The sequence below is a fragment of the Drosophila persimilis genome, unplaced genomic scaffold, assembly GCF_003286085.1.
Source record: "Drosophila persimilis strain 14011-0111.01,24,50 unplaced genomic scaffold, DperRS2 tig00000715-arrow-arrow-pilon, whole genome shotgun sequence".
NCBI classification, from domain to species: domain Eukaryota; kingdom Metazoa; phylum Arthropoda; class Insecta; order Diptera; family Drosophilidae; genus Drosophila; species Drosophila persimilis.
In genome coordinates this window covers 769,720-841,808 of record NW_020825343.1, presented here as the reverse complement: position 1 = coordinate 841,808, position 72,089 = coordinate 769,720, and the positions used below count along the sequence as shown (strand labels likewise).

Sequence of the window (72,089 nt, the reverse complement as noted above, 5' to 3'; positions counted from 1 at the left end):
GTAGAGTATTAAAGAGAACAAATTAATTGCTCTTTATGACAAAAAAAAAGCAATTATAAAAATAAAATATTTTTGATTTTATTTTGTTCGTCATATTATAATTATGCACTATGAAAGTCCATGAAGATCATTTAATTGGAATTTAATGAGGGTGGTTAAGCGTGCCGTTCCTTTTGTTTGTTGTCCATTTTTCCCGCAATTCCTCTACCAAGTAACATGCTAAAAATTGCAAGGATTGGCCAGGCTGCAAGGACTTGCAACCATGTACGATGAAGTGTATGTATGTGTATTTGGAAGTCGCTTTTGCTGGCTTCTTATCACGTATGCTAAACAAGCAGAAGACAGCACAAGACAAGCATATACTATTTGAATTTTGATATTTATATACATATATATGTATATATTTGACTTTCGGTGGTGCACTGGAGCGTCTTTCCATGGACATGCCATCTCCTGCTCCCACTATCTCCGTGGGTCTCTCTACATCTCCCATTTCTTGTTGATCCTTTACATGACATTCATAGATATTTTGTGCAAGCGTAGGGTAAATTCAATTTAAATTTTGTGTAAATTGGCTGCAAATGCAATTTACAGGTCCAGGAAAGTCCCAGGCTCCAGCTGAATCAAAAAAGCATACGTGAGCTGGAGTAATTTCTCTCCTCGTCTTGTTGTGTAGGAGCTTTCCATGCCTGGAGATGGAGCTAGAGATTCGCTCTTCTGTTTATTTTGGAGTTTGGTGTTTGATGATAAGTTTTGGGTCCCGTAACTTTGGGAACTTCTGCTAAACAAATTCAGTTTCAATTTAAATAAATATTTCAGTTGGCTGCTGCTGCACAATAGTTAGTAGTTTCCCCACTAATCCAAGGTCTGATCTTCCACAAAATACTTGCTTAGTGGTAGCTCTAAAGTTTCAAGTCCGCCCACAATGACAACTTTTAGCCCATGCACAGCAATCTATCACGGGGCTGGTAAGTAAAACGCAGTCGCAGCGCCACACACCAGGAACTACTATTCCGAACCACCCAAAACTACCGCAAATGCGTGTGGGAAAAAAACGAATTGGGTTTTATACTGTACTGTACTGTATGGCCTCTCCAGTGATTTATGCCAATCACTCGGCAACACTATCCCCTGACCTCTTACTTTTAAGTGTTGTGAGTGTATCGCAGTTTTGGAGTACGAAAACTTTTTACTAGACTGCAAAGTTGCAGGTGCAAGTCCGCACTCCATCATCGCAAGCGATGGTGTTAGTGTGTTTGCATCAGGGGGAATACTCGTAGTGTTAGTGCGGTCCACGAAAACAAAAATATATTCAAGCACGCAGCGTTTTGTTAGAATAATTTAACCATTTATTAAAAAGCCGAAATGCCTATTACTATAATTTGTAAAGTCTCGAACCAAAGCTGAAAGAAATTTTAGTAATCCACATCAAGAATGGCATTCTTTAAAGCCTTTAAACATAGTACTTGCGATAATTCCTTGAAAAAATCACTTCGCTTGCTGCAAACGCAAACCGATACAGATAACCAGGACAAATATCCTTTCAAGTCCTTCAATGTCAATGTGGGATGAAACATATTTAAAGATATCGTCAGTCCGTAGTCCGTAGAAGTGGAGATCGATATAGAAAATAGAGAACGGTCGGGACAGCTTTTTAGGGTTTTTGCTTTAATTTTCTTCTTTGGCAGTGTATTCTTTATACCATACCCGATGTGGAAAGCACACACAGGGCCAGCCAGACTTCTTGATATCAGGCGACACGCATAGGAGAATTTTCTTCCCGAAAGGAATATATATCGGAAATCAATATCAGGTGCCATAAATTGTTGATGATGTGGGAATTTGGTTCTTGATAATGTGGTTCCAATCAGGTTAGGGGAAGTCTATAAGGTTAAATGAAATCATAGAAATTGTTTACTTTTTAACTGAAATAGAAATGAACTATTACCCATCTCGTTCTTTCTCTCGTTTTATGTAAGTTTAAAAGAAAGCAATTCCCACTTAAATGAAAGAATCTGAATATGGAGGGTTCTTTGATAGTTTACCTAACACATTCCTTAAAGTGATTTACAGCCTGCTGCATTCGTTGGATCCCATTGCATCGTTGGATTGCCCTATTGTGTGAAGCTGCCGGGGGACTTCAAGCGAGTCGGTGGGTACGGAAACCCAGAGGAGTCGCAATAAATCAATCAATATCCTGTCTAGAAATGTGGTCGCCAGTCTGCGGCTTCGGGTCTGCCTTCTTAATGCCACTGTCACTGTGCTGACATCAACATAAAGCCGATGAAACCCTGCAGCTATTCCATTCCCCTGATCCTCTTCCAACTCCTGTAATAAAGCTAAATTTTGTATCTGTGACCTCTCATTTTTGGTTTAGAAATGGAAGAAATGGTCTGGTGAATAAATTGACGGAAATGCCTTTATATAATCATTATGGTGCTTCCTCCCGTTCAGGTCATTGTCCACGTGCTCTCCATCGACATGTTTGTATGCATAATTATATGGCTTATGCCCAAAACGCTGAATAGATCTAAATTTCAGTCGCACACTGAGTAGAAAAACAATGTCTGCTTCCCAGGACTCGCCCGTGGCCATATTTGCTACTATCCCGTCATATAATACAGCCGTAATAGGCCAATCCTCCTCTTCCGCCAACTATTGATTAGCCAAATGGATTTGGCCCGCTCCGCACCACAAGGCGTACTCGTATATGCCATTTGGCATGGAAGAACAAACAGCCAGGGCAAGGCTATAATTATTGCAGGTATGGTTGGGGTTGTGTTTGAGAGTGCAGAGAAAAACTAGCATTGATTGAATGCCAAATCACTTAAGCCAATTCAAAGCCATTCGCAACCACTTGGCAGAGAAGCGGGAAACCGACAAAAGACAGAAAGCATTCTTCTCTGGCGGCTTCTCTTTTTGTGCGATCAAAGCTGACAAATGGCCGATTGGCAGCTTAATGGCAGCTACGCTCTTCCCCTTCAACCTTCACCACCATTTCTGGCACGGCAAAGACGGTGGCTATGAAGGCATGCTAAATAGAGCAGCCCCTGAATACCTCCATCTGTGCAGTCAGCATCTGCTGCCCAGCTTTATATGGTACATAAATTTTAATTCCCTCCCTGCCTGGCCGCATGCCAAAGCCGAAACCGGAGCGAGAGCCAGAGCTGAAGCCCAGCAAAATCCAACCAAACCGAACAGTCCGCAAAGTGATTCTTCCGATTCCAAAAAATGTTGCTGATTTAACACAAAAACATCTACACTTCTTTGCCCAATTATATTCTGGCTATGGCTGTGGCGCTACTCTTGCCGCTTTGGATATTTGTCAATGTCCTTGGGCCTTGGCAGGCCCTCCCTACCAACAATGGAGAGTGTTCGTCAGTTTCCTTATGAGTTTATTAGTGATTGAGATTCCGAGTCTGCCAGCAGTTTTGCATATCATAGCCAACATGGCATTGATAGTCTCTCTGCTTGCCCGGTGGGTTGAACAGAGCAAAGAGACAGTGAGTGTGTCCGTCAATAGACGAAGTCTCTATTTATGTGGGGCTTAATTTGGATCGCCCCTCCACATGAACTCTTTTTCTGCTCGACTAAATGTGTTTTTCTTGCTAAATTTATTTCCATATAAAAGCTCCATCTCTCTACTTCTTGATCCATTAATTTGCATTCTGGACCGCTTGACGTATGCTTAATAGTTTGTTTACCTTATCTAATGACCAGACAGCCCTTACATCGCCATTTCTCTGACTTCCGCCCCTTGTCTGGGTTGTATCCCAGCCGCACATAAAACAAACGTACATATAATTTCGCTATTTTATTTGCACGTGCTCTAACCCTTCTTGTTGAATTTTTCTCGATTTTTTTTTTAATTGTCTATTTTTTTCTCGGTTTCGTCTACTTATTTACGTATTGAAACCGCTGGTTAGGCCTGGCTGACAGTGAGAGAAGTAGTAGAAGATCTCCTGCATGGTGTCTGGCCTGAGCCATGCTTAGAAGGGGCCAGGTACAATTATTAAGCAGCCTCCCTGCTAAAAACATAAAAATTTTACCTTATGATCTGCTGATGACACTCATGCGAGCAATTGCTTACTTATGGAACAAACGCTTTGCAGATTAAAGGTTTCGATATGCAAACTTGGGTCCATTCCCTTTTCTGTTGTGCTCGCTCGGACCGCCCTAATAACAGCTGATTTTTAAATGTCGGCGGTCACTCGACGCCTTTGAGATGGACTCTCGGGCCTCGTACTCATACTCGCAGTGTCAGTGGCACTGGAGCTGTCCGCGTGTTTGCCACTTCATTCTTCTGTCTTAAGTGCTTACCACGCTGACGCTGTCGTGGTTGTGCCGTCGTACTCCTGGCGGCGGCCTGGCACCATGCAAAGAGCAAGTGTACTATTGTGTATGCTTTCCTAATTGGCCACCGGCCCCGACCCCGCCCTGACCCGACATCGTGGAACAGGGAACTCGAATTCCCCATGCCACCACTCTCCGGTGATTGATTTGTATGGCTTAAGCTATATGCCCGCGAAACGCAACGATAAACGGTGTAAAATTAATTAGCCAGCCGAGGGACGTGAATATAAAGCCAAACGATATCCTCGATTCCTCATACTGTCTGTCTACCGATTGTTCTGGCACTGCTTTTAGGTTCTGGGCTTTAAAAATAAATAAATGAGTCAAGTTTATGCCTCTTTCAATTGCTGCGCCATAAGGTGGAACCCGGCATACACTTAGACGATAAAATTATTGTCTGTACCCGTAAAAAAGAACTCAAGAGAGCGATAAACATTTTATTTTTGGCACCGCACTAGACACAAATTGTCGTCGTTTGGCGGTCAACAGCCACCCGTTCAGAGATAACTTTCCGACTACGAGTATTCGCCGTCTTTCAACTGTAAAATTGCACTAACAATTGCCTCCTACTACTCCTGCACACACAAAGTTTTCCTCCTTCTTCTTGTTGCTTATCTGTCGAAAGTGTTGAAGAAACTGTTTATAGTGGCTGAATTTTCTAGAAAAAAGTAACAACTTTATGGCGGATCTTCACTTAAACTGTTTTGTCTAAGAACTAGAAAATACCGATCCTGCACCTCATTTTTGATGACCTTCCATGCGCTTGCATCCATTTGCAGCCCTAGAAGACGATGCTTCACGTTGGACCGCTTCACTGGAAAGGAATGAAGAAGTACCTTTGGACAAGTGAATATAATACAAACAATATAATCTAACATTTTCCAAAAGAATTTCGAACTTAGTAAACAAGAAAATGGACATGGTTGTGTTAAAAAAGTGGTAGTCAATGTGGTTTGATAGCTTTATATCAAAGACTCTCTATATTGTTCGCTGGTTCGGCCAATTTTAGACCTTACCCGCTAAACAACTTTCCTTAAATATTTATTTAATTATAATTAGTCTTACTTCTATACTTTGATATGTACCTTTACGCAGAGTCAGACTCTCTCTCTTTCTCTCTCTCTCTCTCTGAACACCAGGGAGCAATGCTTTATGTAAAAAATATTTGCAGCCAAACTTTGCTTAATTTTACTCGATGGATTTTCAATCAATTGTTTTTGGCACAAGTACATGGGCACATAGGTGGAGATCTGATATTCAAAGTGTGAGGATTAGCAGGTTAGCAGCATTGCAGGATTTCTGGATTGCAGCGACGACAATCCCTGAGGACGCAAAATGGCAAAGATTTGGGTACCTGCATCCATGTGCCTTACACCAGTGTTTCGCAAAGCGTGTGCCGCGGCACACTGGTATACAGATATTTTTTAAACAGTTAAACAGGCTCACACTTCTCACTAAGCATTTTTCCTTTTAGGTACATTGCTTTTAGTAATAAATACAATAGGCATTGCTTTTTTCTTTGGTGCAACCATGTATACAATTTCTTGTTTTTATAAGTTTTAAAAGTGTGCGGAACACCAGAGCCGCTGTGTGTCCATGTGTGGTGTTCTGTCTAGCCAGTGTAATATTTTGCAGCCGTCCTTCAGCCTGCAGATTTTCCTTCTTAATATGCTAATGGCTTTGGAAAATCAAAGGTCTCCATCATTGATTAGCAAGATAAGTTCGCATCAGCACTACTCCACTCTACCTTTGCTCGCCTTGCCCAGCCTTCTCCTTGTCCATCAAACGCTCCGAACAATTTTCCATTGCAGAGCTGCTGCTGCTCTGCTTTGGCTACAGAGGGCGTATGATTAATTTGCATTCCTATGAATTAAAAACATGCATTGTTATTTCCAGCTATATTTGATTAGATCTCTACTAAAAATGTATTTATATTAATTTAACGCTCCACTTGTTTGTTGTTCTATGCTTGAAATATGAAAAGAACGTCCAGGAGACAAGTAAGAAATAATTAGAACAAATGCAAATACCAAATAAATGGTTGATATAGACTGCCACGGAATTGAGAGCTCTCAAAGCATAGGACGCAACAATAGATACTCGAATGTAGATAGTGGAATGATAAGTAATAAGATGGGTGAAGAGATGTGATTAAATTACGAGAAGGTATTGGAGAGAAGACACAAAAGACACACTTTAATGGGTATCCTATATTCTGTCTGTCATAGAAAAATTAATTTTAAGCAGGAAATCAGAATCAAGCTGGCAAACACTGAGAGAGAGTATCCAATCGACTTAAACTTTTCCTCCATAGGTAGTGGGGTTACGTTAGAAACCGTCAGATGCCGCTTAAAAATCTAAAATGCAAAAATCGTTTATTTGCTCAAGAGCCGTTAAAATGTACTACAAATGGACGACGAACCATGAGAGTACGGAATAGAAGGGGGAGAAAACTGGACTCGACCATGCTGCAAAAAGTCAAACATGGCCATTTGTTGCCGGTTTCAATTTCAATTGATTGCATACACAGAAGGAGACTGAGACAGAGGGAAGAGGGCATGCCATTTGACGAAGAAATTGTTGTTGATATTTGGACCTGCAGTTGAGCGCAAAAAGGAACATAGACGGACGGAATCTCCTCTTTTACTTGGTACTCAGACATATGTAGAGCTCGCATACAAATATTATAAGGATATACGCTACGTAAAGTCAATAAATATAACAGTTGTGCACTCCTGGCCCAGAATAAAAGGGTGGAAGTATTAGCTCCAGAAGAAAAAGAAGTTTTCACACTGAGAGCGAAATCCAGCTTAGAAATAGCTGGAGATGGGTGTTTGGTTCTTAAATGCAGTCTGGCGATCACGCATCAATCAAATATTTGCATTCCATATTCGAAATTGTCAACGGTTGAATTATTTTTAAGATAAATGATAAACTGTGTAATGATCGGCCATTTTTTTTAGCAACTGAAGTACCAAAAAACCTTTTAATAATGGCTAATGTAGATTTGTTAGGTTTTGGTAATTTTACTCAATATAGGAAGCTCGCCACCACATAGTATATTTTATTATTTAATAATTTTTGAATGATTATGATATGCTATATCTATTATATTATATATATTATATATATTTTAGAGCTATTTTTCCAGTGTAGCTTTCTTGGAAAAGGCAGAGATGACGGCTGGGAACGAACACGTTCGATTTAATACAAATGCGCCCAGGTGCGGGAAGAACTATAGCCCGTTCCTGCTCCCGGGCGGTATTTATTCCAAGCGACGCTTTTAGTCTTCGTCGACAGCAACAGCTGCTGAACTTACAAATGCGCATCCATAAGTTCATTGATGCACCTGCTCTTCTTGGCAAGTCTTTTTGCCATAATTCTCTGCTGAATCATCTGGTATTCTCATTTTCGTTACGTCAAAATAAAATTTCCATAAAATTCTGATTGCAGTGCTCTCGAAATTCCTTGCATACTTTCACAGCTGTACCAAAGACCAAGAAACAAATCCAAAGCGCAATATGACAATGAGTATTGGAACCACAGCAATTCGAAAGATGCGATGTGAGGAAATTTCTAGCTTCTGCCGAATTATTTGCCATTCATGAACTTAGGACAGATACGCAGCAGAGCGAGAAAGATGGAAAATGAGAGGGCGAGACACCATTTGGTCTGGCATGAATTCAAAATACGAGGGAAAATCAAACAGCTAGAAAAAATATCCACACAGCCTCATATCCAGATTGAACTAAGACGCGCACCGACAATAACACTCTAACACTCTTCTATCGGGATCACAAATATACTCATATATTTAGTTTATACAACTTGCTGATGTAGGTGTATGCCCAAGCGCCTAAGACCATTTGTCTAGCTAAGCCGACACACACATGTTGGCAGGTGGATGGAGGTGAAGTAAATGTCTTACTCAGGTGGAATAAGATCCACACACACAGATGCAAAAAAAAGAATTCCCCAAAAAAGGATATATCAACGAAATAGGCTTCAAAAATCCAGCCACGCCTGGAAAAACGCTGTTTGGTGCTGTTTTGGGCATCCTACACAGTATATTTGCATTTTTTTAATGCCAGGACTCGCGCTTGGGCGCTGCCTAGGCTTAGACTAGTGGTTTTTCAACGAGACTAAAATCGACAAGTAACCTTCGCGTCTGTCCCTAGGCTGTGGTCGGTCCATAGTCTCCCACTCATGAAAGCTGGATGACGTCCAGTCTGCTGATGCTCAGTCTAAAAGCGAGCAGTAGAGAGCTGTATAGCAGAATTAGAGGCACTTGGCCAGAAGGATTTTACAGGAATAAAATACGAAATATTTCCAAAGGCCAAAGTGTTTGGCGAGCTGTCTCCTGTCCTTGTCTGCCTGGAGCCTGCGTCTCCTTCTTATCTTGCTGCTTACTTCTTCACAAGCGGCCCAATTGGTCGTAAGTGCCATTCGTAGTGGCTTCGGACTAGATTGCTATTGTTGTGTTTGGCCTTTGGGTATCGGCCACTGTATCTGTGGCAGCCCCAATTTTGAAGATAGGAGAAAATTAAAAACGCACAATCATAGAGAATGGCCATATCTACCAGATTGCCGAATCTTTTCGACTCCGAATCAGATCGGATTATTATTATAGCCAAAAGTAACAAGTCAATTTGCAGTGGCTACGCAGCGCCCGTCGACACGTTCTGATTGATTTTCTGTCTCTCTCGCACGCAATCTTTGTTGTTTAATGTAGTCATACTGACTATGTATCGGGTATAAATGTAGAGCTACGGTCGCAGCAGCAACTCACAACGTTCCCTCTCGTTTTAATTTCGATCGGCATCGCGTATAACGCTGCTGTCGGTACCAGCGCTCCCGTTGCAGAATATTAGGTTTCACAGCATTTTTCTCACTCTCCAGCTGTCTCTTTCACCACTTACCATAGGCAATAACCCGCTCTGACGACATCAACAATGCAAGAAAAAGAAAGTTGGGTTGAGCTTATTTTGTGGTTCCAGGAAAGGGGTATGCAAAAATCAGGGGAATCCTATCCTAATCCTATTCCCTTTCATGATTGATCATTAAATTACTTCCAACTTTGTGGTTATCTAAGATTCGTGTGATAATTTTAAAAATGTGAATCCCCTCAACCGAATGTCAAGCCTAGTCTGAGAGCTTTTGCACTCGCACTTGCCACTAGACATTCCTTAACTGTTGTACGACAAGGCGGCCCCCATCGGCCGTTGCATCTAAAGCACTTTCTCTGGCCAGTAAACTGCGGAGATCCAGAGACAGAATCTAGAGTCCTACAGCTGGGAGATGTTCTCGGCGGCTCACGTCTTAGAGACAGGCGGAGGCAGCGGACTCTGCGGCATGATGATGATGCTGTAGTGTATACTCAGACTTGCTCATTAGGCATTCAATTTGAAACAAAGCTAATACAAAAATTAGATGGCCACGCTTAGCCCCTTTGAATTCAACTCCCTATGCTCGTAATTTTCCTGCTAACAATTTTCTGTTTTTGTGTGGATAAATTGTCACATTCCTGTCTATACGAATGTGTGTGTGTGTGTGTGTGTGTCTGTCCTCCTCGTACGTGTGTTTTTGCATGCGTTTAGTCAAATTGCAACTAGTTGACATTTGCACATTTCTGTCTGCCATTCAAATGGCCCTCATGCCTTTTTCGCCTGTCACAGACCCAAACTCCATTCAAGCTCTTGCCTCTCTTCGTTGTTTGCCCAGCAGCCGAAAACATTTTTATACCCGGAGCATGGCAGAATTTAAGCAGGGATAGGCTACATTTATAGGAAGGAAAAATATAACTGGAAAATGTAACTAAAACGAGGGGGAACGTTGTGAGTTGCTGCTGCGACCGCAACTCTACTATTATACTATATACTACTATTATATTATTATATTATACTATACTACTATTATATTCTAATATTATACTATACTTAGTGAAAAAAAGTGTGTGCGAGAGAGGCAGAAAATCAGTCTGAGTGTGTCGTCGGACGCTGCTTAGTGGCCGAAAATTGATTTCTTACTTTTGGCTATAATAATAATCCGATCTGATCAAAATTCGGCAATCTGGTACATGTGGTCATTCTCTATTATTGTGACATAGGGACGGACAGACGGAAACGCTTCCTTCTGGACGTTACACACATCCACTTTCACCACAAGTCTAATATACCCCTATACGCATTTTGAGTATCGGATATAAAAATAATATTTGCTATCCACAATTGGAAATTATTTGTGTGGTTTGCGTTCAAAATGACAATTCTTTAATCGCCATTAAAACTTTTTCGGATTAGGGATATTGCCTTATTCGTTTTTCCAGCCTATATCACTTGTTCCATTCCGCAGGTCCCACAATCCACAACAAATCCAGTGACGAGAGGTATATGCATTGGGGCTGCATGAGCGGGCAGAAAGGGATTAGGAACTGGAGAGTTATATAAAAATGTTCTCAGCTGATCTGTGTACGGGAATATGCAATCATCATCACTGTTGTCGAAATTACTGAGGACAGCACTACCAGTTCCCATTCCCGCTCTAGGCATCACTAGGACCATTGGCTGGCTAATTTGGCAAAGATGGGAGGAAGGCTACGAAAGACTGCTGTGCTCTCTGGTCTACTTGGCCTTGTGCTTATTCAATCCGAAATCGGCTTGGCGAGGTATTACAATCAATTATGCAAATCGTCACATATGAAATGGATACATATGTATATAGAAGGACTTACAGGTATGTATGACAAATAAATCAGAGAACACAATTGATGCTTGAACGCATGCATCTGGATTGTTGGTGACTGGCATTCAAGTGAATTAATTTCCAAGTGCTATTTCGATATGCTATTAGTAATAATTGATTCTTAGATCTGGATAATTCCACGTGCAAGCTTAGCAAATATGCTTCAGCACTACGACTTAATTAGAGAAAACATTTAAGTCTTGATTAAATTTGATGTAGGAACAGGGCTACAGAGCAGAGATGTAATCAATTTTTCATGGAAATCTGCCACCATTCTCACTATACACAAAAGCGATATGAAAATCATTCTCATCAGTATATTGACTTGTTAATTGTTATTGTTAATTCTGACTTATTTACTATTATTCCTTCCCAATTGATCTATGCTTTTGGCTATAATGTTATCTTGCTCCTTAGATAAAAAAAAATTCAGTTGCTGCACTCTGTTGGCAGGTGCATCATGCAGTTGGCACTCACCTTTAGCTTGCACCTTCATCTCGCACCCCTATACCTGACCTCGCCAGGGAATATTACAAATTCTCTCCTGTCTTAAAAATATCGATTAGAGGATGGAGAAGGAGGAGGAAGGAGCAGAAGCACAGTCTATCCTGTTTCACTTTCTGTTGCATTTCTTGGTTCATTGTTAATTCCACGAAATCGAAACATCATAAAACCATACAGCTTTTGTGGCCCCATCACCTCTAGCATATACAGGAGCAGAGCTGCATCAGCATAATCGGACTTCATCCAGGATGACGAGAATGCTGGCGCAAGCATGGAGCTATTTGGGGATGCAATTTATTTATGAGGCTGCTGTGCTCATAAATATTTTTGCTGATTTTCACTTCAACTGTATTCTAGTCTATCCCTTATTTCCATCCATTCCTTGGAGTTTAGTAGTTTCGACTCATTTGGGTTTGATTGCGTTCGTGTCGGTAGGCTGCTTACTTCAATCTTGTTTGATCTACAAAATGGCGAGCAATTGTTTGTTACCTCAAATCTCTTGTAACAGGCGAGCTGCGAGATATAAAGGACCATAGTTGAGGGACAAAAAACGGACAGCAGCTTTAATATCGATAAGTATTACGGATCTACCTGATATGCAAGATTGGATATGATCTTCTAAAGATGTTTTGAAAAGATTAAATATTCAACCGTAAATACCTCATGGTTGAATAAATAATTGCTCTGATGCCTAGCTGATCTATTCAGCTATGAAAAAAAATAGTCTTTATAAATAAAATAATTAATTTTCCACTAGGTCTAAATACCCCTTTACCCCAGCTTGCTTCTTAGCTTTGCTTTTCCAGTGTCCTTCCCATACATAAAAATGAGAGCTATATTAAAAAAATATTTGCACTGTAATTTAGTCATTATGGTTCATGTTCGCCATTAGCGTGAAGCGAGGAAAGGACCCAGGGCAGAGGCACTAAGCTTTTATTTTGGGAACAGTCTTTCGTGGCTTCTCGTTCCACAATGGCCGTTTTACATAAACAGAGCGTCGCAGGTGGAAGTAGTTGGAGTCAGTGCCAGTGTCGAGGTCTGGAAAGGAGACTGACTCATATGCTGTGGGGTCTGCCAAGTCCGAGCCCAGCCTGAACGTGTTTTCTTTTTTGGCAAGATTTAGACCGTTTTAATGCAAGAGCGTCCACAAACCATAAATAATTGAAAGCTGCAGAGACGTGCAAAAGTTGACCAGACCAAAAGCCATCGCGAGAGATGAGCTTCTAGAACAAGGAATGGGTGGAGCAAACGACGGAGCAGAGTTCAGGAGACTGGCGGAGGAGTAGTCGAAATAGTCTGCAGACAGAGATAGCGTACTGTAGTGGAGCCTGCAAATGCCCCATTAATGCCTATTAAGGCCTGAAAGGACCCAAAGGAAAGAAACAGCTTCGGGAGAACAGAGAACGGGCGCGTGAAGGTGTTAGAATGTAATGTCTAGGAATAGGAACTCCCGAATATTTTTTTGCACGTTTAATGTCTATCAGTTATAAGACTTAGTCAGAGTTAAATAGATGTGCCCATCTATGTAAGATTACTGATTCCTTGTTTAGTTTTGACTTGAAACCTTTGCAGCTGAACTACTATTGTTACGTTCCCTGTTCGTAGCTTGCTCTGATTTTAAGTACCCGCTTCTCCAACTAAAGTTGGAGCCCCTCCTTCTTTCTGACGCTGGTTTTTGACCAAAAAACAAGGCAGTAATATTCGAGCTTTGCCTGCCGGAGCGCGAGGGAGCGAAGGAGAAGGGGAAAGGATCGCGGCCGAACCTACGCTTGGTTCATACTAAGCGCCGCCAGCACTTTAGAGCACTTCAGTGATGCTTATCCTACTTGTGGTTAAATTTGTATGTGCGAAAGCGGGTCTGAGCCTGTTTCTGATTCAGTATCGGAGTGTCCTGAGACTCTCACGCGAAACCTGCATTCAGCATGTTCTGGCACTGCCATGACTCGGTTTGTGTGACTTCATTGCACTGTGCTATATGAGTATATAATTGTTTGGCATTTAGCCAGATAATGTACTCAGCTCAACATGGGTCGACTGTCTGCCTCTGACTCTGACCAGACTTTTCTGGCAGTCCGCTGTCTTCTTCGTGGCTTTACAAAGTTAATGTTTACTGACAGGCTTACGCTGTCTGATATTAATTTATTTATCTTCGACCTCACATCTTACATTCCTTTCTTTTTCTTCTTAATGGATTGAATATATGATAAATATAAATATATATATATTTATGTAATAAATTTTCTTTTTTTCCTTATATGGTTTCTTGGATATTGAATACTTATATACATACATGACTTAGGATTTAACACAGGCCCAGGAAAGTGACAGCCTGATTTTCTTTACAGGATGTTAAACAGGCCCTATCCTGACAAGTTCACTACCGGCCACTAATATGGTGCCATTTGAGCACTTCATAAAAATACGAGCTGTCACAATGTCAAATTTTCCCTACTGATGTTGCATGTTGAACAAATTTCTGTGATAATAATTTTATGTATTCTTGTCATGACTCTGATGCGGTTTGTTCTAGTACAACTGTATTACTATTTTTGTTGCTGGCTATTTTATCTCAGAATCATAAATAACGATAAAGAATAGTAGATAGACGATTTATATACCCATTCAAATAAAATTTTAATAACATACTAATATCTTATTTTAAGGGTCTGGGTGGATCCAAAATATCTATCTTTATCTAACAGAAGATCGGATTTTAGACTGCATATTGTATCTATTGAAGCTACCTATACATACATTCACATATTATTAACTATTACATTACATACAATAATTATAATTATATAATATTTAGTAAAACAAAGTATCTTCGATGCAATTTCAAATATTTTGTTGCGATTCCCGCACATATGTATACTTCGTGCAGCAGGAAGTAGCGTCTCTCAGTTTTACACGCACCTGTAATGAGAGGTGGGAAAAGCATAGAAAGAAAGTTCTGCTCTAATGTTAATTCTTGCAATTCGCTTATGTCTTTTTACCTAAAGACCTATTGGGTTCGAACTTTATAATATTTTACTTGCTAAAATTTGTTGGCTGTTTTTTTTCGCTGCATGTGTCTCTCTCGCTTCTCACACCAACATCAGCAGTTAAATCTCGCTCCCGTTTTGGCTAAAGCTTCTAGGTGCCTCACTACTTTTTGTCAGCGTACGTGTATTGCTTTTGGCCATAAAAAAATAACGACTAAAAGTGCAACGAGCACACACATGCAAGCAAAAATGTTCATATGCATGCGTGTATGTGTGCAAATATGTGTATATGTATGTATGTTCAATGAGTGTTGTGAATAACACACCGGAAGTAAGGAAGCTAACGGAAAATGTCTGCCTTGCACTCTTGCTTGCACAACTTTCGCTTTTGTTTTTCTCTGTCTCGTCGCACACTGCGTGTATGAAATTGATTAACATTTTGATTTCCATTAGGCAAGAGAAAGGAGGTGAGAAGGAGCACTATCTACTATGAGTAATATCTGTTTCATATTTTTAAAGATACAGCATTGGGGAATGTTTATCAAAACTTTTACAGCTACAGTTTCATTTGATTTTTCAGCTGAAGGGGGTTCCCTTCACAAATGAATGGAATTATTGGAAATTAGCTTGGTAAAATATGATTATAATCCGATTATGTTGGCCTCCCTCCGTTACTAATTCTGCCTAACTACTGCATGATAGAGTTGTACCGACTATAACCTCAGGTATGGTAATTCCAACAACGGTCAACCATCACTCCTTCCCCATTTATAGACCCCAACCGACCATTCCCTTTTGATTCGTTCCACGTCTCGGGTAAAACTGATGACTTTCCATTTTCTGTTTCGGTTCTTTTTTTTTTTGGCTTAATTATTGTCGGAACAATGTGATTTTCGGGCTAGACTTGAAGGGCACTCAAAAGGTCGTTACTGTGTATAATATACTACATATTAAGCAGCCTTGCTAGTATTCTAGGATATTTCCTCCGCTCTTTAAATGAAAGAAAGTTCTGACAGAAAGATAGAGAGAAACTAACAATGACTTTATCGTTTTGGTAAATATTAAGTCTATTTCTTACTTTCACCATTCTTGTGGAGGATACCCTCGGGTGTCGATTATGAAAGTGGCCGTTCGCTTTTAACTTGAAAGGTACCGCAATTAATCAAGCACGTACCGCGGGCCACGGACATTGGCAGCCTAAACATTTAATTCAATAATATGAATTACAGGGCATAAAACAAATTTGGGGCAGTAAAAAGCGAATTAAATTAGACTAACTGGTATGATAATTCTTGCATTAATTGAAAAAAGGAAGAAAGGTATAGTTAATTATGAAGGAGTTTATTCATGTAATATTATTATACAAAATAAATCGAAATTTCAAAGAAAGCTCTTACAAGGAAAAGTGATTCGCAGTTAATAGCTAAATAGGATGGATAGGAACAGGTATGTGCCTTTCAATTCATATATTCATAAAATAAACATAAAAACTATATAATATTTGGACGAATATTACAGTCGAAAAGCATATTCCTAGGAAATAACCAAACTTGTATTTCTTCCTTTCTTCCATTTATACTGGGATCCCTTAAACTTTTTTTTTAACAATTTACAAATGTTTAATTCTAAGTCTATATATTTTCCTATTTGCTCAATGCCCTAATGTGGTCTATGTTTCACTCCAACTGGTAAGTACTAACTAGTACTTCAACCACATACGTAGATACACTGTCAAAGAGCACGGCCACGAGCTTTTGGTTTTTTTTTTGCAATTTGTTTTGCTGCTACATCAAATCACCGACAAAGCTACCCCCTCTTCCATACCCCGCTTTTCCACCCACGACTCCTAGCTGTCTCGTGTTTTTGGCTGTGGCGATTGTTGGCTGCATTTTTGCTCAATGTTGATTCGCCTAGGCCTATTCTCGGACCTGAGCCTACGATTCCTAGGATTAGCTTTTAGCTCGCACCGTGGTGCTGCGCAGGCGCCGGATAAGCAGTGCGAGGACTACCAAGAGGACTAGAAATTGGCAGTTTTATTTGATTCTAACTCCTAGTTCCTAGCTCGATTCTATCTGAAGCTCCCTCGATTAGGTCTGAAGTTGATTAAGTTACTACGATTCCGCTCGCAAAAGTTGGCAAAGAGTTCTCTCTTTCTCTGACTCCATATCTTTTTGCGGTAGGTTAGTGTTAGACAGCGGATGGATGACTGCTCTTGGCCGTACCCTTTGCCCAATCCCAGGCCCAGTTCCACCCTCGGTCAAGCCCCATCTCTTTTCCTCTCTGTATGGCTGTCTCGCTCTCAAACAGATGTTTTGTGACAGCTTCGGCTCTGGACCCGAAATCGTGTTTTGTTTTGGCCTGTTCCGAATCCCATTTCGTTCCGCAGGCGCCCGGCTGAACCTGCTCCCACGGCATCCTGCCGACTCAGTTGTGCGACAGTAGCCGCTTTGTACACATTCCTCGTTGTTCATCGTACGCGTCATTCTCTTTGTCGAATGCTACGTGTCTTGATTCGTCTCGTTCGCCTTACAGTTCACGTTTTCGTCGTCATCGCCGTTAAGTTCACGGTGCGTTCAACCTGTAACCTTTGTTTTCTCTCCCGAAAGAATCATGTAAATAGAATGTAATAAATATTTTTCTTTTAACTAGATCTACCGATTTTTTTTGTTTTTGTCAAAATGGCTTTTAGTTTGAAATTTTACCTTGAGCCTAGGATATCTAGGCCGGTGGATGATTGGGATTTGTTTTTCTCATCCTTTTGGGCAAGTGTCGAGCCTTCTTGATGACGCCGCCGTAGGTGGCCCTTCGATTACAATACTGTTTTTTTTTTTTCTCTTTCTCAACTCCAAGTCGCCTGCCTACATGGACACCAGGCCAGAGGATGTCTCTACGCCTAAATTTCTGGGCAAAACGCTGTTCGGCAGCAGCTTAAACTTCTTCGACATCGCGTCTGGCATTTCGCTGCTTCAGATTGCGACTGCCGGCCACGTCGGGAATGGTGGTCGAGGGTAGATGTAACCACAGAACTCATAGTTCAAGTCGTTCACATTTTCATCTTCATCCTCCTCCTCTTCATCTTTTTTCTTACGTTTGGTAGCTGGCGGTGCATGCTGATCATCGGGTACATCGTTGGCATCGTGAAGCAAGTGGCACTGCAAATGCTAAACAAATTGTTAAAATATCAAATTGCGCTGAATCTCCTCAGCCATTCGCGCCCGGTTTTCACCCACGACTCACGCTGGCCACATAGCCCAAGGGCTCTGGCACGCCCAGAAAATGTTTCTTATTGCGGTTGGAAATTACCGCTGTGGATATCTTTGTACTTCTATTTGGTTGTTTTTCTAATATTTGTAAATTTCACAAACAGAAGAAATTCAGTGCGTGTTCTTCTTCTTTCCAGTCGGCCAATAGTGTTGGAAAACGGTCGTGGCATTAGCTAGAGGTGAGTTATAGTTTAGTCGCTGTGACTAAGTTCCAGCTGGTTGCCGTTATTTTAAATAAGTTATAACTCATTTATGAGTTAATTTTTCAAACTCGGATCAACTGTATATAGAAAAAGCTTGAAGTGGTACACTGAAAAGTGATTTCGAAATGCGATGACAGTTGTGCTCATCTCTAGCATGTAACCGGTATCGATAGCAGCACCTTTTTTGTGGAAATCAATTTTGATAAAAAACTTTTCGCGACAGGTTGGAGCTGAGGCGCCTGTTGATTGCCTCCACATCGTTGAAGCTTTTCCCCCAGCTGAAGGAGATTCGCAATCACACTTTGATCCAGCACTTCAGTCCCTATAAGTCGGCCGACATGTACAAAATAGCACTGGCCTTCAACATCTCGGAGAGTGATCTGGAGAACAAAGTGATGCGCTCATTCTAGATGGCCAGAGCCATGCTCGTCTCAACTGGTATAAATAGATCCTCTACGTCAGGGACGCCAATTCAATTTGGCAAGGAGGAGAATTATAAAATTTAGTCCCCTATTAAATATGCGAGAAGTAATGGAATATTCTCCGTCGCCTCCCAACCACTTTTATCTGCTTCTCATACGCACTGTGAGCCGTTTTCAACAAGTCTCAAAGGTGTTCGCCTGGATCAATTTTCTACATCACTAGGTATAAAACTGATTAAATTTTGAGCATTGATTTTCTCCTTCCCTGCCTCTTTTGGCTCGTGTGAACTTTAATCCGGCTAACTTTTTTAAAGTTTTCCGTCAATGGACTCGACTTCCCCAGTCTCTGGCAGTAATTTCTTTTACACTGTCTGTAGTTTCTCCTCCTTGTTCCTGTATATGTGTGTGCCCAGATGTTCATTTGTTGTTGACACCCACAGAACATGCACACAGAGTACTTCTCAAAGTTTGGTTGCAGCAGAAACAGAAACAGAAAACGGCAGCAGCAGCAGAAACAGAAACAGCAATAGCTCCAACAGCAGCCACAGAAACAGCAGCTGACTAGCTCGATTTGCTCTGCCGACCGCTGGCTGCGGCTTGTTATGGATACTCTTTAGTGGAATGGGGGTGCAATAGTTCACCAATTGAATTGACTGGGAAAGGAGTAAATGGTTAGAAAGTGGAGCATAGGGGAATGACACTAAAAAAAAATAATTAAGGATTCTAATGCAAGTATAGCGTATTTTCAATTAAAACGTCGTTGAAAAAGGCGTCAAGGATTCTGACTGCAATATGATCATCTGATTGAGAGATGTTGACATCGATACGAATATAACTTGATCATCAGTTGATCATCAGTATAAGAACTGATAAGAACACGAAATCCATGTTGAAAATATACCATGTTGCCTTGTCTGAACAAAATCTGAAAACATGCAAGCGCTCCGCGACAGAGAAACCAAAACCCACTTTTATTGCCAAAGTTTTACCAAACTCCTCGAGATTTTGTTATTGATTTTCTTCAAGTTTGATCTTCCCTGCTGTATTTTGCTACAATTTCCTTTGCTCGATTTTTTTTTTGGGAGTGCTTTAAGAATACCTATCCTGCGCTAATTTTTCATTGCACATTTCTTACGTTTCGTCGACGACAGCCGGAAAAAGATGAAAAATGTGCAACCGAGAAGGCAAAACTTTTCTTTTGCACTTTTAGTTTGCTTTTGGGGGTGCACAAAAATGTTAAGTAAAAAAACTTGTGCAATTAATTGGCACTACAGTTGAAGGGGTGGAGGTGGAACTGCAGCGAGAGATGCCAAACAAAGGCTGATCTAGAAGCAGGGAAATTGGGGCTAAACTCATTCGATCGGAGACCAGAGCTTTAAGCATTCTTTAGGATCAATCGTTTCCTTGGATTCGGATTTGACAGTAAAATCAGCAAATCAGCAAGAATTTGGAAGTTGGGCTTTCTTTGAGATAGTCCCACGAAACACAACAATTTGGTTATTTATTGTAAGTGCTTAAAAATACAAAGTCAAAAGTGCTTTGTTCTTCACAATTCCATGGGACATTTTGACTTATAGACCTATAGACCTATAAATCAGTAGAGTATCGCTTTGAGCGATAGTCGTGGACATCTTCTTGGCCACTAAGTCGATTTGATAAGTTAAAAAGATTTCCACACCACAGATTGCCTATACATTAACATTACATTATATATTTTTGTACATCTTAAATGTATGCCGAGGCCATGTTGCATGGAGAAAAATGAAGGGCCTACCTGCCACAGGCATTGCCTTCTTCCTCTGTATCTTTCTCTCAGGCTGCGTCTCATGTTGTGTCTTCTTATGCTCTGTTTTTCTCTCTCTTAGTGTTCTTGTTATTTATCTGGCTTGCTCATATTTGAGTGTGTGTCTTTTTTTTCATTTGCCACGAGGGCAAATCGCACTTCCACACACTTTTTACCCCCGCATACATTTGTAAATAGTTTAGATAGGGAGAGAAAGAGATAGAGCAGCAGTAAGAGGAAGAAAGGCGTGAAAAGTGCAGGAATTCTCCCAGCTGTAGGAGCACATATGTAAACCCGTATGCAAATGCAGCGTAGATGAGGGGGAAGCACTGCAACTGGCAGAGTATCTCTGTTATTATCTTATTATGATAAAATGTTCTGCATAGCTGCTCTTAAAATTAGGTTTTATAGAAAGAAAGCGAAACCCCCTTTCTGGGTTTCTGACTCAAAAAAGTTGCCATTTTTGGGTAGTCCGATCTTTAAAGAAACACGTTCAATACGAAATATAGAAATTGATAGTAATCAAGAATATATAGACTGTATGGCATCGGCACTATATTTTGTGAATTGTTAACGTCTGATCAGAACTATACTAATAACATTCGGAAGAGTGTGTACTGTTAAGAAGCTTTATAAACACAAGCTACGAATTTTCAAGGCTGGGAAACTATTTCTCCATCAATCGTAAACAATCTCTCCCTGATCTTTCTCTCTGATCTACTTTTCCCAGGAGTTTCCCTCTCTTTTTCTCTGTCTGTTGACTAAAATTATTCTCTTTGGATGGAAAGCAGAAGAAACGAGATGGAATTAGAGCAGACAATAATCTACATATATACATAATTATCTGTTTGGGGTTTGTCTGTCCTTAAATTTGTATTCTATCTCTCTTTCCCGGCTTTTTGAATGCATTTTCTATCATAAAAAATGTTGAATTCAACATAAATTCAAAATATCAAAATTTAAGTATGAAGTATGAACCGTCAAAACCGCAAAACCCGGTCCCCTGTCTCGGCAACCTGTCGTAAGCGTAATAAACATAATCGATTACGGGAAGAAGGAGGTCCTACATGTTTATCGCTAACATCTTCGAGAAACATCCTAGACGAAGGCGCAAGGCAGCGGGTCCCAAATCAATGGCTGAAAGTTTAATAAGCTGAAACGGTGCTATAGATAAAATGGTAGAAGGAACAAGGCAACGATATAGATTTTGTATTGCTTCGATGGAGAGATTGAGCCTGGAGGACAAGAAATGTATCTTGTATCTGGCGGTAAGCACGTGATGTGCATTTTAATATCGTTTCACGTTCTGCCGCCTCTCACCAACTGTGTGTTTACTTGCTTTAAAGCTAACTTCAAAATCTCCTTAGCTCTTTAAGTTAATTTTTAGCCTGGTTGAGATTTTCGACCAGGCGAGAGATTTCCGGGCTCCTATAGTTCTTCCTTTGATTGACTCTTTTTTCGGTCAGTCAGTAAACCAGACAACAGGACAAATTTTCCCCGGGCAAGGGAATGACTCGACTTGGCGACTAGAGATTCCTCCCGCCCTATTCATTGTTTTCGCCTTCTTGCTGCCTTCTTATTATATACCCACAAAAACTGCCATAGCAAGAATCGGCTCTACACGTCTTCCTCGGGGCTTAGGTGGTATTTTTTTTTGTTTCTCGCTGTCTCTCTGCTTGTTTGTGTGGCAGGCGTTGACCTTCCATTGGAAAGGGTTAGAAGGAGAACGAGCGAATGGATGCACGTTGAAGGTTATTAAAGATTTATCTGGCAAGAAATTGATGAATGTGCTGGAAGACACGATATTAAAGTTGACTAAGAAGATTAATCTGCTCTGGGGAAAACTTAAAGAAACGAATAGAAGCTGCGTGTGAAAAAGTAAGGTATAAGATAGCATAGAAAAATATAACAAAATTCTATTTTCTGTTAAAAAAAAAATTTTAGTTTAGGATAACTTTCACTCTTTTTATATTTCTTCGACTTAAGGCCATTATTAAAGCCATTTTAGGGATTTGCAAAATGTTTCCCTTAACTGTAAAGAATCATGTCTGTCCATCCTTTCATCCTAGCCATCCCCACTAGCCACTTCTTTAATAAGAGTGAAGATACGCGAAAATATTTATACAAAAATTTGTATGCCTTCCGGCGCATTTATGCGACTGAAAATTATGGAATTTCAGCCTCCCCTTTTCCCTGTCTATCGCACTGGCCTTTATTTCTCGAAATATTTTCTGGATAATTTTTATGTAGAGGAATTTTACGGTGTTGGGGTGGGAGTCGATTCCATTGTGGATGTTGTGGTAGGTTAGCTTAGGTTGAATCGGTGGCTGGAAGGAGTTCCTCCAGCTCACTGCGGTTTTCTGTCGTAAGATTATAATCTTAAGGGTAATAAAGGGTAGTGCGTCGAGCATCAATGAAATTATTTTCTATACCGCCAAATTTCTATCGCATGTCTCATGTAAAACATTTTTTTATGCAAGAAATTTGTGTATAAACCAGACTAGTGGCATTCCTGGAGCCAATATTTGAGAATATTTAAATATATTGACATATAAATATATACCCAAAACGGGCTCAGACTTACATCAGTTGAAGCTTTTCTGGTTTTACGATACTATAACCCAACCAGGCTAATCCAATGGAAACCATAAAGCATAAAAAGGGATCACCAGCACGGAAAGTGCTCAGCTCATTAGAATCATCCTAATCTTAATGACTTAAAATAGCCATTACATCCACATAAGCTATCGGTTCCAGCAGCTCTGGTTCCGACGATGTCGCTTTGCTGTTTGGTATTTTATATTTGCATTGTGGTTCCGCTGGGCATCTCCCTTTTTGTGGGTCGTCTTTCCACAATAATTTCCACATTGATGGCAGCGGGTTTCGCCAATTCGGCTGGTTGTACGGATAAATGAAAGCCAAGAGCACGATTAAATTTATGAATATCGTATTGCAATTTACACAGCCAAATTAGTCGCTAAACATTTATTTATGACCGAATATTTCTATACGCATTTTCATTTATAAGTTTGGGCATTAGCGGAAAGTTAATTAATTGCTTGCATTAAAAATCTGCATAAAATACGTGTCCCTCTGTGGTCTCTGTGTGTCTGGCTCTGGTCGATCTGAGATTCCAGCTGGTTTTTGTGTGTTTGTTGCGGGAGTTATGTTGGCCGGGGCATATGGTGTGGATAAGATACCATGGAACAGGGGTGGGGATAGGCGTCATAAAATTAATCAAATTGTTTGCTTGCGTAATGATTTTTTGCATCCAGAGTTTGCATCCAAGGCCATAACTCATTTCATAGAGAGATACCTTTAGGACCATGGACAGCAGAAAGAGAGTGCTGCGCCGAGAATATATGTAGATTAAGTCACCCTTTAAAACATTTACATTATTTTTCGATTCGAAAGAGTTTGCCACGTTAGAGGCACTAAAATTGTTCAGTTTTCATTCAGTTGCCCAAAAAAAAAAAGCGTTATAATCGTAAACCAGCACTGGCAGAGATCAGAGTTATGCAATTTAAATATAGTTAATTGCTCAGGGTATGACGGATGGGAGCGTCTGAAGCTAAAGCGGAACCTCAGAAGGAAAAGTGGAAGAGCCAGTGTCTTGGCGGCAGAAGTTTGCGCTTAAATCATATCAACACGCTCTCCACATTCTCATAAGCCTCGAATGCAAGTCTGTGCGAGATAAGGTCTCAAAAGTTAGCTATGAGAGAGGAGGGAAACGAATCATTGATAGGGAGCGTTAGAGAGGGACGAACAGATGTGCATATGTGCGAGAATGGCGAATGAGCATATCTCATGCAATGTGTATGACGGCGGGGTAGAGAGATAAAGAGCGACAGTTGAAACTTTTCAGAGATAGAAGGGGAGAGACAAGTATACGCTTTAGGGGCGTCGCTTGTAGAGTTTCGGAAAGTGCCTAAAGGAGAGTCAAACGAATGGATCATAGCATTCAGAAGGCCAACAAACTAGAAAACATCTTGTTAAGAGAGAGAGAGAGAGATACACGACCAAAAAAAAATACTTGAAGAGAGATAAAACATATGCATGTAAAAAAAACGTTTCATCTGAAATATAGTCAAAAGAAAGTAAGAAAACCTTCAGAGGAGGAAAACTAACCGACAAAGCTTCATCGAGCCTGTTTCCATTGTTTTCAATATCATTAGAATTGCAAGTTATTTTCTGTTGTTTGTGACACCACCCCACAGTCGTGCACAATTCCGGATGTGAAAATTAGCACCGGAAATACGAATATTTTTTAAACGGCTGTCGAGAGTCAAGCGAGGACATATACTCTCCAGTCCTCTCCTTCTTCCAAGCCCCTGACTGAAATATTACTCATTACTGATTACATAAGATTATATTAACTCAAGGTTAAGTGGGTATTTTCTGCTGTTGCCGTCCTCCAATCGGACTAAATGACTATCTTATAGGCGTCAGATTTTAATTAGAATTTCATTCAAACAATCTCGATTACCCTGAAAACTTAATCTTTCTCCCTTTGTACTCTCTTATTATGTCGCTGGTCAGGTAACAAGCTTTCGTTACAACCATGTTCAACATGCTCCCAAACACACACTCACAACTTTGGCCTTCAAAAGGGGCGGTGGTGGTGCTGCTGCTTCCAAAAAACTTGCCCCTAACCTTAGTCATACGAGCCAGCGTACGAGTACCAGGGCGCCAGATTGGTTTTGGCGTCGCGCTACCTACTGCATATACATACGGACATCTTTTAAGCCCTTTTGCCAAGCCAATAAACCAGCACTTAACCACAATTACCCCCCTTTTCGTCAAACAAGGGCGAACAGTAACGTTTTTTATCCTCCGTTTGTGCACCTGCACCCCCTCTGGTCGCACTCCCTGCTTGTCGTCACAAAATCATGTACACTGCAATCAGTCTTCATTTACACTTTGCACCTGCGGCACTTGGTCTGCTGTTAGTCTCTGTCTCTCACCACTAGGCTCCAAGTACTAACCCACACGAATGGAGCATTAGGTAAGGATGGTATCTGGCATGGGGTGGAGCTCTGCCTGAACAGGAAAGCTCAACTCTGGGGTCCAACAACTTTGAACTTGCATGCAACCAGAGCTGGAGACCAGAGGGAAAGTGAGAGAGAGAGTAAGTTTGTGCGTGTGGACTGCACAGAGAAAGCAAGAAATAAACAAACAAAAACTGAGGGTTTTTTAAAGTGCGTATAGATAAAGAAGGATTAAAGTCTCATACGTAAGTTAGTCCGCAGCAATGCATTGCAATGCAATGCATCCGGTTTCTAGAATTTCTCTTGAACATATCATACAGAATAGTGACACAAAAATGGTATATGAAAAGTGATAATAAGATTAAAGTGAGCATTCGGAAAAAATATATTCAGAAAAAGGTTTGGAAAGATATGTATGTACAAAATTTGAAAGATCTAGCTTTAATTTCGAGCTCTATGTTAAACATATCTGAGTTGCTGGCTATAGCATTCTGGGGAAGGGGGGGGTGACAGCGTGGTCGAATCTAAAAAGAAAAAACGAAATTTTATAAAAATACTCAAAATATTGTGCAAAGTTTCAAGGATCTAGCTTTAAAACTAGACTTTATTCCAAAAAAAAACCACTTCTGGACTAGTGTAATGGTGAAACAAGCTGATCAAAGCAGGGGCATATGGGGTGTAGCAGGTAATGTGTCTATACCTTTTGAGTGTTACTATATGTTACTTTAGTATATTGTCATCTTTAGCCTGGGATCAGCTTTACCTTTATACCCTTCTGGCGTTATGTTCCAGCTGCTCTCTCGAGAAATTGCGCCGTCTGGCTCTCTCATCTTCACAGTGGGTAACGCCTACGATGCATACGAGCAGAGCAATTAGTTCGTCGCTTTACTGCAATTGTACTAATGAGTACCGAGTAACCGAAACAACATTCAGTACCAGAGAGAGTGATAGAGATTCATGTAGAGTGGTACAGACATTGGGAAAACGCAAATAAGTTTTCTGGGTTTTTTGTGAGAGGCAAAACATTGTTGTAAAATATAGATATACATGGTCCTTAACGTTATTCTATCCTCACTCCGCCCTATTTGTGGTCTGCTTCTACGTTGAAGGGGAAATTCCACAGAGTTTGTCTGGTATTGGGCAGAAAGTATATTAAGGCATTATGAATTAATGATTCCGGGAGCTAGCCAGGACTGGCCCTCCTTTGAATCGCTAGATCCCAGTCTGGTCTCTGTGGCTAACGCTCTGGAATTTAAGTTCGATTTTTTATATAATGTAATTTTTCTGTGGTGTCTGGTAAGGGATTTCTTATTCCGAAAGAGAGAAAATATAAAGCTATACAATTATATGTAACATTGTATACCAGCCGCTTCTTAGAATGTATTCCTTGTTTCCCTATTGTCAATTACACATAAGCCACTCAGAAGTCTCCTAGGCATAGGTGCTGCTGCTACTATTGTCCTTGTATCCTCAATTTATTGAGTTTCCACACTGTGTACACCATTTTCAACCTTTATCAGCGAATACGTGGCCTGCTCATTAAAATTGGTAGATTAAAAGCCATTATGTTTTCCTTGTGGCTAACCAAGTTGCTAACAAGCATTCGAGTCCAAGAGACGAGTGGTTGGCTAGATGAGAGCACGCACACTCTTGGTATTCATTGTCCAGAAGATTTTGGCTTCAATTTATTGCACAACTTTAGTATGTATATCTTAACAGTCCCCTGAACCAGATTCTCACTTCGAGTCCGTAATCCAGCTCTTATCAATAATGTGGGACATTTTTAAGCTCAATTCTAGGTTTAACATTTGGAGTTTCCAGGGATAATTTCTTAATTGAAAACGAGACCTGTAATTTAATGATGGTGGATGCTCGGAGAAGTACCCAAAGGTTGAGCCAAATACAAATATAAGGCAAATTTAAAGAAGTGAGAAAATATATCAAAGATTTAGAGTGAGAGAAGGAGCTAGCATGGATATGGAAATAAAGAGAATACGACCAGTCTGAAGCCCGAGGTTAAATTCTGAGCACAACTTTTTAAACTTGTGGTCCAACAAATTTGAACGAAAGTGTTTTGCTGTGTTATAAACATCTCTTTCTCTCTCTTTTTCTATTTCAGTATCTTCTCTTCTCTTACACTATTTACTCCTTCTCGAAATCTGATTTTTCTGTGTTGCCAAACAAGTTATGTGGAAAAAAGTATGTACAATTTTTTTGGTAAAACTGATTAAATAACTTCTTCGAAAAGTTATTGGTTTGAATAAATATGAGTCCCCTAATTACTGGAGCAAATCTTTTACGATCTTTTTGGTGACAGCTTAAAAATTGGTGTCCTCCCGCAGCGGTATCTTACACCCATGGCCATTTGAACGCTAAGCCAGTGAAAACGCAAATCCTTTTCGTTAGCGGGCTTGATGTCTGGCTGGAGTTTTAGGCGCTCAAGTTATGTGTGGAAATTTTGTAAGAATTACGCACAGCCTCGCAGACTCACACCATGCTCCTGGCGGTGTGTGTGGGTCGTCTGGCTTAAGCCACGTTAGAGTGCAATCCCCCAAATCGAAGCTTACTCCTCATTTTTTGAGTTCAACATTTATTTGAAAGTTATTAGCATAGTTATTTTCTCTCTCTCTCTTTCTGTGTTTTGTCCTTCGGTTGTTCATTTTGTCTACCACACCACCTTCACCTTTCTGTGTCTCTACGACTAAATTCAGTGTAATTTCAATACTAAAATGATTTTGAACAATGGATCCCAACCCAATCCGAATGGACGATGGCGAGGGAATTGCGTTCCATCGTCATTGCCATCTATTCTGCTACGTTTAGCATTTTATTTCGCCAAAAAATGTTTTCACATAAAGCAAACTAGCAACAGCTTTATTACATCAGCTGTGATTAAAATATGACGGTCCTTTTTATATATTCAGTTCATTAATGATCCTAATACAGTTTTGATATAAAATTATTTATATCTTACATCTCAAAAAATACTCATAGCTGCATCAAAATCGTTACAAATCTTCTGCAAAAAAAATTATACAATGTAGATGTAATTTTTAATCGGATAATCGTGGTTGTCGAGGTCGTCGTCGCAATGGGCAACACCTTCTGCTTAAGTTCAAGCTCCGTCTGCTTCTCGGGGGACATCGAGGTGGGCGACCTGTGACACTATGGCCTGCACCTGTGGAACTTTTGTGGGCGTTCCCGCGAGGTCATTTTAAATGTACATTTAATATTTTATACGTGTTGACCACATGGCGTATGAGCATCGGCTGTGTGGACACTCTACTCCTTTCAACGGGGGAGGGAGCCGCGTTACCGTTTTTTGGGTTTTTGCTAAATTAATATTCATGGAAGTTGAAAATTTGTTTGTTTTTCTACCCGGTGCTCAAAGAGTATACGGGTATATTAGAATCGTGTAGATATAGGTTAAGGCCATAAAGCAAAGCATAGAGGAACTAGATGTCGCGGTTCCTCTCTTTCTCTGCACTTTTTTCTTATCTCTCATGACAAGTGCAATGCAAGCCAAATTAAGAGAAATGCGCGGCCTGCTTTGCCTGTCCTACCAAACTGAGTACCGGGTAATAGTAGAGTTTCAGTCATGAGCTGCGGTTTTCACCGACTCGATATTAAAAAAATAAACTCCTCTCCAGCCAGTCCATCGAGAATACTCAACAGACCATTGGATCGTTAAGGGTAGATTGTGGAATAAGAGGACATGTGTGCCCAAACTTATATCATCACGTACGAATTTGTATTTAATAAATAGTTCAAGATAATCTTTTGGAATTAACATGCCCGAGAACCAACAAGGATTTGTGAAAGCTTTAATGGAGGCAGGGGATTAATAATCCGTTCTGGCTATAAGAATGTTCAGATCACAGCCCTATTCGGCGATCTAGTAGATAATAGTATTCTGCATGAGTCTCTTTTTGCTTTTTTTTTTAATATTCTAAAAATGTAGTTTCTGGGATCATGGAAATAAGACTTGATGAGGTCTGAAATGCTGGTGCATAAACAAACATAAATTTGTAATTGGTGTGGCTGAAAAAAGTTAGAAAACAAAAAGACCCACTTTTGTTGTGGAGAGTGCAGGCGCAGGCTGAACGTGAAAATTTCCGGAAAATCTAGAAAGGCCAAATCAATCAGATAAATATGTTAATGCTTGGCTTTTGGGGTTCAAACTTGTTCAAACCTTTCTTACGGGAGCGAAGGCAAAGAAGAGGACGAAGCCTTTTGCCAATTTCCTCGCCCTGACAATGATTAGTTGCAGATTTTTGTTTCCAAGTAATATAGTAATGAAAATAGAGAAATGAGACGCAAATAAATTTGTTACACGAAACAATCCAATCAATCACAGTAGCTAAGAAAAAGAAAAGAGTGCAAGGACGAAACCTAGTGGAGAATATTCCCTAAAACCTAGGCAGAAAAGGTCAGTTCGTGGTGGTCGAGAGAGACAGAGAGAGAGAAAGAGAGATGGGGAGTATGAGAACTGACAAAAAGCTGTAAGAAATGTTGGACACGTTCTTTTCAGAAGAAACAGCTGATGGATGGGCCCCTATACAGTTTTAACTAGTGCCAAGGACATAACGCCCTTTGGCGTGTCCTTATTCTGCTTGTTTGTTGGCCCCCAGCCAAGAATCGGAACGTGGGATGCGATCACAATCAACATGGAAAATGGGTTTGTTAATGTAAGGCACCAGCTCGCAACTCCATATATCGACCATGTAGGATACATAGATCCATATATCATCCTGAAGCCATTGATGGTCGTCGCTCTCTGACTGCTGCTCTTGGTTAGATATCTGCCAGTGATATTTTTTGTAGGAAAAGCATTCAGCTAATGTCATGTTCTGTTTCTGTCCTGTACGGGGACTTTGGTTTTGGCATCTGCACAATATTTTTAAAGGTAGCCGAGTCGATATAGCCATGCCGGTATGAACGAATAGAATAGAACGAACATTTTTGGCATCCACAATTGAAGATACAAGAAATCCAAGAACGCACAATCAGAAAGATCATATCTATCAAATTACTGAATGTTTTTTAAAGCTTTTCAAAACTGTATGAATAGCAAGAGCTGACTAGTATTTGGGAGTTAATCTGCAGTCGGAAAAGCAGAGAAACTAAGTAGAGTACAAGTTGGAAATTGATCACAAGAGCTGAATATGGTTTGGGACTGGTCTTTCACAATCAGGGACAGATTCTGTATAGTTAAATAAGCGATGACGTGCAGAAGAAATAAGAAACTTTAGTACAGCAGCCATAGAATCACATGTATCAATTTAGGCTGGTCTTAATCTTTTTGAGATGATCTGCTAGTTCTTCAAGAAATAGAAGAAAAAAATGACTGAAGAGAGGAGAGGAGAGAGTATCTAATCTATCTAATGTCTAATTTTCTGTAGATTGCACCCTCTTTTTTTACTTAGAAGTAACTGACCAACTTCACGAGCCAATCAGCGAGCATCTTAAGCGCCATCTTAGCCACGGTAACGAAAACGAATTTCAACTGTCTTTTTATTGTATGGGACCACTCTTAAGTGCTAAGTGCTTTTCTTTTCCGTCTTCTAATTAGAATCGCAAGCCTACTAATAGTTTTGCCAGGAGGAGAGAGACAGCTGAAGTGGAAAACCGAATAATTAAAATGTATATTCATGACGCCGGGGAGACAACATCTAAATAATAACAGCTAAACATATGTGACGGCAGGACCACGGCCCAATAGTCGGACAGAGTTACACCCACTAACCAATGTTTAGTTCCTCGTGCTCTTAGCTTTCCAAGGCGCGAGCTCGTTTTGAAAATATTTATAATAACTCCACGTCAAGTCAAGTCGCTCAAACAGAGAGATATAGTAAGAGTGAAAGAGAGGTTGCTACATAGGTAGAAAGAGCGGTACTATAGTTGTGTTTTGTGAACGTTGGAGTTGCCGGACAGGAATCGAGGATTTCGTGAACAGGTCAGAGGAGATGGAGGATGCCAAAGAATTCGGGAGCACTCACATGAGCAGCAGCCACAACTAAATGAAATTAGACACACACACACATACCCACCAGATGGCACCTGTGCTTGTATTGCCCCGAAACAGCATCTGTCACAGATGGGGATGCAACGGTTTCCGGAGAGACCCTCCACTTGAAGCAAAATGCTAAGTAGGAGCATTCATCTAACATATAACATTCCCATTTTCATACTAAGAAACGGCCTCAACAACTCAACTAGTATGAGTATCTGTGTGTGTGACCTAGGGTTTTGGGTTTGAAATGGTTCTACTGATTATACAGATACACGTATGAGCAAATACGCCGAGATTCAGCGATTTATATTCCTTTTCTCTGCTGTTGGGAGGACGCTCTTTATATTTATCCTAAGCTCATAAGCTTGACAAACAGCTGGACACAAACAGCTGGCCAAAATACACATATCAAGAGTTAATAAGAGTAAGGGAATGGGATATATAAGCCAAAAGGTTAAATCTGCAACATCTCCATCCAATTACAACAGAAAACTATGCCGAAAGAGACAAAGATTGGATGATGTGTTAATTAATGATATATGATTGCATGTGCCATGTCTCTCGCAAAGGTTTTTCCAGCCTGAAAAGCGAAGAAAAACAAAAGCCATGCAAATTGCTTACATGAAAATTCCATTATGTTTTCCGAAGTAGAGAGGGAGGTTGTATGATATCAAGGCTAGACAAGACCCAAACATGGTAACCCATGGCTAACGACTTACCCAGCCCATCTGCAGTAGCTGGTTACAGAAGCAGACTCACAGCAATGAAAACTTCATGTAATATAAGTCAACAGCAGTTAGCCCAAAGCAACAACAGAGCCAACAAGAAAATCACATTGTCGACACCAGTTGGGATGGAGAATGGAGAAAACCTACCTTTAACACCAGTTAGGATGGAGAATAGAAAAAAACTACCTTTAACAGCATGATCAAATTCCTCATCATCGTCCTGGTCATTACGGGTTTTAAGAATATTTAAACTCCCTGCCCCATGAATCTCCACAGATCCCCAGACCACCAGTCGAGGGAGCATCATGTCTGGCTGGGCAACAGCAAGGGCGAAACCCAACGACAAGCCAAATACAGTCAGAATGCTGCCCACTAGTACCGTTTCCAAACAAAATTACTCTTTAAGAATCCCGAAAATCAGAGAAACTCAGATCTACTGTTTCCCAATAAATATGATATTTAAGTGTATTCTGGCTTAACGTTTTGTATAAACACTATGAGCTCCCAGTAGCGTTCTGCTAAAACACCAGGCTGTGGTAGGAAACTCGTCAAGTCAGGTGGTCTGTCGTCATCGTCATCATCATCTTCCTCCTCCTTATAGACCTCGTAGTGGCTCGCCCTTTGTTTTTGCTACAAGGTTCCGGACTATTATAGTTGAATGGTCAGAAAAGTTGCAGAAAACACCCACGTGGGAGTGAGAGTAAGGGTTAGAGAGTAGCCCGAAAGTTGTGTGCTTTTGGCTTGTGCAACGAAAAGGAACAGCTCCACATTGTTGCACGCGTGTTGTGTGTTGTCTGTATCAATGGAGGATGACGTAGGAGAGAAAACAATAGCAACAGAAGCAAGAATTAGCAAGAAAATAAATTTAAAATAAAATCGATATTCACATGGAATGCGTTTAGGGCTCATTAAAGTTTCGATATCCTCAATAAGGGGGTTCCACCCATAGTTTGTGGCAAGTTTTTCTCAGCCCAAACGCGGAGCGCGTTTTTCTGAATCGGTGGGGGTATAGCACCCCCTGAATGCTTTACAATCAACGTCATGTTGTCAATTTGATAATTAAGCCAAAATACACAAAGTAAAAAAAGTTGGTCGAGGGTGGCATTATATATGGGTGGCACTGGCCTGCTTACTATACATATACGTATACAGTAGATATAAAGTAAGTATACTTTTGAGAAAACAGGCTGGCTCAACTGAGGTCTGCCCTTGACAGATAACTACAAACTGCACTCAAGCATACACGAAAAGCAATCAGAATAGACGTCGGGAACCCAGCTTCTAATTGAAGAGCGAAAGTGGTCCAAATATAATTTTCGACTCTAATTTGAATGCCAAGTCTTGGCCAAAATATTCTTTTGGGAGGGGAATGGGTGCTAGGACGTGAGCTTGTGGCAGGACTGCGGCTGATGAATTTGCCAGTGACCTTCTATGCACTTTCGCAGTTACAAAAATTTCTTCCATTACAGAAATATCTAGCATATTTCCTAGTTATTGTAAAGTCACATTAACGCCAGGGAACACAGATAAACCCAAATTACGTGTTTTCAATTTAAGAGTTATCGAGGAATTTTTTTTGCAGTTGCAAGTCATTTTCGCCCCTGCGTGCCTCCTGGCTACGCTCATGAGCTTCCGTTACGGAAGCGAAAGTTCTACACAGTCGCGCAGTCAGACATACTCGAATGTGGAGTAAATTTCCGCTGAGTGAGTTTCTATGGTACAAGTATTTTTATGCCAGTTTTTGTGGACTTTTGGGTTGATTTTTCTGTCATTTACTTTGTATTTTTGTCATTTAGTTTTGATTTGTTGACCGCCTCTCCTCTTCCTACCCTATCTGTTTCATGTGCATTCTATGCCGCGACTCGGCCTATTACTACTTTTAGTCATCTTCCTTCCACTCATCGTATGGTGGTAGAAGCGGAAACGAAGAAATTCACTTCCGCAGCGTGGGCTTCCGTTTGGTTGCCTGTACGTTTCGTTGAGCCGCTCGGAGTAGTAGTTCCCCCCTGGAAACCAAGGGTTCTGCCAAGTGCGCTCTCCGCTGCACATTGCAACTTTTATGTGTCTGTGTTTCATTGTTTACTGTAATTTGCCTTTCCTTTAAAGCTGTCCCAAAACTAATGCATATGGTCCTCGTTTTTTGTGAGGCCCGGAGCTATCGACTGAGCCATACGAATACGAAGTAGAAGAAAATTTTAACAGCAAGATGGGGTTCAGCAGTGGAATTTAATTTCTAGGGAGAGATAAATGATGAATGATTGGTCAATCAGAATCAAATTAACGCTGTTTTCGATGACATCAAGAAAAGATAGCAACATAATCTATGATTGATCTTTAATCCTGGATTGATATAAGATCCATGATTGTTACGTGAAAGGGTAACATATTTCCCAGCTCGACCCGTTGCTCATGCATTTAATTGTTTCATAGTAAGACATAATATACCATATTTAAATTTAATATTCGGTTATGATTATGAACTTTGATTTAAATATAAATTTATTCCAAAGTCATTTTATTACGGCTTGTATTTAATCCAAATATAAAGGGAGCAGCAATAACAAATAATAAAATAATAATAAATATTAAATATTGTAAAATTGGATAGTAAAATCTTATTTGAATATTTCTGGTGTTTGATATTTCATTTCTCCTACCTAGAGAATCAGAAAAAGAGACTAGGTGCGCAACCAAAGTAGATGCTAGAATCCTAAGAGAGGCAGACAGAATTAAACCAATTCGATTTTTTAGTTGTCGCTGGTTTGGTTCCAGTTTGAAAGTCTCTACTTTTCGTAGTCTTTGTGGCTTCTACAATACAATCGCAGGAAAACCATAAATTTGGGTCCGGTCCGCACCCAAAGAACGGGAACCAAATCTATTCGAAAGTGGTGCCTTGTGGTGTTCTACGAGTAGTCTGTGGTCAGGGGATGGGCGAAAGTGATTCATTAACGGGTTGCTCAAAGGTAAATACACGAGTATGCGCCTTACCCTGGTCATCTGGCCAGCCGCAAAACAGGTCCGAAGGAGTGAAAAGTTTAAGTGCCCACAAAATTATCCTTCGGAGGCATATAACGAAGCCGCATGAGCTCAAAGTTTTGCCAGAAAAAGTGGTTAATAAATTTGCAGAGAGATGAGTCTTGAAATGCAGACTCGTAGATAGGATAGCCTTTCCCATCGGCCTTTCCCAGCAGCTAACAACTCAGCTTATAAATTTGTAGACGACGCTTTGGGAGGGGCAATGGGTGGCCTGTTGAACGATGCCAATTGGAAAGCACTCAACGAATCAGACCAGCACTACTGCCACGTCACTTAAGTACCTTACTAGAGAAAGCTACAGCCCCCTCGTATGCGAGGAAAATCATACAAGTTTGTATTTGAAATAGTTTTTTCTTTGTTATTCATGAAGAAAAATATAAAGATAGTCTGGCAGGCATGGGATGATGTTGGCAGGATTGTTCAAATTACCATGTTTAGGTGTTGAACTATGAATTAAATTGACTAAAAAGATTTTCAAGCTCATATTATAATTATCTCAATAAAAATAAAGAATGAATTTACATTTTTTTAATACAATGCTATTTTTAATATATATATATTTTATTGTAAAAATGCTGAAGTGTTTTTCTAAAAGACCCTACCTTACCTACCTACCCTACCTACCGACGTGCGGACTCCCAGATGGAAATATTCATCTATTTCTGAAAATCAATCGAGAGTATCCACTCTATAGGGTCGTAGTATTCATATATGTACATTCATATACAACATGTTCAGTTTTGAAACTGAACATAACTGAAAGCCACATAAGCGGAAAGTTATGGCAGTGAAAGTGGTTAATGTGGGATAATAAATTCAAAGAGATGAATTTGCACATCCATCCGAATAGAGGTGTTGGACCTTTCGCCTTTGTTCTGCTCTGTTTGGGTGGGAGAAGGACTTTGCAAATAATTGCTTTGACCAGCAGCTAACAACGCAGTTAACAACGTTGTAGGGGCAGCTTTGCGAGTGGAAATGGGGTGGTGGTGGCCCTTTAAACGATACCAATTTGCAGCCACTTAACTGCCTTGGTACTCAAGTTTCTTTCTACAAAAGGCCAGAGCAAAATACGCACTTGTCGCAAATTATCGCGACTACAAAAAAAACGGGCAAAACAAGGAGGAGCACACACCAATAATAGAGGGACAGAGGTGCACTGAGAGAAAGTTCTATAGAATTCAGATTAAATAATTCCCATACTATTCATTTTAAGTCAGAAAAAATTAGAAACGTTGTGCAGAAAGCTTTTCAGACTCATGGGTGGTTCTATGATAAAGTAATCCCACAGTATTGGCAAAACCAGGCAGAATTATTGTTATCATGTTTCTGGAAAAAAAGGAAGATTAGCTAAAGAGCTGTAGAACTCTAAGGCGCATCAATGAAGTAGTTACTATAAATATTGGATATATGTACATGATGCATCTTTTCTAAGATATGCGTTCCTGTAAATTCGAGGAGTTGTTTCGCAATGGACCTGCACACACATCCGCATATTCATGAATGGCATTGAGTGTGTTCACTCTATTCCTTCTCTTCTGTAGCTGATTATTTCGTTGCTCTTCTTCACTGAAGAAGTAACTGACCTGCAGTAAGTGCGTGGCGCCGAATTCCATTATTGGAAAATTCAGGGCGGGCAAGAGGGTGATTTTTATTAATTAATAAACTCATTACGCTAGCCAGACTCTTTGGTCAGCCGTTTTGCGCTCGTTGCTGTTCCTCTTATATTTTACTCATTTTAATTACTGGCAGTTGTCCACCCTGCTTCTCTTCCCCGCCTTTCCTGCTAGAGAGCTCCTAATAATTTCCTGGAATTTTAGCAATGTGCCGACAGTTTTTATGTTTTTAGACCGCGCTGACAGTCAACGGCCGACGCTTGTTGTTTAACTTTTGACGTGTTGCATGCTGTGGCCTGTGAGAGGTATGTTGCCAGACAAAAAGCCACCAAGAATGGACTCGAAAGCGTTCATGCCTGGCCTAAACGTGCCTAAAAATTAAATATAATTGTTGTTGCACCTATAGGAGTGGAAGGGCTGAGCAGACAGTCGGTTGAAGGGGCAGGATTGGGTGACGTTTAAACCGCATGTCATAGATGGGGTTTGCGTTGGCCGACTCCATCTCCATGTCGGCAAATAGGTCTGACCTGACACGGGGTCCGCCTTGTGTTATAGCCGTATGGTGAACAGTGGCAGAGGAGTGAATGAGGGAGGGTACAGAGGACCGCCCGACAGTCACCACAGCTCGACAGTGAAACAGAAAAGAGAAACAATTACACGGATTTATGAAAATGGCCACAAAACTGTGCTAAACACGTTGACGCGTTCCACACGCAAAGCCTGGAAACCTTGGAAATTGTATGCACTTCCAGTTAAAACACACCACATGGCATCCCAGCCTTAATTGAGTAACAAAATGAAACACGGAACAGGAAAAGGAGGCTTGTGGGCATTGGCTTTGCCGGTCTGGGCCAGATTGCCAAAGGACAAGCCAGATTTCTGTCCACCCAAGGTGTCGAAGATGTTGCCGCCTGGCTCCATAGCCGCCAAATCCTTTGAAATTGCCAAACGTTGCGCCTTCCCCAAAGGTGGGACTGGCCCCGAAGGCCGGAGAACCCCCAAACACAGGCTAGGCTCAAAATCCACCCGGAGCAGCCTGCTGTTCCGCTTGTAGTGGTCCAAAGCCGGATTGGGCCACTGATGATCCTGCGCTCTGAGCAAAGCCAGAGCCAGAGCCTCCAGGAGCAGCGACAGTCCGTGGATGAACCAGAACCAGAACAGATTGAACTATTTTTTACTCCTTCAAAGGGTAACGATGTTCACTCTCTGAAGTTTGTTGACAAAATAAATGTCGGAAAATCGTCAAATCGTCAATGTATCTAGCTTTATCATTCAGCGCCAAGGATGGAGACAGCTGGCAAGCACCTCAGCTTGATTTCCCAGCAGCTGATCTGTTGGAGATCTATACTTCGTACAGTTCGTACCCTAAATTCTGTTAACTTCATACTGAAATTTAAAAAGAAATTTTAATACGTTTTCCTTTCCATAATTTTTTGCAGGCTTCGCTTTCCTGACCGGAGAGCTCCATGGCCACGGTGGCCAGCTCGTCGACCTCATCCGCCGCAAATGCAACGACGCTCTTCAACGACAAACAGGCCATATCAGGAGTAAGTGACTGGAGTCCCGATCTACACCTCTGTAAATATTAGTTCTCGAATGTGTGTATTTCGGTGGTTTTTGCATTTTTTGTTTAGTTAACTAGATTTGCATAGACAGTCTCAGATGACACAAATCCCGAACGCTGCGAACTATAGTTTCATATTTTTCTTAATAAATCATTGGATAATAATTCTAAGTCAGAGTACTATATGATATGGTTTCCCTACAAATCATGGTGCAAGGCTATTTAATGCATCGCAATCCGAAGCGAGTCCTATATTCTTCATTTATTTATTTAGTTCAAATAAGTCTAGATTTCTGCCACTGCCCAAATATACTATAATTTTATCCGAGCCTGAGACATAGAATGGGTTTTCGTTTTCTTTGATTTTGTAGAAATTAAACTTCCTGTAGCACTTGTCTCTTTAATTTCTGCGGACGGTTTCGTTTCCCCCTCTTGTTAAGAATTCTCGGGCTGGTAATCAACATATACCGAGTGATTCAATGTGTATCAGCGATGAGTATCAGCTTAATGATTGAAAGTTACAGTTCTCCCCCGATCCTCCGGACGATATAGCTTCCGTTTTCCGGTCCAAAACATCGCACGGATGGGAAAGTCGCATAGTTTTTTGTGCAAATGAATTGCCCCCAAAAAGGAAACAGATAAAACGAAAAAGTCAAGATGTGGACAAATAAGTAGAAGGATGGAAGGACTGAAGCTGCATCTGGAAGTTGAACTGGAACTTCATGGGAACTGGCAGTTTGACTTTATCTGAATTTCATACACTTCTTTGTCGTATTCAAATTTCTGCAAAGAAAGGGAACGAGCAAGGAAGCTCTGAATTATGTGTGGTAGCTCACAGCCACACTTCGCGGAGAAGAAATGATAGCAGACACTTTTTTCAAAATTGAAGGGAGAGAGTTAAAGGAGGCAGGCAGTGGGCAGCGACTTTGCAGGGAGTTGGCCAGAAATCCAGCAACCCGAAATAGCAGGAAGCGTTTGCGAAAGAAACGCAAGGCGGAAAGAGCCACAATAGAACCTCTTCTACGCCCTGTCCCCTTTTATACTACCTTATTCATAGCCCAATACAATCCCTATCTCTCTTGGTAACTAACGAAATGTGTGCGGCAATTTAAGATTCTACAGCTGACAGAGTTGCATCCAATTGATGAATGACCAAAGGCTTTTGCTAATTCTCAACAAGAGAGAAACAAGTCGAAGGAGGAGGAATCGTAACTGGAACCGATCCGTAGCAGGAGAATATAAGGACACTTTAAATCAGAGAATTAAACAAAAACGAGGGGGAACGTTGTGAGTTGCTGCGGACACCGCAACTCTACGGTTATACCCGATACTAAGTCAGTATGGCTCTCCTCCGGCAGACGCCGCTAATATTTAACGACACGACAAAGAGTGCGTGCGAGAGAGACAGAAAATCAGTCTGAGCGTGACGTCGGGCGCTGCGTAGCCACTGCAAATTGATTTGTTCCTTTTGGCTATAAAAATGATCTGATCTGATCCAGATTCAGCAATCTAATAGATATGGTCGTTATCTATGATTCTGCGTTTTTAGTTTTCTCGAATCTGCAATATTGTGGATGCAACAGATTTTCGTCCTTTGTGGGGGCGGATGGGGGTGGGGCGAAATTCTGGGATATACGTTTTATAGTGACATCTTAAAGGAGTGTGTGTACCAAATTTGGTTACTCTAGCCTTAATAGTCTCTGAGATTTGTGGTTGCCTCAGATTTTCGTCCTTTGCGGGGGCGGAAGGGGGTGTGGCGAAATTTGGACATGAAACGGTCAAGATCCGATATCACAGGAGTGTGGATACCAAATTTGGTTGCTCTGGCTTTTATAGGTTCTGAGATCCTTGAACTCATATTTTGCAATTGGCAAAACCGACCATGAAACCTGTGTGTTAGAGTGAGACAGAGCGAGAAAGAGTGAAATTGTTTTCGTGATTCTGGCTGTAATAATTATACGATCTGGTTCAGATTTTGCACTCCAGAAGATATAGTCATCTTCTACGATTCTGCGATTTTTTAGTTTTCTCGTATCTTTAAAATTGTGGATGCCACAGATTTTCGCCCTTTGTGGGGGCGGAAGTGGGCGGGGCAAAGTTTTGAAATATTTTTGGAGCAGTGACATATCACAGAAGTCTGGATCCAAAACATCGTTGCTCTAGCTCTTATAGTCTTTGAGCATTAGGCGCTGAAGGGGACGGACAGACGGACAGACGGACGGACGGACAGACAGACAGGGCTCATTCGACTCGGCTATTGATGCTGATCAAGAATATATATACTTTATAGGGTCGGAAACGATTCCTTCTGGACGTTACACACATCCACTTGTACCACAAATCTAATATACCCCAATACTCATTTTGAGTATCGGGTATAAAAATTGTGTGCTGAGGTTTCTGTTTTCCCACTGTCTAGCTGTAAAATAGTTTTTCAACACACCAAAAGCTAACCTCAGGAAAGCTGCTGAAATCAGCACAAAAAGGGGATTTAACTGCAGTTTTTCAACCACGCCTTCTCATGTCCCGCCCATACGAGGAAATAAGAGGCTGTTGAAAAATCACCGACTGAGAAATTATCTGCATTGGACCTTAAGAAGGAATGACCCTCATTTAATGAAAGGAATACTTTGGATTGAGTTTAAATTTGTAAAATTAATGAAGAGCTGCATATTATGAATAAAATTTACACGGGCGGATTTTTCTACAAATATTTTTGTTCTGTTCATTATTCACTTGAGCTATGATTGTTCCTAATTTGTTGCAGAACCTGCTGATGCACCCGCAGGAGATTCGAAAGCCAAACAAGAGAAAATCCCTTTGATTTTAGGGCTACATACTTTTCCACCATCCTCTCTTTGCCACATGTATGCTCGATGTTTTGGTTTGTTGAGGCGGCTTTAGGAAAAGGAAACGAAATTTCTGGTCAGACCAAATACAGTCAGGCCCCAACCGAGGCGAACCGAGGAAAAGAGAACTAAAAGCGGTTGCGATTGGGCCGCTTGGCGCTTCAATTAGGCCATTTACCTGGCCCCATCTGCTTTCGTTGACTTTGTGCCGACGAGTGGGCCGCAATATATGGTATTGTCCTGCTTCGCATAATAGCTAACGAACTAAATTTGTTCCACCTTCCTTCATTGCTCTGCTTTGGGCTCTACATACTTGCTGAGGTGTCTCTCTCTGTCTGGGTCTAGGTCTGGGGTTGCAGCTCTCCATCGTGGAGCTCGGCCTTCGCTTCGTTGGCATATCAATCAAAGGCCAAGAAGCGGGAAGTAAATTCGCTTACTCAGAGAAGAATTGGCAGAGGGAAAGGATTGGTATGATGCAAAGGAGGTTCAATGCGCAGATGGGGAATTTTTTCTGCTGCCTCAGCCGGATGCCATTTTAATTAAGTGTTGGCGGCGTTGGCATTCGCGAAAAATTACGAAGCTTAGCAGGAGTCCATGTCTCCGTGTGTGCCGCCGTGTCCCCAAGCCGAGTGGAATTTAACATTTAGAATGTAAAAAATGTCTCGGTCCATTCTCGAGCAGGAAGGGATTGCTCAGAGCGAGAGGAGAGAGAAAGAGTGTGTAGCCGGTTACTGGTAACGAGCTCAATTGCTGACAGTTTGATTATTATTTTTGCAAGTCAGTTAATTCATTAAGGTACCTAAGAAATCTCTGCTGATTGAGTTTTTTGAATGAGGAGAAGTTATATGATAGTATATTTCTCAAATCATTTAGACAGAAGAAAGAGAAAGAAGAGAAGAAAAAAAGAGCAACTGGCCACAATTGGCCAAAAATAGAGAAGGAAGCCGCGGCCGCATATCCACGCTTCGGATAAATGAATTTAGTAGTTTATTGACCATTCTCCGTTTAACATTTGCAGATGATTCGCTTGGTAATTATAATCTATGAAGGAAAGTAATTGGCTTACGCAATTCGTGTAATTTGTTGTCTATAGACCAATTTTGCTGGCGACCTCTCCCTTTAATAACGTCATAGAATTTGGTGCTTTTGCTTCCAAACGCCATTTTAATTTGAATTCTGTTTTAGAGTTTCTATTCGCCACTTGCCGTTTTCCTATTTTCTTTTGTTCAAGCTGCATTTTTCCCATGAGGTTTTTTTATTTTTCTTTTAATTGGTTTGAAACTGAAATTCCCGATAGTGGTTGGTATTTAATATAAATATTTTCGATTATATATATGGTTCACTGTAAACTTCTCTGAAGTTGGATGATGCACCAATTTGATGCCTGACTCTTTGGGAAAAATAGTTTTGTAGAATAACTATTTAAGACGGATTTTGACATTTTTCATGCTTTTCATGTTCCTCACTTTTATATCTGCTTTGTTGATAGTCGTGAAACTTCTAATATCTGACCACGTTTCATTCTTAAATATAAGTGTTCGAATTATACGATTGTCTCCAAGTCTTTCTATCTAAGTCTCCAAGGTAGTCTCCAATGCAAATACCCCACATATGTGGGTTGGGCTACATTCTGTGATTCTCTCATTTCTCTCTCATAGATTATCTTTCAGCTAGCATATCCCTGTGCCGCTCTTAGCAAGTATCGCACGCGCTGGCATCAGCAAATGCACCGTCAAGCTGGAGTGCAGTGGCTGGAGTTCCAACGCCCTCAACAGCAGTTGTCGCATCATCAAAAGAATCTGGGCCGCCAAAAGTCGCAAGCAACAAGGTCAAAATCATTTGTAAGCCAGCTAACAGAATGACAAATATCTCCTCTGTCTCTATTAAATTAATCAGTTCTTAAAAAGCGTTTCAATAAACTCAGATAGAGACAATTTACAAGTCCCTTTTCAAAACCCAGGAAGCAGCATATAATACATATGTATGTAAAATAAAAATAGTAAACTCGAATTTATTTGCATAGAGTGAGTGCAAAGCGTACAATGAAATTTGGCATAGAATCCGAAGCTCCTGAAATTGGAAACCAAGCAATCATCAATTAGCAACTAATTTAAATCTATTTGTCTGTTGTATCGGTATGTAAAAAGTTACCCGTAGTGTGACTCACTCTCTATCTTAACCAGTTGTCTCACTAGGCTTTCATTAACATGGATTGGGCCGACAATTGTAGCTCACTTTTCTGTGGAGGCGCCACCGATATTGGTCATTCTGGTCTCAGTTGTGTGGGGCAAGCATTTAATGGCTTCATACAACACGCCGGAAGCGGCTAGAGCCGCCTCTTCATCATCGTCGTCATCATCAGGGTCGTTTCGGTGTACAGTGCGGGGGTGTGGGCTCTGTGTGTGCTCTGCTCTCCTCATCATTTCCATCAGGCTGAATAGCTTTTCAAATGCCAAATTTATGCAAATTCCGTCGGAGCCGAGAAGGCGAGAGACGAGAGCACACGCCATTTTGCACATGACTATTTCTGTGCCAGTTCTCTGGCTCAGGATCCTGGGGTCCTGGCACCCTTTTCTCTCACTCCTTGTGGGATATTTTTCTGTGCCGAGTTTTTGAATTGCTATTTTCCGTTAGCCAAGACCCCACTCCACTCCAGGACTCCTATTGGAAGTGGCGGTGGCATGGCGTGGGGAGCACATGTCGTTTTTTTGTATAGCCTTCAATCATCAATCAATTTTTTCAGCACGTGTGAAGTTCCCTGCACTTACTTTTGAATTCTTTAAGGCCCCTGCAGTCATATGATTGGGAAAGATCGTTGAGACAAGAGGAGGTAGCAGGTAGCTCGTCAGTGGAGCTCGCCTTCGCTCGCCTTCAGTTTTCGCTGCCAATTAAGCAACATTTCCGAAAATCCGCCCCATGCAAAATCCATATTCATGATGTTCATTCTCGCTTAAACGCGTATTACATAAATTTTCAACTAGACGCTGTCGGCGTTGACGTACAGGAGAGTTGTACCGTTGTAGCCGGGAAGGTAAATTCCCCCTAAGCTCTAGACTTGTCCAGCTGCATTTTCTGTAAGGACTTTGGCTCTTTGACTTAATTAAGAGCTAGAGAGAGAGAGAGAGAGAGAAAGCTGTGAAAGTCCAAGAGAAACCACATAAAATTATATGCAAGGACATATACACTCCCCTAGGTAATGTATCCTGCATCTTCCCTGCCAGCTGATCCTACATCTTCAAACGCATGTGTCAAGGTGCTGGCCGTAAATTTCAATTAATTGAGAATTCCGGCCGCATTTCAAAACAAGATTGTCACCAGAGTCTGAGAGACGACCGCATGGTACCGCATGGTATGGTAGAAATCCCATTGTGCTTGCATTGGTGTACGTGACGTCATCAAAGGGGACGAATGTTGGAATCCAAAGCAATTTATAGGGTTAACAGTTAGGTCCGATAATGCATTAAATATACATAAAGATCAGAAATGGATACACACTGAATATATGGATCTAGACCCCTAATTTAAAACCCTCCATTCGATGAAGAATCCTGCTATCCCTGGAGGAGTTGATTGTTAGTATGAATATACATATACCTTACAGAGAACTCTAAACTGTAGAGGGATCCAACTATCTTAATCTGAGATTAGACGAGTAATCTAACCTATGACCTTTAAAATTAACAATATTTTCTGTCACAAATCGTAAAACGGGAATAAATTTAGTGGGAATATCCTCAGGATGGGAAAAAAAACGTTGGATCTGACATAAAGTGAGTGAGCGTATTATTATACCCGATACTCAAAATGAGTATTGGGGTATATTAGATTTGTGGTAAAAGTGGATGTGTGTAACGTCCAGAAGGAATCGTTTCCGACCCTATAAAGTATATATATTCTTGATCAGCATCAATAGCCGAGTCGATTGAGCCCTGTCTGTCTGTCCGTCCGTCCGTCTGTCCGTCTGTCCGTCTGTCCGTCCCCTTCAGCGCCTAATGCTCAAAGACTATAAGAGCTAGAGCAACAATGTTTTGGATCCAGACTTCTGTGATATGTCACTGCTACCAAAATATTTCAAAACTTTGCCCCGCCCACTTCCGCCCCCTCAAAGGGCGAAAATCTGTGGCATCCACAATTTTAAAGATACGAGAAAACCAAAAACGCTGAATCGTAGAGAATGACCATATCTTTTATGCTGCAGAATCTGAATTGGATCGTATTATTATTATAGCCAGCATCAAGAAAACAATTTCATTTTTTCTCGCCCTGTCTCTCTCTAACACACACGTAGCATAGGCGGCTTTGCTTAGAGTAAAACATTAGCGCCTAGATCTCAGAGACTATAAAAGCTAGAGCAACCAAATTTGGTATCCACACTCCTAATATATCGGACCGAGACGAGTTTGTTTCAAAATTTCGCCACACCCCCTTCCGCCCCCGCAAAGGATGCAAATCTGGGGATATTCACAAATCTCAGAGAATATTAAGGCTAGAGTAACCAAATTTAGTGTCCGTACTCCTGTTAGATCTCACTATAAAACGTATATCTCAAAATTTCGCCCCACCCCCTTCCGCCCCCACAAAGGACGAAAATCTGTTGCATCCACAATATTGCAGATTTGAGAAAACTAAAAACGCAGAATCATAGATAATGACCATATCTATTAGATTGCTGAATCTGGATCAGATCAGATCATTTTTATAGCCAAAAGGAACAAATCAATTTGCAGTGGCTACGCAGCGCCCGACGTCACGCTCAGACTGATTTTCTGTCTCTCTCGCACGCACTCTTTGTCGTGTCGTTAAATATTAGCGGCGTCTGCCGGAGGAGAGCCATACTGACTTAGTATCGGGTATAACCGTAGAGTTGCGGTGTCCGCAGCAACTCACAACGTTCCCCCTCGTTTTTTTTCTATAGATATCACACCTAAAACATACCTGCAGAACAATTTTGTCTGAAATTTTCAGCTTAACGCCGGTCCGCATTCCATCACAACTCCCTGATGCGCGAGAAAGTCAACAACTTAGTTATATTTATATGGAACATTTCTGCTCATCGTTCTAGATGGTCCAGAGATCATTTAATAGTTATATTAATAACGAATGCCGATCTAATTTTGCAAATAGATCACTCCGAAACGTATGCCCTGTTGATTGTAGTAAACGAACAAAGCTGATTGCTATGAAGCTAACATTGCTGTGTGCTATGGAACTATTACCTCTGGCTGCTATGAATCTATCGAGAACTAGCAAAACTTTCAAATATTACATTCTAATACCTTAAAATCTATGGTGAGCCAATATTAAGATTTAGCTTTTGTGCCAATGTTTCCAGGCTGTTTAAAAATACCATTAAAAGTGCCTTGGACGAAGACGAGGTCGAGCCCATCGGTCTAGTCTATCTGCTCTGACCAGACGCGATTTTCATTACATTTTTGATTTTGTACATTTTACAGCCGTCGCCGTGAGCTCGGCGGCCGTCATCCTCGTGCCCTGCCGCAGGGCCTTCGGCGCTCTCCGCTAACAGTCGACTGCAACGCAAACCTGCCGGACGGCGGCAATTTAGCTAAAACGGCAAGAATACGCCTACCCGCGCCCACAAAATGCACTACACAAATTACTATTTATGTGAGTGCCACCTTTCTCTCTTCTCCTCTATGCGTCACTCCGTCGATGCGGTTCAAATGAGCAAATTGTATGTGCTGTTGCAAAAAAAAAAAAAAGATAAAACTAAAAAATATATACATATACATATGTATATTTTTCTGGAAAGGAGCATTGCACTCTGGCTTGTACATACTTCAATTTGGGTCACGTGGCTCAATTCTCCTCGCACGTCTTGTTGTCTTATGTTATAAGTACTTAAAATAAATTTGATGCAATAAAGGGAAGAGCCGAGACGCAAACAGGGAAAATCTGAACCGATGTTGGAAATAAGTGTAAGGAAATCAGTGCCAGTGCCCAGAGGATCCAAAAACAAAAATTATTTGAAATTCAATGGCTAGACACGCAATTGCCCCTCGGCTATCTCCGACCGATACGCGTGTGCGTGTAAAGTGTAAATGAGCCAAAAGATACAAGAAAAATGGTTAACTACTGATTTGCCATTTTAGTCACAAGGGGCCTAAGATATCGAATGGTCGAGGAAAGCGATGCTATCTTGTTGAAAGGAAGGAAGAAAGGAAAGGAAAGGTTCCACCATGACGTCAGCCAACAGTCGTCGGAAAAAGGATGACTGGCAGTAGTGCAGCTCCAAGGGGAGTATACTCTGGTACATCTGACTGATCAAGCAGAAGATTAAAGGGCCCCGTTTTGTGGGAGGTTTTCCCCGAGTTCATAGTGTGGGTGGAGCATGTGACCTGACGGCCTCTGTTGTTTATAGCCCCAGCCAGTCTCAGTCCCAGTCTTCCTGGCAGTCGAAGTCCCTCTCTCAGCCGCAACTGGGAAAACTTGACAGGCAATTTGGCAACCAGAGCTCGAAAAGCGTAACTAACATTTATATTTGTCGCCAAGAGTGCCGTCTAAACAAACAAATGTCACATATGGCACGACGACGACGAGTGGTAGACTGACGTTGGGATCTCGTTGCCCCGCTCTGGCCTCCTGGCATTTAAATCAGCGAGTCGTCGGCATGCCAAACGGACTTAACCTCTGCAATGGCCTGCGCCATTCGCCTCTGAGTGAATGGCACAAACGTCGTCGATTCTCTGTGGGCATGTCGCTTTTTATACCCGATACTCAAAATGAGTATGAGATTTGTGGAGAAAGTGGATGTGTGTAACGCCCAGAAGGAAGCGTTTCCTACCCCATAAAGTAAATATATTCTTATATTCTTATTCTGCCTAGATCTCAGAGATCCCCTGGCGGACGGCAGCGATACCGACTAAAGTGTCGCGTATAAATGTAGAGCTTCGACCGTAGCAGCACCTCATAACACTCTCTTTCTCTGTCTATCTATCTTTTTCCTTTTCTCTATCTTGCTGGGCATTAACAAAGGAATGATTATTTTGCAACTGAAGATTCTATAATTCACCAAGTTGTAAAAAGTATTGATCTAGTTTGGATGGTGAGGAAGGAGAAAAACAATGTCAAGAGCACTTCCTTCTTTTTTTACATATTTTGGCAATTCGAAAAATTGATTCTCCGGAAAATTGGCCGGGCCCTTGCATTATTGCAGTATTCAGCTGCAATTCACTCAATAAGAGACCAAAACAATCAGGACAATGTCTCAAACTCCCACAACACCAATGTTGGACCCTGCAGATCCAGTTCTATGACAACATTCGTTCAGTTCCCTGTTGGATACAAAAAAAAGTCCCTAAATAGCCAACAAACAAAGCGACAATGAAAACCAATTGAATTTGATGTACGAGCTTCCAAATAAAACTATGTTTGGTTTCCACCCTTTTACCATCTCTACCCGTGATATGGCCTAAGCAAATACAAATTTAAATACTTTTCCCTGCTCTGGACAAAACAAGTGCAGAGAGAATATAAATGAAATATATTTATAGTACGGACTTTTAATCAAAAAGAGAGGGTTACAAAATAGATGATAAAAACAATGCAAATTCTCAAAAAATAGTAGCAAAGATTGCTAATACGCACTACGACTGTATGTCGCGCACAAGAGGAGAAGGCGAACAGGGGAAGAGGACGTGCAAGAGCTCTGATATTTTAAACTGTCCGGCATGTTTGATGCACAACTGATCCCTCAACTGAAATAGATTTACGTCACTGCCAGCCAACGCGTCGGCAGGGGTTCGCTAGATGAATGGGGGGAGGTGCAGTGTGTGGGGAAAGGTTTTAGCCAACTGCAATTGCAACTGCGATTGCTGGACATTTTTGGGAGTTGCCTATGAAACTGCTGCCCGCTCTGGCTTTGGCAATTTATTTGCAAATATTTTTCAACATCATAAATATGTATTTGCATTCCCCTGCACATCCCTCGGCCAGACCTTCTTCACTGCTTTATTCCAAAGTGCAATAGCTGTTAGATTTTATTCCTTTTTGTCCCTCTACAGTCGAGAGAAGAAGTTTTGGAGGAACAACGGAATAAGCTGAAGTAGGATACGCATCCAACGGAGCACCATGGAAATCTATTTTATTACAAGATTTTATACAAGATATAATTGGGTACGGCAAACCAACCTTATTAGAATAAGCATTCCTACATTTTATTTGCTGTCTATATTTCCTTCAGCTAATCAAAATTACGAACCAGCTAGGAATACAACAGAGCTATAGGGGAGAGGTGCTGATGTTGATGCGAATTTATCCTGCCACTCTATTTCGGTGCCCATTGGCACATCTCGCTTTTAATTTGCCAAAGCCATTAGCACATCGCAGAGTAACAGACTGCAGGCTGCAGGACGTGCAAAAATATCACAATGGCCGGAGAGGACACTGGACACAAATTCTCACCACACATGGGCACACAGTGACTCTGGGCCACACAGACACACTCTCAGGAGCACATGGATACAGACACGCAGGTGACCAAAGCTTTTCCCTTTGCGTGCGTGGCCTGATGAGTTGTCACCTGTCTACGCCTGCAATCCGGCAATCCTGTATCCTCACTCTTTATCTCTTCAACTTCTGCCTTGGGGCCTGTCCGTGTCTGTACACGTCTTTGTCAAAAACAGCTCTCCACCAAATCTATCTGGATGAAATTATGCAATTTTGGCTGAAAATATTTTTTAATTAAAGGCATTTCTTCTTGATCTTCGCCAGATGCAAGGGGGATGGGGACCGAATGAAACTTGCAGCTGCAAAAATTCAGCTTCAGGCCGGGAATTCCGATTATTCTATTCTGATTCTTTCCTCGACAGCCCATTTTCATTTGCTGCTCCAGCTGTCAATTTTTGAGAGGTCTTCGGAGAAATATGGATGCCTTGGCATCTGATTATTAATTTAGTTTAATAAAGAGCTAACAATCGTCTAGTTTATTTTGAAACCACTCGAAATAAAGTCATTTATGTTAATTACCCATTTAAATTCATAATTTCTTTCGGTATTTCGCTTCAGCTTTTAATTGCCATTTGTTTGTAGAAATTTGTTACAACTGTGCTTTTGTGAATGCTGGATTATGAACTTCCTCCTGCAAAGCACAATGCAAAAGAGAGGTGGTCCCAGCTAACAATCAAAATACTAAGACAGGGAGTAAAACGGAATGCCAAGATATTGCTCGGCTATGACCATTTCAGAGAAAACAAAATAAATAATTGCAGCCAACGGATTCATAGGACGACAGTAAAAAGAGTCGAAATCAGGAGCAGGAATCAGCCAAACGATGATATGGATTCTAGATCCCCTCAACTTGAGACTGACAACCAGCTAAAACTTTTCCATTTATATCGCTGCATTTCTAAACAACAAAACACGCATCACTTGACTTGACTTTTGATTGTGATGATGTGCTTTCCTATTGAAATATTAAAGCTGGTGCAGGTCCGAATCCCACCTTCACTCACTCACTCCCAAAAACATCTCAAGTGTCGCAGCCCTTCCAGCTCCCTTTGGAGTGGCAAGTGCCGCACAGTTTCTTCAAGGGTAGGACAGTTCATCCTCAGATCTCATTCAACAGCTTGTCAGACAGACAGAGACCCAGACTGAGCCACACCCCTGAGCAGACCGTAGTCTGTCGTAGGCCTTTTGAGGCATAAACATAACTTAAGTTGTCCCCACCGGAGGGACAAAGTTCAGCAGCAACAGCAGTAGCTCCTCGGCTTGAGCGGAGGCACTGTAGAGGGATACCACAAAGGATGCTGACATAATAAAGTGACTCGAGTGCTTGCTGAGCAATGAGAGCTTTTGTAAAGGGTTGTCCACGGTGCTGGCAGCCAGATGAGCAGCGGCTCTGCAGCATTCAAGAAATCATGTGCAGGTCCATAAATTCTATAAGCAGACAGACAATTAAAAATTCCATTTGTGGCCGCGTTGGGGAAATGTGCCCTCGACACAGACCAGGAATTGTGGGTGTATCTAATGAAATTACAGGAAAGTAGACAGGAATCACAGAAGGCTCTGTACAGTGCTTCCCCAAACATGACAGACCCCTCTTCCTATTGTTAATTTCAAAAATTGAATCGAAGTAACATCATCTTTCTCTCGATCAAACTATTGCTCTATTCGATTTCTACTTTGGTTTCCGTTTGATTAGTGCAAATCAAAGCAAAATTATGCTTAAATATCCGACCCGCAGCAGGAAGTCTCCGCCGCCCAAGGCCCCTCACATCACCACAATCGAGCGCCCCACGAAGGGAAGAAACACCAGTCCAATGATGATGCACCACATCCAGTCGCAGTCGCAGTCGCAGCCGCAGTTGCAGGCCTGGTCGAGCCCGGGCCAGTATGTGTCAAACGGCCTGAGGCAACGTCTTCTGGTGCTCCAAATGGAGGTAAGCGCATGGAAGGCCATCAAGAAATAGATGCGGGATCGGGATTTGCTAGTTCTTATACGACAGAATTTTGGTGAAGATCCATAATAAATTTTTACCGTGTGAAAAGTTGTACATTTATTGGAAACTTTTATTGAACATTTCTTGAAAATCAAACAATAAAAATTGTCCCAAGCGAAGGATACTTTTTTCCCAACACTTTCCACAGATAAGCAATAAGAAGGACGAAAACTTTGTTTGGCTCTCAATAAACAACCATTGTGTGTGGAGGAGTCGTAGGAGGAAATTGTTAGTGCAATTTTACAGTTGAAAGACGGCGGCTACTCGTAGTCGGAAAATTATCTATGAACTGGTGGCTGTTGACCGCAGAACGACGACAATTTGTGTCTAGTGCGGTGCCAAAAATATAATGTTTATCGTGGCCAGTTCTCTCGCTCTCTTGAGTTCTTTTTTACGGGTACAGACAATAATTTTATCGTCTAAGTGTATGCCCGGTTCCACCTTATGGCGCAGCAATTGAAAAAGTGGAAAGGGACCACTTTAAAAATCGTCCACACTAGGTGGCATAAACGCGACTCATTTATTTATCTATAAGCCCAGAACCTAGAACCAAAGCCAGAACCAGCGCCAGACAGACAGTCTGAGGAATCGAGGATATCGTTTGGCTATATATTCACGTCCCTCGGCTGACTAATTAATTTTACACCGTTTATCGTTGCGTTTCGCGTGCATATAGCTTAAGCCATACAAATCAATCACCGGAGTTGTGGCATGGGGAATTGGAGCTTCCTGTACTACGAGGTCGAGTCGTGGCGAGGTCGGGGTCGGTGGCCAATTAGCAAAGCATACACAATTGTACACATACTCTTTGCATGGCGCCAGGCCGCCGCCAGGAGTACGACGGGACAACCACGACAACGTCAGCGTGGTAAGCACTTAAGACAGATGAATGAAGTGGCAAACACGGCGGACAGCTCCAGTGCCACTGTCAGTGCGAGTGCGAGTTCGAGGCCCGAGAGTCCAGCTCAGAGGCGTCGACTGGCCGCCGACATTTACAAATCAGCAGTCATTATTTATGAGGCTCCGACCGAACGCAGCAGCGCAGAACAGAACAGGGATTGGACCCAATCCTGCGATGACTTTAATTGATTTTACCAAAGTTTGCATATCAGAACCCTAAGAAATTCCATAAGAAATGAACAATTGCTCGCATGGGTGTCATCGGCAGTTTAAGGAGCGTGAGAGTGAGCTGAGGAAGGACTCCAGCCAAAACAGACACTTAATAAACAGAAAAAGTTGCTGGCAAGAAATATTATGCAAAGTTAAGCAGTTAAAAATGAAATTCTGCAAAAAATTTAAATGAAAACTGGATGCGGTTATGACTGGGCGAAAGACTGTGAAAGTGGCTCCAACTTCTGGGGCCTGGGCTGCAATACTTGCGTTAAGTTTCCCCCTGCTGGGTTTATGGTGGGAGGCCGCTTAATGGCAATCCCAGGTTCAGGTTACAGCCCGGTTACAGCCAGACAGTCACTCAACATAAATAGAGGCAAGAGGCTAAATCGTTGACTGCAGGAGATCTTCACCTACTTCCCTCGCTCTCAGCCCAAGCCTAACCAGCGTTTACAATCCTTAAAAAAGAAAGCGACGCCGAGGGAAAAGATGGACAAGTACAAGAAAAAACGAGGAAAATGCAACAAGGAGAGATAGAGCGAGCGAAAGTGCAAATAAAATGGGGAAAACCGAGGCAATTTTTCAGCTTCATTAAGTAACCGCAAAGTTTGTTTTATGTGCGATGGGGATACAAGCCAGGCCAGAGAAGGGGAGAAAGGCAGAAAAATGGCGAAGTGAGGGATACATATGAGAAAAACAGAGCAGGGAGTGCAACAAAAGTTAAAAGTCTGGTCATTAGACAACGTAAACAAAATATTAAGCATACGTCAAGTGGTCCAGAGTGAAAATTAATGGATCAAGGAGTAGGGAGCTAGAGCATTGAAAATGGAAACAAATTTATCAAGCAAACACATTTAGTCGAGCAAGAAAAGTGTTCATATGGAAGGATGATTAGACTTCATATAAATAGAAACATCATATATTGACGTTCAACAATCCCCCGAGCAAATAAAAAGATTATCAATGCCATCCCCCCAATGCATTGCAATGCCAAGAGCTGCATTAAGTATACGCCAGACCTATATGCAAAATTTCTGGCAGACTCAGAATTCGAATCACTAATAAGCCGACCAATACTCTCCATTTTTGGTAGAGCACTGCCAAGGCCCAAACAGTTATGGCCCTGGGACATTGACAAATATCCAAAGCACCAGGAGCAGAGCCACAGCCATAGCCAAAGCCATAACCAGAATAGACTTGACCAAAGAAGATTGGCTGCATTTTGTGTTAACTCAGCAACAATTGTTGGAATTCGAATTGGAAGGTGCTTGCTAACAATTTTCAGATTGTTCGGCTTGGTTCGGTTGAGGCTTTGGCTGGGCTGCAGCTTTGGCTTGCTGCCAGGCAGGGAGGAAATTAATATTTATTTGGCATACAAAGCGAGGCAGTCGCTGTCCCCTGTGGAGGCATATTCTGGCGTTTTGCTATTTAGCATGCCTTCTTAGCCACCGTTTCGGTCGTCGCCCAGAGGGATGTAAAGGCTGGAGGCGGAAAGCATGGCAGCCATTAAGCTGCCCATCGGCCATTTGCCACATCTCTGCCAAGTTGTTGCCAATTGCTTGGAACTGGGTTAAGTAATTTGGGATTCCATCTAAGATAGTTTTTGTTCTCCATACACAAACCCCAAACACTTTCCTGGCATAATTATTGCCTTTCCCTGTCTGTACATCCTTCTATGGCACATACATAGGACGACATGTGGTGCGGTTGAATGCATTTGGCTAATCAACAGTTGGACGGAAGAGGCGGAATGGCCCACAATGGCTATATTATCTGCCACCATATCAGCAGATTTCGCCGCTGGCGGGTCCTAGGAATCGGAAATAGGGCGGGAGCCCATTGTTTTTCTCCCTCGTGTGCGTGTACAATTTAAATCAATTATGCGTTTGGGGCCTAACCATATCATTTTGCAAACATGTTGATGAACTGGACGGGAAGAGTCACAGTAATGAGAGCAGAGCGCCATTTCAGGAAAATTAATGAAACGTGCAATTTATGGGCAGACTCCCATTCTCTCTGGTAAAAATAAATCCTTCCAGAGCAATATCGGTCCCAACACCGACTGCAGGTACCACTATGCCCCTGTATTTCTGTCTCTGTCTCAGCCAATGCATTTTCTCTGACATTTGATTTAGTACGCATAATATTTATTCTGAAAGGAGGACAAGAATGAGGAACTGATGGAGGAACAGTACCAAACGACAGGGCTGGACCAGGACCAGTGCCTGGAGCGCAATAAATGAAGGTCCCCAGCACAAATAATAGACAACTGCAAACGTTTTTGGGGACACATGTTTATGTCCTTGACAAAAAGTAAACACAAAAGAAGAGGCACCAAATCAAAAAATAAAGCCAGACGACGAAGTTGAGTAAGAAAAAGAAAACAGACGCAGCCTTGCCCCGGCTTTAAGTTGATGATGCCGCAGTAACAGTGGCATATGGAAGGCCGACCCGAAGCCCTTGACTGGCGGACATATATTCAGGAAGGATATTGATTGATTTATTATGACGCCTCCGGGTATCCACCTACTCGCTTGAAGTCCCTCAGCAGCTTCACAAAATCAATGTTGTATAGGTTGATTGGCTGCTTGAAGCTTGATTGAAAACAATGACTAGTCCTGCAGCCCCTTTCCACTTCACAAAACGAAAAAAAAAACCGTAGAACCGAATAAAACATAAAAAAATAAAATACAGTAAAATAAGAGAGGAACATTTGCTGCCACAAGGCCAAGTCTGGACAGAGAAACTCGCGATACCATTTCTGGGCAGGAATCTTTCATACATCTTTCTAGAAACTCGTTTATAGACACACTGAGAAGAGGAGCAAAGGAATTACTTAGTATTTTGTCTTGTTTTCGATTGTTCTTTGTCAGCCGAGCATAAATATGACATTAATGAGGATGCACACGTCAAAAATACAGTCAAGCCCAGATAAAAGGACCAGAATGTGGAAAACAAAACGAGCAGTTTTGTTAGGATTTTCTGAGATTGGTCAGCTATCATCCTGGTTAATTTTGAGAGCACTTCAAAAATAATCAAATGTTAGCTTTTTAACGAGATATTTTTTTTCGGTGTCTCAGCTCAAGGCTATAAAATCGACTGCTACCAGAAAAAGTAGTCCAATAAGAATTTTTGTTTGGTTCGCTACAAAATATAAGAAGATTGCCCGGAATTCTGAAAAGTGCAGCCTAGCAAATCCTGCAGTAAACACTTCTAATGGTTCATTCGTTCCATGCCCGCCTCTCTCTCTTTCTCTTTCTATACCTCTCTTTCTCTTTCTCTACGAACACATACTTATATATAAAAGAGTTTGATTTATTGCCCTTCCCGCTTTAATCGCCCACTTGACACTCACCGCTTTGTGGCTCTTAAATCGGCGTAAGTTGACTGAACTCTGCAAATTTTTAAAGATGACGACGATGGCTTATTCTCTTCTATCTATTCTGTCCGCACTTCTCCCTCCTTCTCCGATCTTATCTCCTCTAGTACTGAGTGCTGACTTTCGATATTAGTCAATTTGTACCATATTTGATCGAAAGATCATGTGCCGAAAGGCAGCTAGGTTGGTTATTTGTGTGGTTCTCTGTTGTTTGTATTGTTTACGGTTAGAGCTAGAAAATTAATTTTGTAATATATGTAATTAAGTCCAACACATATTTTTATTTTTTTAGACCCCACCTTCTCCGCCACAACCCCATGCCGTACCGTCACGTGTAAAGCGATGATGTAGAGCGGATTTGCACCTGCAACTTTGTAGTCTAACAACAACTACTCCTCCTCCCACTCTGCCACACACTCGGACCACTTCCCAGCCGTGTTGGCATTTAAAAGTTAGAGCTCAGTGTTGCTAGCACAAGGTGGTGGGGGTGGGTGGTGCTGAGTGCCTTGCATAAATCACTGGGGGCGCCACGCAGTATGCAACCTTATTTTTAGGGCAGCATTGTAAATACCCGCTGCACCTTTATGGCTCAAAAAACCTGAAAACGATGCCAGGTCTTTCTGTTTTTTAACCACACGCATTTGCCAAAGTTTTCTGTGCTTCAGAGTAGTAGTTCCAGGTGATGTCTAGGCACCTCGTCTGTCGTTGACACCACTACGGGGCCAGGGCCAAACCAACAAAATCCTCGACTGCGGTTTATTAACCCCCTGTGATCGATCGCCGTGGAAGGAATAAAAGTTGGCATTAGTTGCAAGTTCTTCCGCAGTCTTGAAACTTTACAGCTGCCACTAAATAATCAGGAATTTGGCGGCAGATCCAACCTTGGATTTGTGGCACAAATTTTGTGCGGAATGAGAACCTCAGAAAACCTTAACCTTCTTTAGGCGGACCTTATTCTCTAAGAATATAAAAATCTTCTAAAACAAATATTCTCTTTTGAAGTAAAAGCAATGAAAAAAATAATTTTTTGTGCACGCAAACATATCTGAACTAGTTGGTTAAGCAGTACTAGCCGACTGAAATATTCATGTAAATTGAAACTGAATCGGTTTAGCAGAATCTTCCAAATTTGGAGCCACGCACCAAAAGAACCAGGAAAGAAAATTTGCATCTCCATGTACAAAAAAAAAAGGAAAAAAGCACGCATGCTTCTTAAATGCAGCTGGAGCCTGGCCTTTTCCACGACTTGTAAATTGCATTTGCAGCCAATTTATACAAAATTAAATTGAATTTACGCTACGCTTGCACAAAATATCAATGAGAAATATCATGTAGAGAAACAACAAAAAAAGCAAGAGGTAGAGAGAGAGAGAGACAGAGATTTAGAAAGTAGTAAAAGGCATGGCCATGGAAATGGAAGGAAGCAAAAAGTCAGCTGCATTCTATCAAAATTCAAATAGTATTTTCTTTGTTCGTCTCCCGCTGTCATCTACTTGTTTAGCATGCAGCATGAAGCAGCCAGCAAAAAGTGACTTCCAGGACTTCCCACATCACACCACACCCATCCCCCTACTTGGCGGTTGAAATTGAGAGCGTGAACTGGAATCAAGGAAACTTGGACGACGAACAGTAGCAGTCCTTCTGTTTGTTCCACGCATTTCTCTGCACTCGGGAAACTGGCAAATCACAGAAGAGCTGCTCAACATACATACGTGCAGCAAATCAAAACTTCAAACAGCAGTGGGCGAGTTCCCCTATCGCACTTAATATGCGTTGAGAGCTGCAGACATATCATTTAAAGTATCTAAAGTCCAAGCTAAAAGTTCACAAGTATAATCAGCTTCAATACAGTCTTTCTATAGCTTTCTACATGATAAACAGTTAAGAACAATATAAAGAATATGAAATAGTTAGCTGTAGCTCTTATAGCTCTAAGTACTTTTTGAGTGTATGGTATACAAATGCAGCCATTAAACAAATTATTGGGTTAATTTGATTATATTTTGATTTTGTACAATTATCCTTCCAAGTGCATTCACATTCTTTTTAATATATTTACGCACTTCCACTAATCTCCAGCTAATTCCCATCTTCGCAGACTTTGCCAGTTGAAATGTAACCAACACCAACTTCAAAGGCATATATAATTGCGCCTAATTGCCTTTAATTGTTCAGAACGGAAGTCCAAAAACGCCAGGACAATGAGTACTAATTCAACTATCAGTGGAAACATAATCTTTCATCACCGCAGCACAAGTGCATGAATTGTGAGAATAAAAAAAGAAATAAATAAAAAACATTTTTATAAACTATCTTATATTTAGGTTTTTTCGGAACGGAGCTTATTCTTCACAACTTATATGTACTGCATCCGCATGACCAGACCTCCAACGGCAAGCTTCATGAAAAGCTTCAAGGGAAAGTGTTCGTACCATCCCACATAGCGGTCCTCCACAACCCCACAGTTAATTAATTGTAATACGACGAAAAAATTACAGAAACGCATACAAATCACGAATATAACTAGGGAATCAAACGACAAACGGAACCGAAATTCGAATGATTCCTTGCGTAGACAGGAAGATATCTTCACAAACTGTCAGTTCTTGATGGACCCAGAGAACTTCTCTGAGGAATGCCTGTAGCTTTTGCTCAATCCTATTCGCCTATGAAGCGGTAAGTTAAGGAGAAATCTCCATAAATATTATATGGTTACACCAAAACTAACTCATTTTTTCTCCTCTGCGCAGCTGTGGAGTGCCAGATGGATCAGATGTCCGATGAGTGCTGCGATGGATGTTAAGCCACACCGGCGGCGATCTTGACAGCACAGAGGGCTGCAGCAGGGAGTGCGTTTTGCGCTCCCACTGTCCACCCGGGGAGAAAATCAACGAGCTCCGATGGCATGATCCAAGGGACGGCTTAGACTGCTTTCTTCGAGGGAGAAATTCATCGAGTTGGCACTTGCGTGGATAGATACAAGCTAAATGAGCCGCGTTAACAAGGAAAACTATCGACCTAGTCCGAGCTTCGCTTCAACAGCTCAAAGCTATTGTTCGCTGACCTTACCAAGTGCGCTCCCGACCTACTACCTGGAGAAATTCAAATAACACATGCTCATACAAAACTGAAGGCTATTCTTCCAGCAGAACCGATTATTCCATATTCTTGATTGTAAAGTGATTATTACCTGCCTCTTGTGCGCTCTCAGCATTTTCCGTCGCGTCGATCAAGTCTTTTTCAGCCGTCAAAATAAAAAAACATTTGTTTTTGCCGAAATTTGTTGCTTCCTTTGTTACTGAGGGATTTTTTTTGTCACACACTGTACGTGCCCGATTGTGCGGGCACAATCTGTCCGGATTTCCGACAAATGCGGGAATAAGAACAATTAGAAATGCCGCCTGTGTGTGTGTGCCAGGTGAAAAACTGGAAGTTCTCAGAGAACGTCTGCCAGTCCAGCCTGCGACTGCGCCCTCTGCCAGAGCGTCTTCGAAATATTCGATGTTTTGAGCATAACCAAACATCACACTATGGATATGACCTTCAATTACCCTGGAGCCGCTGGTTCTCAGTACAGATTCCGGTTGTAGCATTAATGCGCGTTTGTGCGCTAGAAGAGATAAGAGGTAAGCTAATAAATGTTTTTAAATCTACTAATTAGTACCAGCAGACCCGAAAAATATGATCCTCTGCATAGAGGAGGATGCCCTGCCCTTACGATAAGAGAAAACAGTAAATCAGGAGGTTTATATTATGATTGAAATCAGTACTCACAGAACTCCAGAGTTGAATGCTTATTGGGCGATAACCGGCGATAATCATATCCGGTCACAATATTGAAAAGTTCTGGTAGGCTGCAAATAAGCTCCTGCGAAATCAAATCCTAGTGCTGAATACGCATGGTGGTAGGCGATTTAGGTGGCGCTCTGGAAGGCAATGTCAGATAGGCCCTCTGGTCGACAAGGTTTCGACAAGATACAGTATTATCTGATCGACTATACTGATCGCAGCTTTTATTCCCTGTCGTGTGAAATTGGCTCAAACATGGTTACACTTGCCTGATACTTATGCCCCACAGCGTTTTGAGTAAAATGTAAGTAAATTTATAGCAGCACTTGCAGAAACACGTAATATTTGCCTCTGACACGCAACCTTGGAAGAGGGGCTGTAGAAGGCTGCACTTTCAGAGTGCAATGTTGTGGCACCTTTGGATAATGCACTTCACTCCGTCCTGCGCCGTCTCAACCGGACCTAGTCCTTTGTCGGGCTGCTTATGAAAAGTTTGCGGCTTTCTGATTCCGATTCTGGTTCTGATTTTGCACTTAACCTGCTCCTTGGCTCGGCCTGACTTGCATTTGCATTTCAATTATTAATTGTTATTGTTAGTGGTTCGCTTTTTACTGCTCATTGTAATACCTCTGGAAACTTAGGACAAACTTCGGTACCTACAATTCTTATATGGTATACGACTTGTAATCCCTCTGGAAACCGAGAACAAGCTCTGATGTATACCGCTCTTAGATGGTATTCGAATTGTGTACAGAAACTTTATAATTCAAAACCATAGTTACGCTGATACTTTAAGGTAGGTCAAACTGATTAGCGGGTATCTAGAAGTCTTTACGCTTGTTTTCTTGATTCTCTCTTACACTTGGGCCAGGGCCAGGGAAAGGGAAAGGACGAGGCCCCGGACAGGAGGCGGCCATAAAAATGCGTGCCATGCAACTGCATACGCGGGACATAATAATAATAACGACAAAGACGATGACGTTGTGCGGTTGACATTAATTTATTTACTGCGCTCGGAGAATGGCGAGCACCAACAATAAGCGAAGGGTGGAAAATGAGAGGTGGGCAAACCGCAAGGTCTGCTCTTTTCTTTCAGGAAAATTTTGCACATTCATTGCATTTTATTTATTGTATTATTCAACAATTTACGTAAGTTAGGCGACGCGAATATGAAATTATCCTTTTCTGCGGACCTGAGTGGAGAAAGGGGAAGAGGGGCGCTCCTAGTGCCAAGCTAAAGTACCTGCCTGAGTTATTTTTCCAGCCTCTTGCCAAGCTGTGTATATTTAATTTGTCTGTTTTCCCCGCTCTGGAGGCTGTAGAGAAATATGATATATGCACTCTCCCTGCTACCATTTCTGAAAGTCTGTGAAGATTTGAAAAATTTTCCTAAAATTCCAACCCATTTCGGAGGGAGAGTAGGTTCAGAAGGCAAGCAGGAAACTATTTCTACATCTGCCATTGCCGAGGAAATAGTCAATTAAATAGTTTGACTTTGAATGCCATGGTGTTGGAAGTTCATATTAGACTCATAATTGGGGGAACTTTCAGCAGAAATTCTTTGAATATCCGGGGGATAGCTCTGGAAATACATTTAGTTACGGTAGTCGGTAGTTGGAAAGGAGCTGACGATGGAAATACAAATAATCGAAAGGTTAAAGCAGTACAGATCATCAACAGTTTATCCTGAGTAGATCAACTAAAGATATTATGTCTATCAGAAGGAGTTTCCTCACTGAAAAATGTAATGACGAACCCAAAAGCAACAAGCCAACAGCAACAAGTTCCTAATTGTATCCGAACTTAATCCACCCCCGACTTTAATGGGTATTCCATATTCAGTGCAAGTCATAACGAGGGGAAAAGTAATCTTAAGCAGGAAATGAGAATCAAGCTAGCTAGCACTCTGTTATTTAAAAGAGAGACACAAGGACCCAATCGATATTCAATCTTCCTAAATACCATACCATACGATATACGTTGCAGGGCTGCCGCCGGATGTCGCTTAAAATCTAAAATTCAAAAATCGTTTATTTGCTCAAGAGCCGTTAAAATGTACTGAAAATGTACGGCGCACTAGGAGAGTACGGAACCAGAACGGCACCGGAGCTGGACTCGGCAAAAAGTCAAACATGGCCATTTGTTGCAGGTTTCAATTTCAGTTGATTGCATACACAGAAAGAGACTGAGACAGAGGGAAGAGGGCATGCCATTTGACGAAGAAATTGTTGTAGATATTTGGACCTGCAGTTGAGCGCAAAAAGGAACACAGACGTAGGGAATCGCTCCTTCCCTTGGCTGCTCAGACATATGTAGAGCTCACATACAAAAATTATAAGGATATACGCTACGTGCAGTCAATAAATAAAACAGTTTGTGCAGTAGGAACAGTAGGGAGCAGTAGCTCCAGGAGCAGCACAGTCTTCACACTGAGAGGAAACCTCACAGCAACCAGTTTCCAAATATGTAACTGAATCGGTTCTTGGCGTTCTTTCAATCAAAAATCAAATATAAATTTCATGAAATGGTACTATTTGTATCTTTTTTGTATCAGGCATAGCCTATAAATATTTTTATACTCTTTTCCTCTACTTCGTATATTTTATTCTATAATTATTTTTGAATGAATAATACCTATTTCCTATTTTTGGCAGTGTAACATTCTTGAAAGAGGCAAAGACGCCGGCTGAGAACGAACACGTTCGATTTAATACAAATGCGCTTAGGTACGGGTCGGAGGATTACCCACTCATGGGTGGTATTCCAGAGGACGCTTTAAGTCTTCGAAGGCAGCAACAGCTGCTGCTGTAGCAACCCATCTCACATCACAGCTGCGCTTACAAAAGTCATTCCATAAAGTCATTGCTGCATCTGCTGGTCTGCATGGTCATTAATTTGGACCAATTTTTGTTGGGTCAAAATAAATATGGACGCACTCGTTTTATTGTCTCTCTAATCAGAGGTGCTCGCTCCCGTGAGACAGTCCAAACATGTGATTTATGAATGCATTCTCGCAATTCCCAAAACTAACAGATAACACAGCTATGACCGAATCTCCAGTAACCTCTATTTGCGTATATTTGCTGTCCAAAAGAAAAACTGAAAAACAGAATAAGAAATCCTTTGTTGCCAGGGTAATATTGTGAGCTGCGTCAAAAGTCGCGGCTTTACTTCATACTCGGTACTCTGTCAGTGTCACAAAAGGGAAAAATTTAATTTTTGCCAAACAAAAATTTCATAAAAAGTTGAGCCGCTGAGGAAATTGTTATTTAATAAAATTAGATTTGATCTTTTTCAATTAAAAACGAAATTTTTCTCTTATATCTATAATTTTTTTCTATTTTCACATCAAAACCAGTCATTTCATCGCTTGCCTCTGCCAGATGGTGCACACCGCACCAGGAAGAGTGAGTGAGAGGGAGGGCAAAATGGAAAAATTCTGAAACAAACTAAATTCAGTGTGATATCACAGTGGTCTGGAAACAAAATTTTGTTTGCCCTAGGTCTTATATGTATACTTTATGGGGCCGGAAATGCTTCCTTCTGGGTATTATACAAAAGCAATATCACCAAAAAACTCATATATCCCTAAACTTTTCAAGTACCGGGTATTAATTGCCAGAACCCGGAATGAGAATGAGAAGCAGCACCCCAGAAATTCGAACTATCCGATGCGAGGAAGGTTCTAGCTTTTGCCGCCGAGTGAATTGCCATTTTTGAACTTAAGACAGACGCACGCATGCTCGTTTTGATAGAGAGAGAGAGAAGGGGAGAGAGAGAGATAGAGAGACCCCATTAGGTTTAGCATTGAGTTCAAAATACGTAGGAAATGCGTATGGGAAATGCAACAGCTGCATATTGTTTGATAAATAAATAGTAAAATTGCACACATAGCCACACATCCAGAGGGAACTAAGACATGCACGGACTTGAACGTGTACTATTGTGCTCACAAAAATATACTCTCATGTTGGGCCTCGCAGAACATTCTGAATGTATAGTACTTACTCTGGATGATTTCTGGATTCCAGGGTTAAGGTGCGATAGAATTGTGTAGGTCTCTGTAGAGGCAATTATCATTTAAAGGAAGCATAATGCGAGGGTCTTGGACCGAGCTTTGATTCCAGATCGAGTCAAAGACAAGTTCTGGGACAACTTCGTGCGAAGAAACAGGGCTTCCCACCTTCCAAAGGAACCAAAGTGTGCTCCTATTTGGTTGAACGCATCTGTAGGAATATTGCAATAATGTTTTGGTGCAAGCTGTTGTGCGATGTAAGGAAATGGTAGATGGTGGGAAAAAGAAACACCGAGCTTGTGGATGTTGATTTCCCAATTTGTACACCCGTTCTCCTCGCCACTTATTTAACCCATCTCACACAGTTGTCATTTCATAAAATAAAACCTTTGTTGTCTATAGCAGTTTGATTAAACTCAACGCAAATTGATGACAAAAATGTTCATAGAGCCACTGTTAAAGGCTGCTGGAGTGCCAGAGATAATTACAAGAGAAAACAAGGCGAAACTCGGAAGGGCTCTCCGTATCTTCATGACCGCCAACCCCCAAAATTTAAATGTTTGCGACAATGACAAACAAATGTTAACAATGCGCAAATTGTTAAAACTTGCCACAGGAAGAGCAGGAAAAGTAGAAGAAAGCTTGCCACTAATGCAATTATTATGGTACTATAAGAGATATAGAAAGAACACAAAATGCTGGAGTACCGCGGGCCAATGGGGTTGATACACTAATAGTCAGACGGCAATACAGACGGACATGGCTCTACCGACTATGACTCTATTATACTGTGAACGTCATTGTAGGCTATATTTTCCCACGATAAAAGACGAATAAATTATTTGCGTTATACATAATACGATCAATTAATTTTACTCATTGCGAAGGCAAATACATCTAACCCCAAGAAACATGTATATAATAAATGTAATAAGTCCCGAAACAAGGAAATAATATTTTTAGGTTCCCGTATTCAGGTCCAAATCATTCATTGGAAGTTCGTAAAACCGGACAGAAATGTAGTGAGAGTAGAACAGTGTGAAAGAGGTAGAGAGGCATAGCAAAGCACGTGGCTTTTTTAATTCTTACACGCACACATATTCGCATACCTACATATAGTACATGTTTGTTTGTGTTTGTCTGTGGAAAAAGTTGCACATAAGTTTCCCCGTCGGCTTTTTGTTGCTTTTGTTAATTTAACTTGTTGTTGCTAGTGTGTTTTTGCTGTTGCTGTGAGAGTTATGGTTATTTTTGCTGCTATTACCATTATTGTTGAGGCTGTCAGACCGCCAGCCTTACCCCTACCTACCCCTACCAATACCCCGTGCCATTATTCTGAAAGAGGGTAATAAAACTTGAGCTGAACAGACCTAAACTCAAATTATACTAGCAAGTGCTGAGAGGTTATACAATTAGTGACCTCCTTGAGTATATTGTGCCGGTCATGGAAGTGTCTGTGTGAAATATAGAGGCAGCAGGCGAACGTCGAAAACATCAAAAAGTTCGTTCTTGTTCAAGCGAACTAGAAATATTCATCAGCTCAACAGTCAATAGAACAACATCTAGCTTTAGGCCTCCAAACCTGACCAAAAGACAAGCGCCCCATCGAGGCAACCATGTCCCAGCTCACGAGGCTCATTGGGCATGGTGCACAGCAGCGCCCAGTTGCTCGGCTTTTGTCGCATAGCTTTACTACGAAATCAAACGCAAGATGCCTTTTCGATGGTATCATCTGGAGCCGGAGAAACCGCGACCTGGCACCTCCCCAGTGGACGACAACGGCAGCCACACGATATCTTCCAAGCCCGTGGCTGTTCACAAGAAAAAGATGCCTTAGCCACAAGTCCGCACAGCCGACCCCAGCACCAGTTGCCACCAACAACTCAGATATCAAGGCTTCTTCCACAATGGCCACCGACCTCTTTGGGGATGCAGCCAACATGGGGCTGTTCGCAAGGTTCAAGCACATGTACAAGCAGTATTGGTATGTGCTGATCCCGGTCCATTGCGTAACCTCGGTCGGCTGGTTCGGCGGCTTCTACTATCTTTCGAAGTGGTAAGCTTTAAAGACTTCCCCAAACTCTGGATTCTCAGTTTGCGTCTTGTCTCGTCTCGTCTTAGCGGAGTGGATGTGCCATCGCTGCTGCAGTACATGCATCTTAGCGAGACCATTATTGAAAGGGCCCAGTCTTCCGATATGGGACACTATGCCATCGCTTTTCTGTGCTATAAAGTGGCCACTCCCTTACGATACGCTCTCACATTGGGCGGCACCACGGTGTCCATCAGGTATCTGGTGCAATGGGGCCTTATCAAGCCGATTCCCACCAAGAACGAACTGATTAAGAAGTACGAGGAAAAGAAGGCAACGCGCGCTAGTGCCAAGGCGGCAAAGAACAAAAAAGATGGGACCAAATGATCATTTGACAATGGCAATACTGCCCTCTGGCACCACGCTTAGAGCCTTGAAAAATCTTAAATATTTTGTTTATTATATATATTTTGCATTAATCTCTGTTTGAGGTCGCCCCAGAGGCACAGACAGACACACCTTCCCATACACACACACACACACACACACACATATGTATACACCCACAAACGTGGAGACAGAGAAAAACTCGAGGCAGTAAATAAAATGTGGTTATATATTTGTAGATTTAAGAGTGAGTTGTCGCAAAAAAATAACTAAAATAATGAAAACCAATTTCTTGTTTGCTCCGTCACAGATATCAATTTTAATAAAGAACTAGCCGTATATAGCGTCTTAATTAAAGCAACTTTAACGAGGGGAACGTTGTGAGTTACTGCTGCGACCGCAACTCTACATCTATTCCCGATACATAGTCAGTATGGCTACATTAAACGACAAAGAGTGCGTGCGAGAGAGACAGAAAATCAATCAGAACGTGTCGACGGGCGCTGCGTAGCCACTGCAAATTGAGTTATTACTTTTGGCTATATTAATAATCCGATCTGATTCAGATTCGGCAAGATTCGGCAATTTGGTAGATATGGTTGATTCTCTATGATTGTGCGTTTTTAATTTTCTCCTATCTTCAAAATTGTGGTTGCCACAGCCTTTCAAATCTCTGGCACTGTTTTATACCGTGTACTCCTATGGCGCAAAGGTGCGGTGGTCCCTTCCCAGGATAGACATTTCCAGAACTCACTCGCATAGCTTAAAATCAGTTAAAATCATACTTATAAATCAGTAACCTCTAGTGTATCTTTTTAAGAAGAATTTTTTAAAGTTTTTGTGACATTTTCGAATGCATTTATTGCAAGGCGGCCGTGCTGTGGTAACGCTAATGCGGCATTCATTAGTCGTAATTACTGCCCGTCACGACCCACATGCCACTTGGTTCAGAAGGACTTTTGGCAGTGTCTCTGGGGTCCTGTTTGTGTTATGTGTTTCTTTGGCAAAAAGTTGTTTGTTCGGTGCCAACTATAATAATTTCGGAGCATAATATCCTTTGACAGGATACACTTTCGCTAAGCCTCAAAGAGCAGAGTTCGCTACTTCCTGGGGATGCTATTCAAATTGTCATCAAATATCATGAAATTGTTTTTGGCACGTTGCGAATTGTCGCTTTTTTCGGGAAGCGAAGTGGATGACAGCCCTTCGAAGTGGATGCCAAAAGTGTGCCGAAGGAGTCCTCCAGCACTTCACTGAAAGAAACAATATCTAAGGCCTGAAGAAAGCTATTTTTCTTCTCCCAAAAGCTCTCTCAGTGTACTTCTCCCCGTAAGCCGTAGGCCTTCTTTGTTTATGGCTTGTCCCAATAAACAACATTTATGCATGTTTACAATTTAATATGTTGGGCGCACATGTGTAAAAAAAACAATTTGCGCGGCATTATGGCAGTAGCAAAAAGCGGCCCGGGTCCTGGGAAAGGAAGGATAATAGCTTTGGCGGCTGCTTCCAAATTGTTGCTTGCACTTGGAAGGTAGCCAAGGAATAAAGACTCCTGCTGCTCCTCCTGTTCTAGCTGTTCCTGCTGCTCATGTTGTTGCATTGGCCACAATTGCAAGCCGCTTGCGGCAAAGACATGGCCAGAACATCGCGTGCGTGTTTGTCATTTTAATGATGGGCAGTATGGGTGTTGAATCCTGGAATGCACAGCATGCAGCGTGCACTGTCTTCCTTTGTTCTTTAATGAGCTGTAATCGATATTAATTATCCCAATGAGCGAGCTCTGAATACCATACAAATATATGTATGTATATGTCTTACAATCTGCTGTGATCAGACCACTGCACCAGTTCCTCCAATTCCAGAACGTACTTTTGATGTTTTCTAGTGTACAACGAGTTCTGCCAATGGAAGAGCTTCTGATTTCTGTGCGTTCAATATAATTACTATACCACAATACTCTCTACTGACTCTCAGTGTATCTGAGTGTTTGCTTACTGAAAAGGATTCATCGGTGTGACTTCGCAAGCAGCTTTTTGTAAAAAAATCCAACTTTACCAAACTCTTAATGCATTTCGTGCCACTTTTTTCCTTTTTATGTAGTCTAAGTTGCATCGGCAAATGTTTCTGGCCTTTAACGCGCAAGTTCTATGAAAAATTGCCATTTAATTATGCTAATTGATACTTCGACATTTGAAATTGATTACCAATTACACATGATGGTAAGCGAAGACACTAGGAGTGTCCGGGAAAGCCCTGCGGTTTGGGCTTCACAGGAAAAAATTTTATATGGAAATGGAAATTTCTCAGAAGTTCTAATAAAGTATTGCAAGATTTTCTTAAAAGTTTTATGATTTTTGAGCATACTGAGGCTTTAGATTAATGACTCTATTCGATGGGTTCTGGGCGTATTCTTGACATAAATCAAAATAATAAAAAAAAAGCAATTCGCGAATGCCTGAGGTGTTGCGCCCCGTAAAATTTTGTGGAATTTGCTGCAATTTACAACAGTCGCAGATAATATTGACAAATGACTTGCCTAATTAATTACCAGATGGCAGGTACAGAGCCCGTGAATCAAACACCCTTCCCATTCTCCCCAACGAGTAGTAGGCATTTAACTTTGGGGAAACTTTCGACATTGACGGAGGAGAAACGGTAGCGGCAAGCGGAAGCTAGGGTCGGGGATGGTGGCAACAATTTCCTCTTACTCATTTGTTTCGGTGTTGGGGTTGGGGTTGAGGCTTGGGCTTGGCGCTTCGGATTGCCGCAGGGTGGTGTTCGTTCGCCTAACTAAGCTGCTGGTAAATAATTCATTAATTTTCGCTTATGATTGTAATCCGCTTTTGTCGACGGCCAAAGACTCAGGAAGAGGTCGAGCATCCGAGGCCGAATGCGAATCCTTTTGCTATTTGCACAAGAGCACGAAACTTTAGTAAAACATAGCGGCAAATGGCAAGGCCCTCGGCTTCAGAACCCCCAACCTACCCGATACCCCTTTGGAAAGGCCACCCTGTCTCTACCTGTCGCAGCTCCAGTCCAAGGGGCAGCCCTGCCTGCCCCCCAGTCTGGCTTCTGGAGAACTGAGTGCAAACATTTACAATTTCAAATTTCGACTATTGTTGACTTAAGCCAACAGTAAATGTGGGTATGCCCCTCTCCTTTGTGTGTGGTTGTATGTGTGTGTGCGAATCCCTTTAGTTTGTGGGTGTGTTTGCATTGGGGAGCTATCTTTTTTGTTTTAAGTCTGAAAGTCTATGCTGCAGAATAGCAAACTAGGCATTCGTCTAGCTGTGCCAGGGTTACAGGGGTATGATGGGGCGCAGGCCCCGAAAGGCAATGAAAGACAGACACTCAGCCAAACACCACTCAACGCAATGGAAGAGTATGTTCGGCTGTGTGCGGCTTTCAAGGTCAAAAGTTTTGGATCAACTTTCCAGCCTAAGCGACTAAGCAAACCTGGCTAAACCGACACACACATGATGGCAGGCAGGCATCAAGAAACGGGAGCTGAATTGGTCATGCGGGCACACCAAGATACAGGTACACTCCCCAGACAGAGATACATGCTAAGCTTCAAAGAGTGGGTCAGAGCATCATGAGGGTTAAGTAATTTTCAAGCTTGACTGATTTCATTTGTTAACTCTTGGCTGCCATTTAAGAACTGTGGTTAAAAAAATAATTTTTCATTTTTTCCATGTCTCCGCTTAATTCTACTTACATCCGGCTCTTCCCTCTTCTCCACCGAACCACCGACGATATGCTTATTGTGACTGGCTCTTTTAAATTATTTTTTTACCATTTTCTTTTTGCTGCGCGAGTTGATAACCCTTTTGGTTCAATAAGAAAAGCGCATAAATGCATTTTTTCCCATGCCACCTACAGCCTCAACCTTAGCGCCTCCATCCTCCGCAATTAATTGAAAAATTGTTCAGCCGGTGAACCAATTTCGCTTTAAGTTGTCACCCTTTCTTTTTTTGTCTGTCTTTTAGAGTAATTTCGTTTTTTTACCCTTTGTATTTACATATTTTTGAGAGAAAATACTATAACTGGAGAATCCGGAAGCATTTACTTGTGTTTTAATTTAAAATATTCTAGATTATCATCGCCTTAAGGGAATATCGCACCTATTTCAATGTTCTTGTACTATCCGATTTCCGTATCGGTTTCCCGAGACTCCATCATCTCCCGACTCATATTGATAGCAATAGAGGATAAATGTGGGCATGTGGTCTGCTCCGGGTGTTCCTTTAAGAGTATGCGAAACCTTGAGCCGTAAATATAGCCTATAAACGAGGTGGAACGTTGTGAGTTGCTGCGGACACCGCAACTCTACGGTTATACCCGATACTAAGTCAGTATGGCTCTCCTCCGGCAGACGCCGCTTATATTAAACGACACGACAAAGAGAGCGTGCGAGAGAGACAGAAAATCAGTCTGAGCGTGACGTCACGCGCTGCGTAGCCACTGCAAATTGATTTGTTTCCATTGGCTATAAAAATGATCTGATCTGATCCAGATTCAGCAATCTGATAGATATGGTCGTTATCTATGATTCTGCGTTTTTAGTTTTCTCAAATCTGCAATATTGTGGATGCAACAGATTTTCGTCCTTTGTGGGGGCGGAAGGGGATGGGGCGAAATTTTGAGATAAAGGTTTTATAGTGAGATCTAACAGAAGTGCGGATACCAGATTTGGTTACTCTAGCTTTAATAGTCTCTGAGATTTGTGAATATCCCCAGATTTGCATCCTTTGCGGGGGCGGAAGGGGGTGTGGCGAAATTTTGAAACAAACTCGTCTCGGTCCGATATATTAGGAGTGTGGATACCAAATTTGGCTGCTCTAGCTTTTATAGTCTCTGAGATCTAGGCGCTAATGTTTTACTCTAAGCAAAGCCGCCTATGCTACCTGTGTGTTAGAGAGAGACAGGGCGAGAAAAAATGAAATTGTTTTCTTGATGCTGGCTATAATAATAATACGATCGAATTCAGATTCTGCAGTCTAAAAGATATGGTCATTCTCTACGATTCTGCGTTTTTAGTTTTCTCGTATCTTTAAAATTGTGGATGCCACAGATTTTCGCCCTTTGTGGGGGCGGAAGTGGGCGGGGCAAAGTTTTGAAATATTTTTGGAGCAGTGACATATTACAGAAGTCTGGATCCAAAACATCGTTGCTCTAGCTCTTATAGTCTTTGAGCATTAGGCGCTGAAGGGGACGGACAGACGGACAGACGGACAGACGGACGGACGGACAGACGGACAGACGGACGGACGGACAGACAGACAGGGCTCAATCGACTCGGCTATTGATGCTGATCAAGAATATATATACTTTATAGGGTCGGAAACGATTCCTTCTGGACGTTACACACATCCACTTTTACCACAAATCTAATATACCCCAATACTCATTTTGAGTATCGGGTATAATAAAACAGCCTCTCCTGCTGATATTTCCTTATATTTTATTTTTCTTCTTCTTTGGATACCATCGTTCCTGTGGGCGACACATGAGAGTTTGAGCGTTGAGACGTTTGCCAGCCACGCCTGTGGATCCCCGAAAATAAAGGGCAAAGGCATCAGCCTTTGGCGTCGGTTGCCCTTTTTGGCGTTGTTCAGGGCATATTTTCATTTGTTTAATACCAGGTCGGGACGCTGCTTAGATGGTTTTTCAACGAGTTCAACTCCTCGCCCGGACACCGTGTTAAGCCCAAAATCGACATGCAACCTCTCCGCCTCTGTCCCTAGGCTGTGGTCGGTCTACAGCCTCCCACTCATGGATGCTGGAGCGGCGTCCTTGGTGCAGATGCTCATGTTTAGAGAGACAGAGAGAGAGAGAGAGATAGAGAAAAAGAAAAAAAAAACAGTGTGGCAGCA

The 72,089-nt window shown here is 41.6% G+C and overlaps 1 protein-coding gene and 1 long non-coding RNA gene across 3 annotated transcripts; both read left to right on the top strand.

The window, feature by feature from the left end:
• The first annotated feature begins 17,038 nt into the window (after positions 1 to 17,038).
• Positions 17,039 to 59,231, top strand: LOC6601533. 2 transcript variants are annotated; one of them, XR_003409098.1, is made up of 6 exons: positions 17,039 to 17,149; positions 17,983 to 18,024; positions 38,071 to 38,178; positions 58,089 to 58,257; positions 58,315 to 58,666; positions 58,741 to 59,231. It is a non-coding gene; the product is annotated as an uncharacterized LOC6601533 (long non-coding RNA). The 2 variants fall into 2 exon arrangements; XR_003409099.1 differs by lacking the exons at positions 17,039 to 17,149; positions 17,983 to 18,024 and adding an exon at positions 27,379 to 27,440.
• A 6,080-nt stretch (positions 59,232 to 65,311) lies between these two features.
• LOC6601532 (uncharacterized protein C18orf19 homolog A) lies at positions 65,312 to 66,251 on the top strand. Its single transcript, XM_002026557.2, has 2 exons — positions 65,312 to 65,850; positions 65,916 to 66,251. Exons 1-2 carry the CDS (start codon positions 65,411 to 65,413, stop codon positions 66,211 to 66,213), a joined length of 738 nt encoding a protein of 245 aa, XP_002026593.1. The 5' UTR covers positions 65,312 to 65,410; the 3' UTR covers positions 66,214 to 66,251.
• Positions 66,252 to 72,089: the final 5,838 nt, after the last annotated feature.

Excerpts from the sequence above, each read along its gene's own strand:
- LOC6601532 (XM_002026557.2), top strand. The coding sequence starts at position 65,411 with ATGTCCCAGCTCACGAGGCTCATTGGGCATGGTGCACAGCAGCGCCCA. Across the intron at positions 65,851-65,915 it reads TTCTACTATCTTTCGAAGTG|CGGAGTGGATGTGCCATCGC; the intron begins GTAAGCTTTAAA and ends GTCTCGTCTTAG.